Genomic DNA, 72,089 nt, shown 5'->3' with positions numbered 1-72,089 from the left:
ATGGTGAGCATATACCCAATATGGAAGTGCAAGGATGTCTCAGTCACCACCAAACGAAGGTCTTGCCAATTGCCACCTATTGCTATGAGATCTGGACATTGAGGATAGCAGAAAGAAGAAAAATGTATGCTTTGGAGCTGTGGTTTTGGAGAAAACGTCGACAAATCCCCTGGAGAGCTGGGGTCACTAGCAAAGCTCTCCTGGACCGTATGAACCCAGAGGTATCCCTGAAAGGCAAGATCCTGAGACTGACTGACTTTGGACATGTGATAAAGCGACGTCACTGAAAAAAGACATGCTATATGGAATGGTCAGTGGTAAAAGGAAAGGGTAAAGACAAAAGACGCATTGGCTGGACACCACCAAGAAGGATATGGGAATGGACACCAAGCAATTGAAAGCAGCCGTAGAGAATAGAGAGGACTGGCCTACAGAGTATCGAAGAGTCGGACATGACTGAATGGATAGAATTGGAATTATATGCCCTTCAGCGTTGGAGTTTGCTTAGAGCATGATCGGGAGCTGATCCCGCAACACACACCCACTGGCAACAGAAGCAATCAGTTCTGACAGCAGTATTTAAATGCTCCAATCAGAATTTGGGGGTTCCGAATGCAACCCACATCCCGCAATGAGATTGCGCGTTGCCATTCATGTTGCCATGGCGGCAGGGCTGCCATGGCTAAATGCCTACGGAGCCACCCATGTGACATGGCTTGATTGACTGCCTGCAAAATGTAGTGTAAGGTAACACTACGGTTTGCATTACACTCTATGTGCAAGCAAATGATCACAAGTTTGAGTCCCCCATAGGGATTAAAGAAAGAAGTAAAAAAAAAGTTATATTCATTATTAGAAAAAATAAAAGTGTAAGAAAAGCGTTTCCCATATATATAATTAAAAAAAAACTAAAAATACGCAACACCAGAGTTGCGCCCTTTTTGATCACCCTATCTCAAGGAAAAATATTTTTCTAAAAATTGATCATAAGATCCCATGTACTACAGGACGTCCCACAAAACACGAGCACTCGCACAACTGTGCTAATGGAAACAGAAAAAGTTATGGCCGTCTGAAGATATATATATATCTTTTCAAAAGATCTTTTATTTTGTAAAAGTAGCTCAGCAAGAATAAAACGATATGAATTTGGTATCATATAGAGATGAGCGAGCATGCTCGTCCGAGCATTAGCATACTCGAATCTACTCGTTACTCGAGCGAGCACCAGACGGTGCTCTGATGCGCAATCAAATTTCAGGAGAGAGAGAGAATGAATATGAATTGAAAAATGCTCGACACCCGGCGGGTCCATTGAAAAATGCTCGAGTCGCCCATTGACTTCAATGGGGTTCGTTACTCGAAACAAGCTCTCGAGCATTACAGAAAGCTCGGCTCGAAGAGCGAGCACCCGAGCATTGGTGCTCGCTCATCTCTAGTATCATAGTAATCGTACTGACCTGCCAAATAAAGCTATCATTTTATTTTTGCCGCAGTGAGTATGCTGTAAAAACAATATCCTGCAAAAATGGTGAAATTGCATTTTTCCCATTTTACTGCACTAAGAATCTTAGTTTTTCAGTGCATTATATAGAACCATTGAAAAATACAACTCGTCCCGCAATAACCAACAAGCCCTTAGACAGATATATTGATGGATAAAAAAAAGAGTTATGATTTTTTGGAAAGTGGGGAGGAGAAAGCGGGGAAAAAGCCCATGACCTTAAGGGGTTAATTACATTGTGAACCAGGGGAAATCATACTAAGCCTGGCTGTCACGATACAATGTTATCACAGACTACACCACTCCAGGCAAAGATAAATTGAGAAACCTGTCCCTTACAACTCAGGGAAATGGGGATCCCTGCCAAAAAGCAGGGTAGGCGTCCTGATAAGAACGGCCCCACGGTCTTTACCTAGGAACTGACTATCCCTGATAAACTTCCTGGAGAGATGCACTAAACACCACAAAGAAACTGTGTAAATTGCTTTCACCCAGGATAGAGGCCCCAACCTGCTCTAACTATACCTCCAAATGAAATGAATAAGTAAGCGGTAAACGGAACTCACAGATAAACATAAACTATGACTGACAAACGCCCGAGACACTCACCAAGCATACCTGCATACATAGACAGGTGGAATTACTACAGAATATATGAGGTATCGGTTTGTATCTTGGCCAAGACACTTAAGCTCGCAAACCCACGAAAAGGGTCCTCATTGTCTCGCGGGTCCCTACTCTCACAAGACACCTTACTATGTATCCTCCTAGCCAAGCCCTAGATGGTAACGACACCAGCAGGAAAAGACACAGTTTACACCAACACACCAGGGATTGCATAACACACAGAAAATCATGCACGCTCATATCCAGGCCACCTGTACAGTCACTCAGTACATGACACTCTTCACACCTACATAACATTCTTTAATGCATACACCAAGGTATTAGGAAACCCGAATCCTCCAGCCAAAGGGGCTGGTAATTGTGTGCAGCAGACCAGTGGGATTGGCTGGCTGGAGAACACCACACCCAACCAGCTCAATGATCCCATACCTGCGGAAGTGTGCTCCTGGAAACCTATAGAACAACAGGTCCCAGAAAAACAACATAACATCGATGTTCAAATCTTGAACTTAGTAAATTTCCACCTATATACAAACAAACACATGCAGTGAAAATGGTGCAATTCTCACACCAAAACTGCATACACTCGTGAGAATGAGCCCTATGCTTCAAGAGTCATTTTCAGTCACTTTTTCATCGGGGGAAGGGAAAACGGTTTAGAGGCATTGGAGATCCAGTGTCCTCCAGTGCTCAGCAGGTTTGGTGTCAGGTCCCCTCCAGTCTGCGGCTTACTGCTGCCCCGGCACATGTCTTGTGAGATGGTAATCCCTGTAATGTGATCTGGAAATAAGTGCGTTCTGCCTGATGGTGACTTTCTCGCCTCACATGACCTCTGTCCGGTCACGATTACAGAAAGTGCTGTAATCGTACCCACCAGGCGAGATATTAAGAATGGATTAGTCAGATTGTGGAACACGAAGAAAAATCCACCTGTCATGGAAGCCTGAGAGCTCCAGACCCAACGGGGTAGAAGAAGACAACAAACACATAAGTACTATAAGGAGAAATTAAACAAATCTGTACTCCAATTTAGGGCATATAGAATAGACTAATATAACATTGTATTACAATAGTTATATTTTTGTACATAGGAGGCAGTATTATAGTAGTTATATTCTTGTACATAGGGGGCAGTATTATAGTAGTTATATTCTTGTATATAGGAGCAGTATTATAGTAGTTATATTCTTGTATATAGGGGGCAGTATTATAGTAGTTATATTCTTGTACATAGGGAGCAGTATTATAGTAGATATATTCTTGTACATAGGAGCAGTATTATAGTACATATATTCTTGTACATAGGGGCAGTATTATAGTAGTTATATTCTTGTACATAGGGGCAGTATTATAGTAGTTATATTCTTGTACATAGGGAGCAGTATTATAGTAGTTATATTCTTGTACATAGGAGCAGTATTACAGTAGTTATATTCTTGTACATAGGGCGCGGTATTATAGTAGTTATATTCTTGTACATAGGGGTCAGTATTATAGTAGTTATATTCTTGTACATAGGAGCAGTATTATAGTAGATATATTCTTGTACATAGGGCGCGGTATTATAGTAGTTATATTCTTGTACATAGGGGCAGTATTATAGTAGTTATATTCTTGTACATAGGGCGCGGTATTATAGTAGTTATATTCTTGTACATAGGAGCAGTATTACAGTAGTTATATTCTTGTACATAGGGCGCGGTATTATAGTAGTTATATTCTTGTACATAGGGGTCAGTATTATAGTAGTTATATTCTTGTACATAGGGGCAGTATTATAGTAGTTATATTCTTGTACATAGGAGCAGTATTATAGTAGATATATTCTTGTACATAGGGCGCGGTATTATAGTAGTTATATTCTTGTACATAGGAGCAGTATTACAGTAGTTATATTCTTGTACATAGGAGCAGTATTACAGTAGTTATATTCTTGTACATAGGGCGCGGTATTATAGTAGTTATATTCTTGTACATAGGGGTCAGTATTATAGTAGTTATATTCTTGTACATAGGGGCAGTATTATAGTAGTTATATTCTTGTACATAGGAGCAGTATTATAGTAGATATATTCTTGTACATAGGGCGCGGTATTATAGTAGTTATATTCTTGTACATAGGGGTCAGTATTATAGTAGTTATATTCTTGTACATAGGGGGCAGTATTATAGTAGTTATATTCTTGTACATAGGGCACAGTATTATAGTAGTTATATTTCTGTACATAGGGGACAGTATTATAGTAGTTATATTCTTGTACATAGGGGGGAGTATTATAGTAGTTATATTCTTGTACATAAGGGGCAGTATAATTGTAGTTATATTCTTGTACATAGGGGGCAATAATATAGTAGTTATATTCTTGTACATAGGAGGCAGAATTATAGTAGTTATATTCCTGTACATAGGGGACAGTATTATAGTAGTTATATTATTGTACATAGGGTGCAGTATTATTGTAGTTATATTCTTGTACATAGGGGGCAGTATTACAGTAGTTATATTCTTGTACATAGGGAGCAGTATTGTAGTAATTCTATTCTTGTACATAAGGGCAATATTATAGTAGTTATATTCTTGTACATAAGGGCAATATTATAGTAGTTATATTCTTGTACATAGGAGGCAGTATTATAGTAGTTATATTCTTGTACATGGGGGGCAGTATCATAGTAGTTATATACTTGTACATAGGGAGCAGTATTATAGTAGTTATATTCTAGTACATGGGGGGCAGTATCATAGTAGTTATATTCTTGAACATAGGGGCAGTATTATAGTAGTTATATTCTTGTACATAGGAGCAGTATTATAGAGGTTATATTCTTGTACATAGGGGCAGTATTATAGTAGTTATATTCTTGTACATAGGAGCAGTATTATAGTAGTTATATTCTTGTACATAGGAGCAGTATTATAGTAGTTATATTCTTGTACATAGGAACAGTATTATAGTAGTTATATTCTTGTAATTTGGGGGCGGTATTATAGTAGTTATATTCTTGTACATAGCGGCAGTATTATAGTAGTTATATTCTTGTACATAGGAAACAATATTATAGTAGTTATATTCTTGTACATAGGAGCAGTATTATAGTAGTTATATTCTTGAACATAGAGAGCAGTATTATAGTAGTAATATTTTTGTACATAGGAGGCAGTATTATAGTAGTTATATCCTTGTACATAGGGGGCCGTATTATAGTAGTTATATTCTTGTACATAGGGGGAAGTATTATAGTAGTTATATTCTTGTACATAAGGGAAATATTATAGTAGTTATCTTCTTGTATATAGGGGCAGTATTATAGTAGTTATATTTTTGTACATAAGGGACAGTATTATAGTAGTTATATTCTTGTACATAGGGGACAGTATCATAGCTATATTTTTGTACATAGGGGGCAGTATTATAGTAGTTATATTCTTCTACATAGGGGACAATATTACAGTAGTTATATTCCTGTACATAGGAGGCAGTATTACAATAGTTATATTTTTGTACATAGGAGGCAGTATTATAGTAGTTATATTCTTGTACAAAGGAGCAGTATTATAGTAGTTATATTCTTGTACATAGGGGCAGTATTATAGTAGTTATATTCTTCTACATAGGGGGCAATATTACAGGAGTTAAATTCCTGTACATGGGAGGCAGTACTACAATAGTTATATTTTTGTACATAGGAGGCAGTATTATAGTAGTTATATTCTTGTACATAGGAGGCAGTATTATAGTAGTTATATTCTTGTACATAGGGGGCAGTATCATAGTTATATTCTTGTACATAGGGGCAGTATTATAGTAGTTATATTCTTGTACATAGGGGCAGTATCATAGTAGTTATATTCTTGAACATAGGGGCAGTATTATAGCAGGTAAATTATTGTACATAGGGGGCAGTATTATAGTAGTTATATCATTGTACACAGGAAGCAGTATTATAGTAGTTATATTTTTGAACATAGGCGGCAGCATTACAGTAGTTATATTCTTGTACATAGAGAGCAGTATTATAGTAGTTATATTTTTGTACATAGTAGGCAGTATTATAGTAGTTATATTCTTGTACATAAGGGAAATATTATAGTAGTTATCTTCTTGTATACAGGGGCAGCATTATAGTAGTTATATTTTTGTACATAAGGGACAGTATCATAGCTATATTCTTGTACATAGGGGCAGTATTATAGTAGTTATATTCTTCTACACTGGGGGCAATATTACAGTAGTTATATTCCTGTACATAGGAGGCAGTATTACAATAGTTATATTTTTGTACATAGGAGGCAGTATTATAGTAGTTATATTCTTGTACATAAGAGATGTATTATAGTAGTTATATTCTTGTACATAGGGGGCAATATTATAGTAGTTATATTCTTGTGCATCGGAGGCAATATTACAATAGGTATATTCTTGTACATAGGGGCCAGTATTATTGTAGTTATATTCTTGTAAATAGGGGGCAGTATTATAGTAATTATATTCTTGTACATAGGGGCAGTGTTATATTAGTTATATTCTTGTACATAGGGAGCAGTATTATAGTAGTTATATTCTTGTACATAGAGGGCAGTATTTTAGTAGTTATATTCTTGTACATAGGGGGCTGTATTATAGTAGTTATATTCTTGTACATAAGGGCACTATTATAGTAGTTGTATTCTTGTACATAGGAGGCAGTATTATAGTAGTTATATTCTTGTACACAGGAGGCAGTATTATCGTAGTTCTGTTCTTGTGCATGGGAGGCAGTATTGTAGTAGTTATATTCTTGTACATGGGAGGCAGTATTATAGTAGTTATATTCTTGTACATAGGAGCAGTATTATACTAGTTATAGTCTTGTACATAGAGGGTCAGTATTATAGTAGTTATATTCTTGTACATAGGGGGTAGTGTTATAGTGGTTATATTCTTGTACAGTGAAGGCAGTATTATAGAAGTTATATTCTTTACATAGGGGTCATTATTATAGTAGTTATACTCGTTTACATAGGAGGCACTATTATACTAGTTATATTCTTGCACATAGGTGGCAGTATTTTAGTAGTTATATTCTTGTACATAGGGGCAGTATTATAGTAGTTATATTCTTGTACATAGAGGCAGTATTATAGTAGTTATATTCTTGTACATAGAGGCAGTATTATAGTAGTTATATTCTTGTACATAGGAGGCGGTATTATAGTAGCTATATTCTTGTACATAGGGAGCAATATTATAGTAGTTATATTCTTGTACATAGGGGGCAGTATTATAGTAGTTATATTCCTGTACATAGGGGGGGTATTATAGTAGTTATATTCTTGTACATAGGAGCAGTATTATAGTAGTTATATTCTGGTACATAGGGGGCAGTATTATAGTAGTTATATTCTTGTACATAGGGGACAGTATTATAGTAGTTATATTCTTGTACATAGGAGCAGTATTATAGTATTTATAATCTTGTATATAGGGGGCAGTATTATAGCAGTTATATTCTTGTACATAGGGGGCAGTATTATAGTTGTTTTATTCTTATAGATAGGAGACAGCATTATAGTAGTTATGTTTTTGTAGATTTGGTGCAGTATTATATTAATTATCTTCTTGTATTGGGGGGGATCAATAAAGTTGTTATAATAGTGTACATTGGAGGCAGTATTATAACTTCACTGGGCACCATGCAATGCTTCTTTTCTCCTGTAGGAGTGCTGCTGGAAAACCGACCACTTGTTTCCAGGTTTCCGTGCTGATTACTGCTGATCGATGAGGCCTCTCAGCAATACACCCTGTAAAGAGCTTTTTTTTATGGGTGAACCTTCTAACAAAACGTTCTTTTCAAACTCTTTTAAGTGATTTTGCATGCAGTGAGGTCTGTAGGTCTTAACCCTCGGATCCATTAGTGCAGAGCATTGAGTTGGTAATACCAAGGGGATTGTGTTCTGCGGACAGTTGCTCGCCATATGAGCAGGTGAAACCGCTGTGACATCTCCTGTACAGACGATTGTAGTCCCATTATGAACACAGTGTAACAGACACGTTTTGTCTGCCAGCTGCTGAGAACAGGTGTACTTCTACAGTCCACGTACTGTACAGCTGAACACGCCAACAATGAATCAGAACACGTCATCCCATTCAGCCCAAAACTCGTAACGAGCGTCGAACATTATGTCAAGTGTTTTCCCCAAAATACTTTGAAGCTGTAAGAAAATGCATTAATAGATGTTAATACAATTATTTCAGCTCCGCATTGACTAAATGACGTGTGATGGCGGTGCGGTACATTTTGTACATAGTTGTTGCATCTGTGTTTTATGGGTTCAAAGGGAGGTTGGAAAATGGCCAAATCTCAGACAACTCCTTTAACCCCTTCAGTCACTTCGCCATACAATTCCAGTGTAGGGGAAGAACTACCCACAATGTGCCATAACTGCTGTTCAGGGATGGCAAGGCCGGGATCCAACATTACGCTGACCGTTTAACCCCTTGAATGCCACTGTCCATTGTGAGTGCGTTGACCCCGATTCCGTCTATCACCCCCATGGACACATCCTTGTCATTGTTCAAACCTGTTGCATTATAATTAGTGATGAGCGAGCATTGCTCTTAGCGAGTACCTGCCCGCTCGAGAAAAAACATTCGGCTGCCGGCGGCTGGCACGGAGCGGCGGAGGAGAGCAGGGAGCAACGGAGGGGAGATCTCTCTCTCCCTCACCCTTCCCGCTCCCTCCTGCTCACTGCCGCAACTCACCTGTCACCCGCGCCGGCACCCGAACCTTCTCGGCCGAGCTTGGAGATACTCGCTAAGGACAATGCTCGATCGAGTAATTGTCCTTAGCGAGTATGCTCACTCATCTCTAATTATAATCCTGACTAACTAAGGGCAACAAGAAGAGCAACTTCCCTCAACACGTTATTAGCACGGTCACGGGGCTGTCACTTTTTTGGATGCAGTCAAATGTGTGGGTCAGTAGTATAGACCAGGGGTGTAACTATAATGGGTGTAAAGGATGTGGTCACACCCAGGAGCCTTGGGGGCGCTAAAGTCTGTCTTACCCATAGAGTTTAAGGAGGCCAGCACTAGGAATGAAGCATTATAGTTGGGGGGCCCTGTTACAAATTCTGCATTGGTTCCCTTCTAATTATGCCTTTGATGTGGACAAGAATACGCTAAAGTAGAATACATGCCTTTTCCATAGTTTATATTCATTTCCTTTGCATTTAGGAGATATAATAATATCCATAGTGGAGGAATAATTATACCCCTCACTGATAAATGAGTGTAATAATATCCCTTGTAGCGCCATGGATATGATCACTTTCCTGGCTCAGTACATGTAATCATATCCCTGGTGGTCCTGTGGTGACTTAACTGCCAATGTGTATATGTATAAATATTAGTGCTATACTGTGCTTAACAATAATAATAAATATTGACATAGCGCCAACATATTCTGCAAGATCTTAAAAGTCAGAGAGAACATAAACAGAATAAAGCCCAGTGCCCACGGACAGATTACCCCTGCGGAGTTCGCGGTCAGACGCCCCCGCCGTGTATTCCGCAGCAATGTCCGTCCTTAGACATGCTCACGAGCGGAAATCAACTGCAACTTTTTGTTTCCGTTCACGGGGTAGAATCGCAGCATGTTCTAATTTGTGCATAAAATCACAGGGCAGTCAATGCAAGCCGTCCGTCTCGCGATACTTCTGCTGTACAGGGAGCACAGTGGAACTATCGCTGGAAAGCATGCCACCACCCAGCGCCGGCGCACCATGCGCTGCGCTGCCCATGGGGGCCGGGCGACACACTCACGGCGGATCCTGAAAGGTGGGTATGGGTCTCTTGGGGACGCTGGGTCTGATTCCGCTGCGAGGTTTTGCAGTTGGAATCCGACCCGGCCGTGAACATGAGGCCTAAGACATAGCATACAGTATTAAATAGAGTTGAGCGAACGTACTCTGCCGAGCTTGATGCTCATTTGAGTATTAGCGTACTCGATGGTGCTCGTTACTCAAACAAGCATCAAATCATGTTCGACCCCGCCCCAGCTTTTGGCTCCTCCCTGCTGTGATGTGCCTGTTTTGGCCCCTCCCCGCCACGATGCAGCGCGCCTCATTGGCAAATTTTTTGTCTGGCAGGAAGGATAGAGAGAGAGAGAGAGAGAGAGAGAGGGAGAGGGAGGGGGAGGGAGAGGGAGAGGGAGAGGGAGAGGGAGAGGGAGGGGGAGGGAGAGGGAGAGGGAGAGGGAGAGGGAGAACCAAGAAAAAAAAAGCTCGGGACCTGGCGTCCCACATGCCAAAAATGCTCGAGTCTTCCATTGTAGTCAATGGGGTTCGTTAATCGAGTAGAGCTCTCGAATTTTACGAAAATCTCGACTCGAATAACGCGGACCCGAGCATTTGGGTGCTCGCTCATCTCTAGTATACTAATAGACAGCTTGAACAATAGAGGTGCGGGTCCTGCTCTCAAGAGTTTACAATCTATGAGAAAATAGGGGTGACACAAGGGGTACAAATGCTTATTCAGTAAAATGGTCCAGATATTGTTTTTTAAAGAATAGTGGGTTAATCATACATAAAGCTGTATGAGCTGGTCCCTATCCGTATCTGTGTGTATGAAGTGCATTAGGTTGTATGGTATGTGAGGGATACAGTGGAAAGAAGGGAGTCAGGTTTCCAATGGGCAGTGTAAAAGTTTGGAAAATGAAGAAGAATTAGTTTAGGGAATATGGTAGACCTCGCTTTAGGGCTCAATCAGACGGGCGTTTATTAGGGGGTAAAAAAGATTGCACCGCGCGCGTAAAACAAAAAGCGTGACCGCGTCCATTGACACTCATATGTTCTATCTTTTGTAGGTGCATTTAAAAAATGGACATGTGACCGCTGCCATTGAAAAGCATTGGTTCTATATTGATGCGGATCGCAAACTCAAGTAACACGTGCACATAAAAACACCCGTCTGACTGAGGCCTTAAGGGAAGGTTTAAAACCGTGGACATTGAAATTAACGTGATTGTGTGAGGTAAGCGCATTCCAGAGAACTGGTGCAGCTCTGGAAGAAAACAATTGCATGTGATTTTCATAGCTTTCTTCATTAGACACTTAGTAAAGTCTTGCTTGTTTAAGGCCCCCTGTCCACGGGCGAGGCGGAATATCGCTTGTGATATTGCGCCGCCGGGGAGCAAGGGGGAGAACTGTCATTTCTCTTCGTTGAGCCTGTCTGAAAGATAGGCTCACCGCAGGGAATCACGGCAAATCGCAGCATGCCTCGATTTGAGTCCCGCGAGTGGAACAACGCTATCATTCTCCGCTCGTGGACGCTGGCGCTATGGAAAGCAGGCACTGCGTTACTCGTGGACGGATTATCGCCGCGACTAACACAATGCACTATCGCCCGTGGACTGGAGCCCTAACTGAACTTGTGCACAGCCTTTCCATAAACGGCGTCATATCTCACACCTAATGGACTTAATAATATCCCTAGTAGTCCAGGGAATATGATGAACGGCCTGGAGGCTCAGTACATGTAACCATATCCCTGGTGGTCCTACAGTAATATCCCTGGTGAGCCAGTGGATGTTATGAAATACCTGGTAGCCTAATGAGCATTTTGTGATGGTTCAGCATGTACAATGATATCAGCATGGTTTGGGTTTTAATACTCCAGTTGATTTAATATTTCTTGTGGCCTGGTGGGTATGATACGTTATCCCTGTATGTGTAATCATATCCCTAATAATCTAATGTATTTAATAATATCCCTGGTGGCTGGTATGATACGTGTTCCCAGTATGTATAACTATATCCCTGGTGATCTAATTATTTCAATACTTTCCCTAGTGGCCAGGGGAGTATAATGCATTATCTCATTATGTGTAATCTTATCCCTGGTGATCCATTGGATTTAATAATATTCCTGATGGCCTGGTGAGTATAATAATTTATGCCAGTATATAATCATAAACCTGGTGATCTAATGGATTTAATGATATCCCTGGTGACCAAATGAGTATGATACCTTATCCTAGTATGTGTAATCATACCCTTGGTGATCTAATAGATTTAATAATATCCCTGGTGGCCTGGTGAATATGATAGGTTACCTAGTACTGTATGTTTAATCATGTCTCTGATGATTTAATATATTTAATAATATCCCTGGTGGCCCGGTGAGAATGATACGTAATCCTAGTACTATATGTGTAATCATATCTCTGGTGATCTAATAGATTTATTAATATCCCTGGTGGCCTGGTGAATATGATAGGTTACCTAGTACTGTATGTTTAATCATGTCTCTGATGATTTAATATATTTAATAATATCCCTGGTGGCCCGGTGAGAATGATACGTAATCCTAGTACTATATGTGTAATCATATCTCTGGTGATTTAATGGATTTAATAATATCCTTGGTGGCCCAGTGCGTATGATAACATCCCTGAAGGCCCAGAGAGTATTATACGTTATCCCAGGATGTGTAATCATATCACTGTGATCTAATGGATTTAATAATATCCATGGTGGTCCAGTGAGTAGGATATTTTATCCTGGTACTGTATGGGTACTCATATTCCTGGTGATCTAATGGCTTTAATAATATCCCTGGTGGCCCGGTGAGAATGATACGTTATCCTAGTACTATATGTGTAATCATATCTCTGGTGATCTAATGGCTTTAATAATATCCTCGGTGACCCAGTGCATATGATACATTATCCCAGTACTGTATGTGTAATTATTAGAGATGAGCGAACACCAAAATGTTCGGGTGTTCGTTATTCGTAACGAACTTCCCGTGATGCTCGAGGGTTCGTTTCGAACAACGAACCCCATTGAAGTCAATGGGCGACCAGAACATTTTTGTATTTCGCCGATGCTCGCTAAGGTTTTCATGTGTGAAAATCTGGGCAATTCAGGAAAGTGATGGGAATGACACAGTGACGGATAGGGCAGGCGAGGGGCTACATGTTGGGCTGCATCCTAAGTTCACAGGTCCCACTATTAAGCCACAATAGCGGCAAGAGTGGGCCCCCCCCCCTCCCAACAACTTTTACTTCTGAAAAGCGCTCATTAGCATGGCATACCTTTGCTAAGCACCACACTACCTCCAACAAAGCACAATCACTGCCTGCATGACACTCCACTGCCACTTCTCCTGAGTTACATGCTGCCCAACCGCACCCCCTCCCCCCCACAGCGCACACCAAAGTGTCCCTGCGCAGCCTTCAGCTGCCCTCATGCCACACCACGCTCATGTCTATTTAGAATTGCGTCTGCCATGACGAGGGACCGCAGGCATACACTGCAGAGGTTGGCACGGCTAGGCAGCGACCCTCTTTAAAAGTGGCGGAGCGATAGCCCACAATGCTGTACAGAAGCAATGAGAAATAGAATCCTGTGCCACCGCCATCAGGAGCTGCACACGTGGGCATAGCAATGGGGAACCTATGTGCCACACACTATTCATTCTGTCAAGGTGTCTGCATGCCCCAGTCAGACCGGGCTTTTTAATTCATAGACACAGGCAGGTACAACTCCCTATTGTGAAGTCCCTGTCGACCCACAGCATGGGTGGCTCCCTGGAACCCACCGGCGGTACACAGAAATATCCCATTGCATTGCCCAACACAGCTGAGGTAGTAATGTCGTGCTTAATGCAGGTGGGCTTCGGCCCACACTGCATGCCCCAGTCAGACTGGGGTTCTTTACAAGTGGACACATGTAGGTTTAACTCCCTGTGGACCCACTGCCTGGGTGGGTGCCAGGAAGCCACCGGCGGTACATAGAAATATCCCATTGCATTGCCCAACACAGCTGAGGTAGTAATGTCGTGCGTAATACAGGTGGGCTTCGGCCCACACTGCATGCCCCAGTCAGACGGGTTCTTTAGAAGTGTACAGATGTATTAAAAACTCAGTGTGCACCTACAGCATGGGTGGCTCCCTGGAACCCACCGGCGGTACACAAAAATATCCCATTGCATTGCCCAACACAGCTGAGGTAGTAATGTCGTGCGTAATACAGGTGGGCTTCGGCCCACACTGCATGCCCCAGTCAGACTGGGATTCTTTACAAGTGGACACATGTAGGTTTAACTCCCTGTGGACCCACTGCCTGGGTGGGTGCCAGGAAGCCACCGGCGGTACATAGAAATATCCCATTGCATTGCCCAACACAGCTGAGGTAACGTCAGCTGTAATGCAGGTGGGCTAAAAATTAATTTGATTACACTGTAGGCGAGGGCCCACAAAAATTGCTGTATCAACAGTACTAATGTACATCCCAAAAATTGGCCATGGCCAGCCAAGAGGGCAGGTGAAACCCATTAATCGCTTTGGTTAATGTGGCTTAAGTGGTAACTAGGCCTGGAGGCAGCCCAGTGTAACGAAAAATTGGTTCAAGTTAAAGTTCCAATGCTTTTAAGCGCATTGAAACTTATAAAAATTGTTCTGAAAAATTATTTGAGTGAGCCTTGTGGCCCTAAGAAAAATTGCCCGTTCAGCGTGATTACGTGAGGTTTCAGGAGGTGGAGCAGGAGGAGGAGGAGGAGGAATATTAGACACAGATTGATGAAGCAGAAATGTCCCCGTTTTGGATGGTGAGAGAGAACGTAGCTTCCATCCGCGGGTGCAGCCTACGTATTGCTTACGTATCGCTGCTGTCCGCTGGTGGAGAACAGAAGTCTGGGGAAATCCAGCCTTTGTTCATCTTGATGAGTGTTAGCCTGTCGGCACTGTCGGTTGACAAGCGGCTACGCTTATCTGTGATGATTCCCCCAGCCGCACTAAACACCCTCTCCGACAAGACGCTAGCCGCAGGACAAGCAAGCACCTCAAGGGCATACAGGGCTAGTTCAGGCCACGTGTCCAGCTTCGACACCCAGTAGTTGTAGGGGGCAGAGGCGTCACCAAGGATGGTCGTGCGATCCGCTACGTACTCCCTCACCATCCTTTTGCAGTGCTCCCGCCGACTCAGCCGTGACTGGGGAGCGGTGACACAGTCTTGGTGGGGAGCCATAAAGCTGGCCAGGCCCTTAAAGACTGTTGCACTGCCTGGGATGTACATGCTGCTCGATCTACGCACATCCCCTGCTACCTTGCCCTCGGTACTGCGCCTTCTGCCACTAGCGCTGTCGGCTGGGAATTTTACCATCAGCTTGTCCGCAAGGGTCCTGTGGTATAGCAACACTCTCGAACCCCTTTCCTCTTCGGGAATCAGAGTGGGCAGGTTCTCCTTATACCGTGGATCGAGCAGTGTGTACACCCAGTAATCCGTAGTGGCCAGAATGCGTGCAACGCGAGGGTCACGAGAAAGGCATCCTAACATGAAGTCAGCCATGTGTGCCAGGGTACCTGTACGCAACACATGGCTGTCTTCACTAGGAAGATCACTATCAGGATCCTCCTCCTCCTCCTCCTCCTCAGGCCATACACGCTGAAAGGATGACAGGCAATCAGCCGGTGTACCGTCAGCAGCGGGCCAAGCTGTCTCTTCCCCCTCCTCCTCATCCTCCTCATGCTCCTCCTCCTCCTCCTGTACGCGCTGAGAAATAGACAGGAGGGTGCCCTGACTATCCAGCGGCATACTGTCTTCCCCCGCCCCCGTATCCGAGCGCAAAGCAGCTGCCTTTATGGTTTGCAGGGAATTTCTCAAGATGCATAGCAGAGGAATGGTGACGCTAATGATTGTAGCATCGCCGCTCACCACCTGGGTAGACTCCTCAAAATTACCAAGGACATGGCAGATGTCTGCCAACCAGGCCCACTCTTCTGAAAGGAATTGAGGAGGCTGACTCCCACTGCGCCGCCCATGTTGGAGTTGGTATTCGACTATAGCTCTACGCTGTTCATAGAGCCTGGCCAACATGTGGAGCGTAGAGTTCCACCGTGTGGGCACGTCGCACAGCAGTCGGTGCACTGGCAGCTTAAAGTGATGTTGCAGGGTGCGCAGAGTGGCAGCGTCCGTGTGGGACTTGCGGAAATGTGCGCAGAGCCGGCGCGCCTTTACGAGCAGGTCTGACAAGCGTGGATAGCTTTTCAGAAACCGCTGAACCACCAAATTAAAGACGTGGGCCAGGCATGGCACGTGCGTGAGGCTGCCGAGCTGCAGAGCCGCCACCAGGTTACGGCCGTTGTCACACACGACCATGCCCGGTTGGAGGCTCAGCGGCGCAAGCCAGCGGTCGGTCTGCTGTGTCAGACCCTGCAGCAGTTCGTGGGCCGTGTGCCTCTTATCGCCTAAGCTGAGTAGTTTCAGCACGGCCTGCTGACGCTTGCCCACCGCTGTGCTGCCACACCGCGCGACACCGACTGCTGGTGACATGCTGCTGCTAACACATCTTGATTGTGAGACAGAGGAGGAGGAGGAGGAGGAGGGTGCTTTAGTGGAGGAAGCATACACCTCCGCAGATACCAGCACCGAGCTGGGGCCCGCAATTCTGGGGGTGGGTAGGACGTGAGCGGTCCCAGGCTCTGACTCTGTCCCAGCCTCCACTAAATTCACCCAATGTGCCGTCAGGGAGATGTAGTGGCCCTGCCCGCCTGTGCTTGTCCACGTGTCCGTAGTTAAGTGGACCGTGGCAGTAACCGCGTTGGTGAGGGCGCGCACAATGTTGCGGGAGACGTGGTCGTGCAGGGCTGGGACGGCACATCGGGAAAAGTAGTGGCGACTGGGAACTGAGTAGCGCGGGGCCGCCGCCTCCATGATACTTTTGAAGGACTCCGTTTCCACAACCCTATACGGCAGCATCTCAAGGCTGATGAATTTTGCGATGCGGACGGTTAACGTTTGAGCGTGCGGGTGCGTGGCGGCGTACTTGCGCTTGCGCTCGAACACTTGCGCAAGCGACGGCTGAACGGTGCGCTGAACTACACTGCTGGATGGGGCCGAGGACAGCGGAGATGAGGGTGTGGGTGCAGGCCATGAGGCGGTAGTGCCTGTGTCCTGAGAGGGGGGTTGCATCTCAGTGGCAGGTTGGGGCACAGGGGGAGAGGCAGGGGTGCAAACCGGAGGCGGTGAACGGCCTTTGTCCCACCTTGCGGGGTGCTTGGCCATCATATGTCTGCGCATGGTGGTGGTGGTGAGGCTGTTGGTGTTGGCTCCCCGGCTGAGCTTTGCGCGACAAAGGTTGCACACCACTGTTCGTCGGTCGTCAGGCGTCTCTGTGAAAAACTGCCAGACCTTAGAGCACCTCGGCCTCCGCAGGGTGGCATGGCGCGAGGGGGCGCTTTGGGAAACACTTGGTGGATTATTCGGTCTGGCCCTGCCTCTACCCCTGGCCACTGCACTGCCTCTTGCAACCTGCCCTGCTGATGCCCTTGACTCCCCCTCTGAAGACCTGTCCTCCTGAGTAAGCGTTGCACACCAGGTGGGGTCAGTCACCTCATCGTCCTGCTGCTCTTCCTCCGAATCCTCTGTGCGCTGCTCCCTGGGACTTACTGCCCTTACTACTACCTCACTGCAAGACAACTGTGTCTGATCGTCATCGTCCTCCTCACCCACAGAAAGTTGTTGAGACAGTTGGCGGAAGTCCCCAGCCTCTTCCCCCGGACCCCGGGAACTTTCGAATGGTTGGGCATCAGTGACGATAAACTCCTCTGGTGGGAGAGGAACCGCTGCTGCCCAATCTAAGCAGGGGCCCGAGAACAGTTCCTGGGAGTGTTCCCGCTCCTGAGCAGGTGTCATTGTAGTGGAGTAAGGAGGCTGGGAGGAAGGAGGAGCAGCAGACAGAGGATTCGGATTGGCAGCAGTGGACGGCGCAGAACTGCGGGTAGACGATAGGTTGCTCGAAGCACTTTCTGCCATCCAGGACAGGACCTGCTCACACTGCTCATTTTCTAATAACCGTCTCCCGCGTGGACCCATTAATTGGGCGATGAATGTGGGGACGCCAGAAACGTGCCTCTCTCCTAATCGCGCAGCAGTCGGCTGCGACACACCTGGATCAGGAGCTTGGCCTGTGCCCACACCCTGACTTGGCCCTCCGCGTCCTCGGCCGCGTCCACGTCCTCTAGGCCTACCCCTACCCCTCAGCATGCTGTATTACCAGTGATTTGATTTCACAGGCAGGAAATAAATTGGCGCAAGACTGCAGGCCAAATATAATTTTTGCCCTTTTTGGAAAACGAAAGGCCCCACTGCCTCTAGTGAATGAATTATCTAAGTTTAATAACTGTGCTGTGTCCCTGCTTATGTGTCACAGAACGTGAGGGTAGCAGAGTTATTAACTGTGGCAGAGCAGGTATTTTTTTTCCCAATTAAGGAAAGCAAATGGCGAACCCAGCAGTAAAGCGTAGCTGGGTGCGTATGATTTAGCAATGTTTTTCACGCAGCTCACACGTCTCCACAGGCGTAAGGACGGACACAGGCTGGACAAATAGATTTGTTTTCAGTTTTTTCCCACCAACAGGCAGCACTGCGTATATTCAATGAACCTGAGAAGTTTAATAACTGTGCTGTGTCCCTGCTTATGTGTCACAGAACGTGAGGGTAGCAGAGTTATTAACTGTGGCAGAGCAGGTATTTTTTTTCCCAATTAAGGAAAGCAAATGGCGAACCCAGCAGTAAAGCGTAGCTGGGTGCGTATGATTTAGCAATGTTTTTCACGCAGCTCACACGTCTCCACAGGCGTAAGGACGGACACAGGCTGGACAAATAGATTTGTTTTCAGTTTTTTCCCACCAACAGGCAGCACTGCGTATATTCAATGAACCTGAGAAGTTTAATAACTGTGCTGTGTCCCTGCTTATGTGTCACAGAACGTGAGGGTAGCAGAGTTATTATAACTCTTGGAGAGCAGGTATTTTTTTTCCCAATTAAGGAAAGCAAATGGCGAACCCAGCAGTAAAGCGTAGCTGGCTGCGTATGATTTAGCAATGTTTTTCACGCAGCTCACACGTCTCCACAGGCGTAAGGACGGACACAGGCTGGACAAATAGATTTGTTTTCAGTTTTTTCCCACCAACAGGCAGCACTGCGTATATTCTATGAATAATAACTGTGTTGTGGCCCTGCCTATACAATTCTTTCCCTGCAGTATCAATGGAGGGTGGAATGCTCTGCAGAGGCGATTTTGAGAAGCCCAAAAAAAATGCAGCACAGCTAACAGCAGCCTGGACAGTACTGCACACGGATAAATATGGCCCTAGAAAGGACCGTTGAGGTTCTTGAAGGCTACACTCACTCCTAACACTCTCCCTGCCTATGCAGCACTTCTGTCCCTAATGCCAGGTGCAACGCTCTGCAGAGCCGATTTTGAGAAGAAAAAAAATCCCACTGCTAACAGCAGCCAACACACAGCTATCAGTGGCCCTAATAAGGACCTTTGGGGGGTCTTGAAGCCTACACTAACTACCAATTCTTTCCCTACAGCAGCTCCGGTATAAACAGCACTGTCCCTCATCTAACTCACACCGCATCTGAGGCGAGCCGCGGGAGGGGCCGACTTTTATATTAGGCGAACACCTGATCTCGCCAGCCACTCACAGCAGGGGGGTGGTATAGGGCTTAAACGTTGCAGGGGGAAGTTGTAATGCCTTCCCTGTCTTTCAATTGGCCAGAAAAGCGCGCTAACGTCTCAGGGAAGGAAGTGAAAGTAACCAGAACACCGCATGGTGTTCGTCACGAATAACGAACATCCCGAACACCCTAATATTCGCACGAATATCAAGCTCGGACGAACGCGTTCGCTCATCTCTAGTAATTATATTCCTGGTGATGTAATGTATTTAATAATATACCTGATGGCCTGGTGGATATAATAATTTATCCTAGTATGTAAACATAAACCTGGTAATCTAATGGATTCAATAATATCCCTTGTGAACACGATAGTGTATGTTATTCTAGTATCTATAATCATATTCCTGGTGAAGTAATGAATGTAATAATATTCCTGGTGGCCCGGTGAGTATGATACATTATCCCAGTATGTGTAATCATATATTTGATGATCTATTGCATTTATTAATATCTCTGATGGCCTGGTAAATGAAATAATTTGCCCCAGTATGTAATCATAAACCTGGTAATCTAATGGATTCAATAATATCCCTGGTGGCCCAGTGATCATGATAGTGTATGTTATCCTAGTACAGTATTCCTCAACTCCAGTCCTCAGGACACCCCAACAGGTCATGTTTTCAGGATATCCTATAGTAAGTACACCTGTGGCAATGTCTGAGGCACCAACCATAATTATATCACCTGTGCAGTACTGAGGAAATCCTGAAAACATGACCTGTTGGGGGTCCCTGAGGACTGGAGTTGGGAAACACTGTTCAAAAAGTCATATCCCTTTAACAACTTAGCATTCCCTAACGATGTGCTTGACAATAAGTTGTCTAACAAGGACTGGCACACACATTGCACCCCTTTCATTTTGAGAATCGGTGAGGTCCCTGCAGTTGGAAGTCCAATATCCAAGCAATATGCCATTACTTTTCATGCTTAGAAGACCCTCATAAATTAGTTCTACTGGAACGAGGACTGATGGAGACTTCAACAGAGGCAGCAGATGTAACCGCTTTACAGATATCAGCAGACGGGACAATAACCACTCATGTGCGGCTGGTTGTTGTTTGTGAGTGACACACCGTTACCCCTGTCCGCACCTGTTGTCCATGGAACGTAACACAAAGCAGTTGTGTGTCTCAAACCTACCACAAGTGTGCGACACAGCGATGATTAATCACCAGGGAAGGAAAGTATCAGCAATGTCAGTAATTAGAAGAGCTCAGCACTTATCTGCGGAATGTATTATGTATGAGGTGTAATATACATTTTATTTCACGGTCCTCATAGAGCGCTAACATACAATAATACTGGATATACACTTATTGTGCATAACATCAAGCTCCTAGAAGAAGTTGTTGGAGTCAAATAAAACTTTCTCTATGTGATTGTAACGAGGATATAAGTAAGTGATTACATATCAGAGCAAAAGGAGAATTTATGGTGGAGAGCTGACCCCTTATAGGGAGGCTCTAGTACCCTGGTGGGTGGGCATGGAGGCTCTAGTACCCTGTTGCACCACCCATAGTTTGGATACAAGATGTGATACAGGCGGGCATGGAGGCTCCAGTACCCTGTTGTACCTCCTCTAGCTTGGATACAAGATGTGATACGGGCGGGCATGGAGGCTCCAGTACCCTGTTGTACCTCCTCTAGCTTGGATACAAGATGTGATACGGGCGGGCATGGAGGCTCTAGTACCCTGTTATCACATCTTGTATCCAAGCTAGAGGTGGCATAACAGGGTACTAGAGCCTCCATGCTCGCCTGTATCTCATCTTGTATTCAAGCTAGACGTGGCATAACAGGGTACTAGAGCCTCCATGCTCGCCTGTATCTCATCTTGTATTCAAGCTAGACGTGGCATAACAGGGTACTAGAGCCTCCATGCTCGCCTGTATCACATCTTGTATCCAAGCTAGAGGTGGCATAACAGGGTACTAAAGCCTCCATGCCCACACATATGCCACCTCTAGCTTGGATACAAGATGTGATACGGGCAGGCATGGAGGCTCCAATACCCTATTGTACCGCGTCTATCTTAGATACAAGATGTGATACGGGCAGGCATGGAGGCTCTAGTACCCTGTTGTACCGCCTCTAGCTTGGATACAAGATGTAATATGGGTGAGCATGGAGGAATACAGGTCTGTATGGTATCCTGCGGCAAATTGGTCCACATTTGCTGTGACTGAGCCTCTAGATTGTGCAAACTTTGAGGATGTTGTGGGGGCTTCCTGTGACCCCCTTGTGTGTGCAGCTGAGCATTATCCATGCCGCCATGAGAGGAACACATGTGGCCGCAGGATGTCCTGAACATATCGCTGAGCTGTTATTGTCTATCATACCACTACTAAGGGTGACCGACTGTCGTATAAGATGGCCCCCCAGACTATCACACCAGCAGGGGGCAGTGTGCCACTCCACAGCAAAGGTAGGATTGAGGCGCTCACCCCAAGGTCTCCAGACACGAACACGGCTGTCATCATTGTCCAAACTAAACCTGGTTTCGTCGCTGAAGACAACCCGGCTCCACTCCGTAGTGTCCAGTTTAGTCGTTCACAGCACTACTGCAAACGGAGGTGTCGGTGGGTGTCAAAGACCGTACATGTAATGGGCACAGTAAGAACAAATGTCCTTCAGCTAAGAGCTTGGAAATGGTTCCGATGGACACAGGGGTGAACGATGGCGCCCCCTGTCTCTGGATAGCAGACAACGAAAAAGTTGGAGCTGCTGGTGCTTTTCAGACAATCAGACGATCGTCTCTACTGGTGGTCTGTAGGGGGCGTCCTGAGCCCGGTTACCTTGTGAGCCCTCACACATCCACTGGTCCCAACACCTCCTAACAGTCTGGTCAGATGCTCCTCTCTACTGGTGGTCTGTCGGGGGTCCTGAGCCCAGTCACCTCGTGTGCCCACACATATCCACTGGTCCCAACACCTCCTAACAGTCTGGTCAGACGCTCCTCTCTACTGGTGGTCTGTCGGGGGTCCTGAGCCCGGTCACCTTGTGTGCCCTCACACATCCACTGGTTCCAACACCTCCTAGCAGACTGGTCAGACGCTCCTCTCTACTGGTGGTCTGTCGGGGGTCCTGAGCCGAGTCTTGTGCACCCTCACACATCCACTGGTTCCAACACCTCCTAACAGACTGGTCAGACGTTCCTCTCTACTGGTGGTCTGTCGGGGGTCCTGAGCCCGGTCACCTTGTGTGCCCTCACACATCCACTGGTCCCAACACCTCCTAACAGTCTGGTCAGAACAGCTGTTGGGGGACAATTCATCGCTGCGACCATCCAGCTTCTCACATCCCAATAATGTGCCCCTCTCAGACTCTGGTAATGGGGTGAAATCTTTTCTCTGCATCGTAGAGGCGTCTAGTGGCCAACAAGCTCTACACAAGCGGAAGAAGAGGTCACTACACACAAGGAGCCTCCGAGAGCCTCTTACAGGCCAAGGGGGGAACCAGTTTTAGGGCCTCAGGTGACAAGACCGTTCATCTAATCACCACAACTCTCATCATTTGTATATCTGCCTGAGATGGAGCCGCAGGACGAGTTTTACAGCAAAACAACTTTTTACAGGCGCTTGATTTTTTTTTTACAAACTGTATATAAAAGCGCAGCATTCTCACACTATAGAGCTACATATACAGTGTAGAGCAGCGGGCTCATGCACTGTAGGGTAAACATACTGTATATACTGTAGAGGGCCAACATATATAAAGCAGCAACTATATAATATAGGGTCAACGTGTATAGAGTAGTGCTGTCACACAAATAGTGCCAATGTAGAGTTGCGATCAAAATTATTCAATCTCCATTGTAAATTGCATTTTTTCACAAATTTATTAACTTTCAGCTGTCCTTTTATGGTCTCCACTACTATTTCTGCAGACTACTCTGTGCTGCTTCTTCCTCTCACAAACTTTGAATTCTGAGTTGCATCACAGTTCCAAGATGGCTGCTTGCCCTTCCCCACTGTGTCACATGGAGCTACACAGCCAATCAGAGTTCCTTCTAGAAAATTCTCCATATAGTCCAATTGTTCTTTTCACATGTACAAGTGATTACCTTTTTTGTTTTGGAGTTCCCTGTTGTTGTCAGAGGTGGTATTGCAGTCTGCATTATTGTACCTCAGTCCCAGATGCCGCAGAATGGCTGATAGAGGCAGTGGGTGGAACCTCACTCTCGAGCTTAGTACATAGCATGAGAGCCACTGCAATCCATAAGAGGGGAGCAGGGCAGTGCTCACCCCTCTTACACAAGAACAATTTAAATAGTTGAACACAACTAATTTGACAAGTAGTCTCTCCAAATTCAACACAGAATGTAACTTTTAATGAGTCCTGCAGACTCAGAATCATTTACCCCATTCATGACGAGCGTCTTTAGTACTTAGTGGAGCACCTTTTGCTGTTATGAGCAGCTACAGACGTGGTGCATCACCAGACAGCAGCTTTTAACAGAGTTCCTGAAGAATCTTAGACCATTCTTCATGGGCAATGGCCTCTAGATCACTAACATTCTTGGGTTCAAGTGCAATAACCTTCTTCTTCACATCCCGCCAAAGATTTCCTATAGGGTTCAAGTCAGGCGACTGCTGGCCACTCCACAATTTTCCAGGACTTCTTCTGAAACCAAAACTTGGTGCACTTTGATTTATGCTTGGGATCATTGACGCCCAAGCTTCAGCTTCCTCACAGAAGGTGTGGTGTTTTCTCCTAGAATTACCTGATACTTGATTGAAACCATCTTGCCCCCCACACACTGCAAGTTGCTTGTCAACAAAACCCTAGCTAGCCAAGGTATTGGATGTGTTTTATCTCAAACACACCTGATACAACTAATGAAGCCCTTGATCAAACTTAAAGAGGGATCATAAATGGATGCACATCCAAGTGGAAGAATGTATGAAGTGGGGTACTACAAGGCTCCGTCCTAGGCCCAGTGTTGTTCAACATTTTTATAAATGATCTGGAGGAGAAAATTGATGGGAAACTGATCAAATTTGCTGAAGACACAAAGCTAGGAGGATTAGCTAACACTAGGGAAGAGAGAGAGAGTATTCAAAAAGATCTAGAAAAGCTTGAACAATGGGCGACAACTAACAGAAAGGTATTTAACAAGACGGTTCCTTAGTCAGACCTCATCTGGAATACTGTGTCCAGTTCTGGGCAACACAATCTAAAAAGACATAGAGAAACTGGAGCAAGTTCAGAGGAGAGCTACTAGGATGGTGAACGGTCTGCAAATCATGTCCTATGAGGAACGGTTAAAGGATCTGGGAATGTTTAGCTTGCAAAAAAGAAGGCTGAGAGGAGACTTAATAGCTGCTACAAATATTTGAAGGGCTGTCACACTGCAGAGGGATCAGCCCTATTCTCATCTGTACAAGGAAAGACTAGAAGCAATGGGATGAAACTGAAAGGGAGGAGACAAAGATTAGATATTAGACAGTGAGGGTAATCAATGAGTGGAACAGGTTACCATGGGAGGTGGTGAGTTCCCCTTCAATGGAAGTGTTCAAACAAAGGCTGGACAAATATCTGTCTGGGATGATTTAGTGATCCTGCACTGAGCAGGGGGCTGGACCAGATGACCCTGGAGGTCCCTTCCAGCTCTACCATTCTAGGATTCTATGATGCAACACCGCATTTGCAAATGTGTGTCCTTATCAGAGATTCTTATGAGGGTTGAATAATTTTGAGACTGATAGTCATTAAAAGTGGCATTTTGTGGTGAATTTGGAAAAACGTCTTGTTATATTAGTTGTGTTCAGCTATTTAGATTGTTCTAGTTTTTGCAAGCAACTAAAAGTTTGTAAATTTGGCAAACAAACCTAATTTCCAATACAATAATAGCAAGCCCATAGTGTGCAAGGGCATAACCATGGTGGTGCAGCGTCCCGTAGGGAGACCTCGGACATATGGCATGTGCTGAGGAGCTGGGAGGGCAAGATGCTGGATTGTCACAACGGCACTTATCCCGCTTCCTACAGGAGGGACGCACACAGCCAAGGCCAGGGCAGCGCTGGGCCTCTTCTGGACACCTCCGACATGGGAATGCCCAATAAATATTAGGACAGGTGAAAGGGTTGTCACGGGTGACACCACCGTTCCCGTCCTCACCGGCATGAACTTTGGCGAGTAAGTAAACGAGCCACAGACAGCTGTATAATACCTCAGGTCCCCGGGAATGGTCAGGGCTTGGAATAAACTTTACTGGAAACTTTAGTGGTACAAGGCACAGATGACAAGTTTAGAATGTGCAGGAATTAGATGTACCAAGTACCTCCACACGGCGGACCCAGACTGCAGACGCCCGTGTGTGATTCTATAAAGATGCATACCTCCACTCAGCAGGACTCAGACTTTTAGACGCTTTAGTGTGAACAATGAAACTGAAATACCTCCACCTAGCGGTCACAGACTGTCGGATGAGTGGGTGTGAATTCATTAGCTAAGAGTACCTCTGCAATGGGCCTTGCCACAAAAACACTCACGCTTAAAGGCCCATTTAGACACAACGATAATCGCTCAAAAGATGTCGCTCAAGCAACTTTTGAGTGATCGTTGTGTCATTTACAGCGCAAGATGAGCGATCACCCTGCGCTGCCAGCGGAGGATGCAAAAGACAAGCGGGGTGTCCCTGCATCCAGCTGTTCCCCCGCTCCGAGCGCCTGACTGTTATACAGCCCTGTATGGTACTAAGGCAGGGGCGTAACTATAAGGGATGCAGGGGATGCGGTTGTACCCGGGCCCAGGACCATTAGGGGGCCCATAAGGCCTCTCTTCTCCATATAGGGAGCCCAGTACTATGAATAAAGCATTATAGTTGGGTGCCTTGTAACAGTTTTTGCAGTGGGGCCCAGAAGCTTCAAGTTACGCCTCTGTACTAAGGGCATCTATACTATATAGTCAGCCTAATTCTACTGTGTGCATGTAGTTAACCCAGGCAGATTGGGTATGGTGTACCGATTTTAGCTCAAATGGTAACATTTTTTACAATTCAATCCATTCATATTGATTGGCTGAATTACAAAAAAAAATCCAAGGTGGCATCTGCAGCTATGTGGTCACGGCCGGCCTCCTGGTCCATTCATTAGAATATCAGGTATCAAGTCTGGCAGGTAAAAAATTAACATCCTCTTATTGGAAGCCGGGATATATGTCCAGTCACAGCCTTCACAAGAACAAGCATGGAATTATGGAGGGGGCACAGGGGCAGGCATCAGGGAGCTGCTTACAGGGGCATCTGAGCATAGCAGGGTACCAGCCACAACTTGTAGGGGGGCGCGCCAGACTCCCCTAGGCTGGGGGCGATCGTTCCTCAGATTATATTCTGCCTGAATGTATCAATATCTTGTGAAGCCACATGAATTCTCCTCCTTGCTCTGCTTCTGATTTTCTGAGACATCACTCTCAGCCCATCATTATCCCTACAACACAATTGCTTAGTTCTGCTATTGTATTCATGTTATGAGGTTGGTTTTGCTGCTATAGTTATGTAATGATCTTGGTTCTGGTGCTGTATTTATGTTATAAGCTTGGGTCCGTGTTGTATTTATGTATTGAGCTCTGTTCTGGTACAGCATTTATTCACTGAGCTGTTTTGGGGCTGCATTTATGTTATGAGCTTGGGTCTGGTACTGTACTTATGTACTGAGTTTAGTTCTTTTGCTATATTTATTTTATGAGTTTAGCTCTGAAACAGTATTTGTGTTATAAGGTTGGTTCGGATACAGTATTCACTGAGCTGTTCTGAGGCTGTATTTATATTATGAGCTTAGCTCTGGTGTTGTATTTATGTAATGAGCTTAGTTCTGGTACAGTATTTATTCACAGAGTGGTTCTGGTATAAGTATGCTGGGTGCTGCTATCTTGCTGCTTTCTGCACAAGGTGAAGGGGTACCAAAAAAAAAACTCTGCACAGGATGCCATCTAACCCAAATCAGACACTTCTGAAGTTGGAACTTATGCTGGTAATTCTGTCAGATGCTTACAGATACTTATGTGGGCATTTATAGGGATATTTGAGGCAGGCACCTATGGGGGCATTTTTAATGCAGATTATAATGGCGCAACTAGGAGAACTGAGGGAGGCACTTATGGGGGCATTTTATGCCGGCTATAATAAAGTAACTGTGCCAAGAATTTATGGGATGTCTGAAAGAAACATTTACGGGGGCATCTGAAGTTGGAAGTTATGGGCAGGTCTTTATGGGAACAGCTGTGACAAGAACTTATAGGACGTCTGTTGCAGAAATGTATGGAGGCTTTTGGTGGGGTCTATATGTGCTTCAAAGATCAGCAGAGGTACAAGCATGGTCTCCAGAGTTAGGGGTGCGATGGGACCCATCGGCCAGTATATACTGTACGCCCTTGTGTGGTCTATATGGAGTTCTGCGCTACATTCTGTTGTTGCTCATTGCCTATGACGGTGTCCCGGATCACTGGGGATTGCAGCGATTGTCTTCTTCCCGCTGCAGGCTGTGCTCCGAGCCTTTATAAATAGCGAACATTTCCTCTTTACAGTTATGTAAACAGCGCGGCTCGTATCCAGCGGCCGTCTCCATTTAAAGCAATGGCCTGTACATTGAGCGAGAGCCGGCTTATTTATAGCACTTCTCAGATTTGTTCTTTAAGGCGGCGGATGGGTTACAGCAGGCGTAAAACAGAGAGGTGCAGAACAGCTGATCAAAGATGCATGGGCTGAGGTGGAAGGAGAGCATCTGCTCGACCCCACAATCACTTCCTGAGACTGACAATTAAACGCAGCCTGAGAAGTGCAGAACAACTGTCTGGCCGGATGGACTTACACCAGCTCAGATTCCTCTGCAGTAGGAGAAAGGTCACCCGGATGAGGCCTCCATGTGTCATGTACCCTATATTATATATAGAGCATATAGCTGAACCAAGGAGACCTAATCATAGTATATTACATATGTGATATGCAGGTTTCTATGTATAACTGCATATCCAATTGAAAAATCAAAGTTCCAGAGTCTAGGGAGACTTAGTGCCAACCAAAATGCCATCCATTGTAGATCTCAGTGTGTTTGCAAAATTCCTCTAGTCCTGCAGCAATACTGAAGAAGTTGGTGTATCTGTAAGGGGGATGCCCCAAACCCCCATTTACAATGTAAGCTGCTCAGCCACTTTGAATCTGTGGCCGTGCCATAAGATCCACCCCCTCCGGTTCGGTACCCGGCTGACCAAGTGTGCTCACGCTTGACAGTCTTTGTGGACTATGATGGACATATGTGATGGTTATTTTAGGAAGGGTTTTACATGTTGATAGTTGTACTTGGTATGCAGCGGTTAATGATGACGTATGACGTATGTAGAGAAGTTACAAGATAGAAGTGATGTACTGCACCCCCAAGAGTGCAAACAGAAGTTGTCCATAAAATGCCAACCGCAAGTGCTATCAAGAGTGCCAGTAAGAGATGCACTCAGAATCCAGCCACAGATATACTCCAGAGTGCCAGCTTCAGAAGGACCCCCAAAATGCCACCAAAAAGAACCACCTTGAAGTGCTCCTCATCCATACCCCAGGGTGCCAACCCGGATGTACCAAGGGGTTCCTTTTAACCCTTTCCAATCCAATTTGTATCCTGGTTTTCCTAGGGGGCTTACTCCTTTTCTGCTGTTATACAACGGCGCTATATGCTGGCTAAAGCCAGTACTGCATGAGGTGACACGTTGGATAGGCTCCGACAGCAGAGAGGCTGGCAATATACAGTAAGAGAACCCCGACGGATGTCCTCCAACATCGGAGCTGTACAGCATTAAATCATAATGTCTTAAGACGTCAGAAAGTGGATTGGAAAGGATTAAATCCAAGTAAGAAGTACCCTTAAATTGATAGTCAAAGGTGCCCTCAATACTGCTAGTAAGAGGTGGATTCAGAATACCAATTATTGCCTACCAGAGTAACAGCCACAGATTCCACCCCAGAGTGTCCCCCATTGATACTCCCAAAGAGCCACCCAGAACGGTTCACCAGAGTACTACCTACAGGTGCTTCCCAGAGTGCTAGCAGTGGGTTCCCTGATAGTCAAAGCAAGAGATGTCCATAAAATCTCTTACTATCAGCTGCCCCAGAGAGTGATAGTAAGAGATGCCCTTAGAGTGCCAGCTACAGTTGCCCACCAGAGAGCTGGACATAGATGCCCCAGATTGCAACTTATTGATGTACTTCAGAGTCTGAGCTGTAGAAGTTTCCCAAAATGCCACCCACAAGAACCACCTCAGAATGTCACTCAGAGACACCCCAAGGGGTTCCTTTTGAATCCAAGCAAGAAGTGCCCCTAAATCACTAACCCAAAGTGCCCTCTAGACTGCTGGTAAGAGATGTCCTCAGAATATCAACTACAGCCAACCAGAGTGACAACCACAGATTCCACCCTAGAATGCCATCCAGAGATACTCTCAAAGGGCCACCCAGAGAGGCTCCCCAGACTACCACCTGTAGGTACTTCCTAGAGCACCAGCCATATGTTCCATGAGTATCCAAGCAAGGCATGTCTATAAAGTGCCAGCTGCAGATACCCCCAAGAGTGCTAGTAAGAGATGCCCTCAGAGTGCCAACTGCAGCTGCCTACCAGAGTGCCAGCCACAGATTGACATTGACTGATGTACTACAAAGTGCAAGTTGTAGAAGTCTCTATGAATATTACCCACAAGAACCACCTTAGAGTGCCACTCACAGATACCACAGAGTGCCAACCAATGATGCCCCAAAGGGGTCTTTTTGAATCCAAGCAACAAGTGCTCCTAAAGTGCCAGCCAAAGAGGCCCTCCAGGGTGATAGTAAGAGATGCCCCCAGAATACCAACTACAGCCCACCAGAGTACCAACCACAGATTCCACCACAGAGTGCCACCCACAGATACCCACAGAATACCATCTGCAGGTGCTTTCAAGAAATCCAGCCATTGGTTCCTGATAGTCCTAGCAAGAGATGTCTGTAAAGTGCCAGACGCAGGTGTCCCCAAGAGTGCCATCAGAGTGCCAGTCACAGATTGTCCTCACTGATGTACTTCAAAATGCCAGATGCAGTAATTCCCCAGAATGCCACCCACTAGAACCACCTCAGAGTGCCACTCACACAGTCACATATACCGCAGAATGCCAACCAAAAATGCTCCTAGGGCTTCCATTTGAATCCAAGCAAGAAGTGCTCCTAAAGCGTCAGCCAAGGGTTCCCTCAAGAGTGCTCATAAGAGATGCCCTCAGAATGTCAATTGCAGCCCACCAGAGTGGCAGCCACAGATACCTCCAAAGTGCCACCCAGAGAGGCCCCCCAGTTTATCACTCATAGGTGCTCTCCAGTGCAATAGCCACAAGTAATTTCCGATTGTTTTTTTTTGTTGTTGAGGATGAAAACTAAAACTGGTAAAATTTGAAAGTCAAAACTAAGGCCAGTTTTGTAGAAATCGGGACCATGGGCAACAACGTAGGGCCCACATTGCAGTCTCAAGATAATATTGCCACATATAACTCACATTCAAGAACCACCACCTAGTACCAAAATAATATGCAGTATCCAAAAAATCCTCCTTTAAATTTAAGTTTAGATAGTCTTCAGCACATTTCAACACTGATTTTTAGGAGATTTTCCGGGCGTGCCACTAAAGGGTTTAAAGAGTGCACACAATGCTAGCATATAGCTCTCACATAATACTACAATTCAGTTCCCAAAAAAGTGGCTTTAGTTGATCCTGGGGTTCACATCCTCTAGGGCCTAGAGTCTAGGCAACCTAGGAAAGGGAAGTCCTGGGCAATAACATAGTGTTTCCACATCTAAACCCAGCCCTGTCTAACATATATGTGCATAAGGGTTCATCAACATGCTTCCACATGGAGTCCATCTTGGTATCAAAGCAAATATTCATTAGTGGTGCGCAGAAAGCGGCTGCCTATACCGAGTGAGTAGGCGACAGGTGGACATAACCCTTCTCCATGATGGCCCTTTGGTCTGTACGTACAGCGGTAACATTCCTGCTGTGTACTATACAATAATCCAGGTCGGGATATCGCATTTCTTTCTTTACTGGAAATATTAACAACTGTTGCAACAACTTAGATTCCTACGCCGTCCGGCAACAATAGAACTTTTAGCACAGGCTGAGGCTCAAAGGATGGGTAAGGTGATCAACCAAGATGGGCCGGAGGAATTCACAGGATGCCATTCCTGTAATTCATGGAATTCTAGTGAGACCTCTCCAAGACTTTCCCACCATAGACCACAACGAAATATTCAAAGCCATATAGACAAACGTTCACGCAATTTTTGTTCTACGGAAATACATGGTGGGTTTAAAGGGACACTAAGAAGATATATTATATTACAATACCAATAGTCTGCAGAATAGCTCTCCAATGGAAAGAAGAAGGCTGTCTTGGCATTCCCACCCACTGTATTTGGCTATTTTTACATCTGCGTTCAGGAGTTCCGTTTTCCTGCTCCCATAAAGGGGATCCCTTGGCTGTACGGTTCCCTCATAAGACCAAACGGAGCTCATTGGCTTTAATGGTGTCTGTTCTGTCTCCATTCAGCTAGCCGGCATTTTACTGGATGAAAAAGTCCTTCATGCAGGACTTTTTCTTCTGGAATTTTGTGCCGGATCTCTCAAAAGAGGTTCCTATGGCAGCTTAAAAAAATGGAGAGGGAGGGAGTTACCTGATGTACAACGGAGGGAAGAGAAGACAGTTGGCCATAATTTGGCATTTAATTGCCATTCTATTTCACAGGAAGGATGTAACACGCCAGAATGGGTATTTCAGGCAGAAAAATAACAGTACTATATACTGGGAGTAAGTGTTCAATTTCCCTGCAGCGCTTTCACGTGTGAAATTAGGTATTACACAGTGTCTGTTCTCATCAATGGGATGTCTATGTAATGCAGGACAGGATGGGTCCTCCACGGAGACACACACTCATTGTAACCACTCTTCAATCACACCAAAAAAATGAGAAACACGAAAATACCCAGCTCTGGGTATTACTGCACCCCAGCTCTGGGTATTACTGCACCCCGGCATGGGTTACCCCTGTACCCCAGCTCTGGGTATTACTGCACCCCAGCATCGGTTACCCCTGCACCCCAGCTCTGGGTATTACTGCACCCTGGCATGGGTTACCCCTGTACCCCAGCTCTGGGTATCACTGCACCCCAGCATCGGTTACCGCTGTACCCCAACTCTGGGTATTACTGCACCCCAGCATCGGTTACCCCTGCACCCCAAGTCTGGGTATCATTGCCAGCCTACATGTGTTCGATTTCACACAGTAAATGGATTTGCTTAATTGTCACATTTATTGCAGATCCCAGCTCCTTTCAACAGGATGAAGGGTTATTTGGTTACAGCAGTGAAGCCACTTAATGCTCGGGATGTCTTGGAATGACGTCCCCCATGCTGCCTGCTGAGCCTCTCCAGCCGCCCACATGTTCAGAAGTCAGGACGAGATGTGTGGGCCATGAAAGCAACCAAAATACCCATTTATCAGGGTCATGACAGTTGACAAAGGAGCTCCATACCAAAACTTGGATTGGGCCACACTCCTAATTAACTCCTCCAGCAGTGTAATGATATAAAAAATGTATGAATATTTTGTTCTTGTTGCACAGGGTTAATGCTCAGAGCGATGTCACAGCCCAAGGAAAATGCTAAGAGTGATGTCACAGTACAGCTTGGATACCTCTCACAGTGATGTCACAGGCCAGGGATAATGCTCACAGTGATGTCAGAGGCCAGGGATAATGCTCACAGTGATGTCAAATTACAGCAGGGATAATGTTCACAGTGATGTCACAGTACAGAGATAATGCTCACAGTATTGGGAAAATGCTAAAAGTGATGTCACAGTAAAGCAAGGATAACACTTACAGTGATGTCACAGCCCAGGGATAACATTCACAGTGATGTCACATTACAAGGATAATGCTCACAGTGATGTTACAGTACAGGGATAATGCCAACAGTGATGTCACAGTACAGGGATAATGCACACAATGATGTCACAGTGCAGCAGGGATAATGCTCACAGTGATGTCACAGTACAGGGATAATGCCAACAGTAATGTCACAGTACGGGGATAATGCACACAGTAATGTCACAGCACAGTGATAATGCTCACAGTGATGTCACAGTACAGGGATAATTCACATAGTGATGTCACATTATAGAGAGAATGTACATAGTGATGTCATAGTACAGGGATAATGATCACATTGATATAATAGTACAGAGATAATGCTCACAGTGATGTCACAGCCCAGGGATAATGCTCACAGAGATGTCAAATTACAGTAGGGATAATGTTCACAGTGATGTCACATTACAGCGATAATGCTCACATTGATGTCACATTACAGTGATAATTCTCACCGTGATGTCACAGTACAGGGATAATGCCAACAGTAATGAGATAATGAGTCACAGTACAGAGATAATGCACACAATGACGTCACAGTGAAGCAGAGATAATGCTCACAGTAATATAACAGTACAGGGATAATGCCAACAGTGCTGTCACAGTACAGAGATAATGCACACAGTGATGTCACAGCACAGCGATAATGTTCACAGTGATGTCACAGTACAGGGATAATTCATATAGTGATGTCACAGTACAGGGATAATTCACTATAGTGATGTCACATTATAGAGAGAATGCACAGAGTGATATCACAGTACAGGTATAATGCTAACAGTGATGTCACAGTAGGATAATGTTCATAGTTATGCCACAGTACAGCAATCACAGTAATGTCACGGCATAGGGATAATGCTCACAATGATGTCACAACACAGGGAAATGGGCACAGTGATGTCAAATTGTAGGGATAATGAGCACAGTGATATCACAATACAGGGATAATGCTCACAGTGATGTCATATTTTAGGAATAATTAATGTTCACAGTGACATCACAGTACAGGAATAATGCTGACAGTGATGTTATGGTACAAGAATAATGCATATAGTGACGATGCTAACAGTGATGTCACAATACAGGGACAATGCTCACAGTGACATCACAGTTCAAAAATAATGCTTACAGTGATGTCACAATACAGTAATGTAGTGATGTCACAGTACAGGAATAATGCGTTTTCAGTAATGTCAGAGTACAGCGATAATGTAATGTCACAGACCCACACCAATCTATTATTGATGGCCTATCCAGCTGACAACCACTTTATGGTTATTACCATCCATAAGCAATCGTAGTGAGATTGGAAGAGAAGGGTCATATCATTGCCAAATACACAAAGCTTCTCCCCATCACCTGCACCTCACAACCCCAATGATTTTCATACGATAATTAAAGGGGTTGTACTAGAATAGACTGGTATAGGTGATAAAAGTCTGATCGGTGTGGGACTCACTGCTAAGGTCTATACCAATCCTAAGAAAGAGGGATCCCATGCCCCCCTTTTCTCCTCACTGTGGACTTGCGGCACTCCCCGAAACGCGTGAAGACTGAATAGGGTGATATTTGCACATGTACAGCGCAGCTCCATTCATTTCAAAGGGCTGATAGAAATAGCAGAGAACAAGCATTCAGCTATCCCCAACAATCCCATTAAAAATGAATAGAGTGGCATCGTCCATGCGTAACCACTCCATTCAATCTCCCCTTCATTGTAGGGGTGCAGTGAGCCCGCGGTAAGGAGGAGGGGAACAGGGGACCCCTGTTCTTTGGATTGTTGGGAGTCTTAATAGTAAAGGCCCATTTAGATGGGACGATGCCCGACACTCGTCCCCCCACATACTAGCCCCTGTGCACCTGCACAGGAGCTAGTATCGCTGGCTCTCAGCGGGGAGGCTGCAGGAGATTTCTCCCCTTGCGCTAGCCCATCCCTCTCCATTCACTTAACATAGCGGCCGTTCAGTACTGAACGGCCGCTATTTACACTGAACAATCAGCGATCAGCTCATTATGCAGCATAAACGATGGATGATGATCTGATCGCTGATCGCTCAGTGTAAACAGCAGCCGTTCAATACTAAACGGCTGCTATGTTAAGTGAATGGAAAGGGGCAGGAGAGCGAAAGGAGAGAAATCTTCTGCAGCCTCTCCATCCCCCTGCTGACTGCTCTGTGAGCAAGCCAGAGATACTAGCTCTCAAACCCGTTTGCCCGACATTCGTCCCATCTAAATCCACCTTAAGACCCCCACCAATCAGGCTTTTATCTCCTATCCTATGGCTAGGAGATACAAGTCTATTCTACAACCCCTTTAAGGCACTTTTCAATCAAGGTCGAGTTCCCACACAGCAAAAAACACTAACGGCTGAAACCCCACACAGTCGTAGCAGCCAATGGCTGCACAATGCTGTGATAATGTCGCAGCCTAATGCAACTTTTATTGACTATGGAAGTAGTGATGATCTAATGACAATGTGCCGGACATGTGATGTCTCCACCGGAGTTTAGCTGGTGTGGGAAGAGTCAGATAGCACAAACCTTATACAAACTGCTTATTGCTCTACCCCTAGATATGACGTATGCATTATTTATCCCATGTGCCCCCAAAAGCAGCCACTGAAAGTCAATGCAGTCTCTTCAACTTTTAATCCAAAGACTTAGTTTAAATCTAAAATAATTAACACAAAATCATTAGTGTCAACTTGATCTCTGGAGCATACTATGGTATAGTCACATGTGCTTATACCCTCACCCCCTCCTCCTCAAGTACTCAAAGTGACAGGTGGATCGTCTGATTATCCTCAGCTAATTATTCACCCCATGTGTTCTAATTTGCACTGTAGCAAAAAGTTACAGAACTGTCATTGTAAATCATTCTGAGATCATTGACTTCTCTCAGCCTGTAACACAGCACATATGGGGCATATTTTGTGCTGATTACATGACATTGATAAATGTGCTTTCCAAGTCACTTGACCAGAAAAACAAATGCTATAAAAATCTGCTGAAGAAGTAAAAAAATTAAACCTAAATGACATGTGAGAATGTGGTACAATAGTGGGGTCCGTAACAACCCCATTCAATCTCAGGCATGGAAACTGATGGAAAATGTATTTTTATACAGGAAGAAGTATGAGGTGAGAGGTGGGCTAATAATTGGCTCTGGTACATTGCAGCATAGTGGTTCTGAAATAAAGTACAACATACGGGTGCATTTTCATGTTTTTATTATTTCTATTCACATTCCAAAAACACACAGACCAAATAACTTCCTTTTGGCCCCTGCCAAGAAACAGAACCTGTAGGTAGGTTTACCTTGGGACAAAGGTATATGATGATACTCACGGTAACGCCACCGTACACGGCTCATTTTGCCCTTGATTCCACCAGTATTTTTACTATCAGGCACTGACTATTAAAGGAGTTATCCAAAAATTCACTTTTATCACCCATATACAGGATAGGTGACAAAAGTCTGATTGGAGGGGTTTTAACACAGAGACCCCCACCGATCCTGAGAGTATTGATACTGTATCCCCCTCTTCTTGTCACTGTGGACTCACTGCATCCACCCGCAGTGATGTGGAAAGTGAATGAGGCAGTAGTCACACATGCGCAGGGCCGCTCCATTCATTTCAAAGGGGCTGATGTAAATAGCTAAGTACAAGTGCTCATCTATTTGCAGCAGTCCCATTAAAGATGAATGGAGCACCACTGCGCTTACTTGACCACAGCTCCATTCAGTCTGCTCTTCCCTGTATGGGGTGCAGTAATCCTATAGTCAGGAAAAGAAGGGAACAGGAATCCACCCCTTGGATTTACAACTTTTGAGAGCACAGTAGTCCCCTGATGCCCAATCTGTTAAGCAGGTGGCCAGTCATGGTTGTATTCATGTGGAGAAAGAACTGAGAGCTGGCCATGCAGTTGGCTCTTGTTTGGATATTTTTGCAACTTTGATAGTCTTGAATAGAGAGGACCTCTCAGCCAGTTTCCCATTTAGTCTCAGCCTAGATGCAGCTACAGAGTTCCAGTTCTGGGAACCCCACCTGTCAAACAATTACATATCCTGTGGATGGGCGGTAAATGTCTAAGTTGAGAAAATCTCTTTAAATGGGCATAAACTGGAAATGATCTGTTATGAGTGAAAAAGGTCTCATGCAGAGTGTTATTCCTGCAGTTAAAAGTGATAGGTCAGATTTTTGGGGCATTGCGGTAGACCAAAGGCTATCATTCATGGTCAATATTGGTCAATATTGGAGTAAGGACTCCAAAAATAGCGAAACAGGCCAAGGTGCTACACAACATGACCTCAACAGACCCATGGGTTCCTGATTATTGCATCTGTATCCTACTGTTATAATAAACTTGGGTCACCTGTTTCTTTGGCAGAATGCAGAAATTCAGAAAGCACACACTTAAAGGGATTATCCAGGAAGCACCCATCAGAATACTCCGGGGTCGGAGTGGAAGTGCTGCTCCAACTGCTGTGTAGTGGCGGGAGCTCATAATTGCAAGCACAGCAGTTCTCATTGAAATCAATAGGAGCTGCGCTCACAATTGCAAGAGTAGTTCCCATTAATTTCCTACGCAGAGGTCGGAGCAGCGTTTCCACTCTGACCCCGGTGTATCTTGGCACTGACAGTTAAGCATTAAAAAAATGTACAAGAAACTTGTAGATTTATTGAGGAGACTCCAGATGAACACAGGAAATGCAACGTTTCGGGCAAAAGCCCTTTGTCAAGCCAGTGGTGGTGAAGCCTAGGCTCTTGTGGAGACCTCTGGGCGTGACTCCACCACCATTGGCTTAACAAAGGGCTTTTGCCCCAAACATTGCCTTTTCCGGTGTTCATCTGGAGTCTCCTCAATAAACTTAAAAGTCTTTTGCATATCTTCCTAAGGCCTTATACAGATGGCTGTATTTTATGTCCTTGTTCTGTCTGTGTATTTATACCCTTTGAGGTTATTCATATGATCTCTCTCATGTGGCTCCCGACTACCTAAACCCAATATCAAACAAGTATCCAAGACTCACGGATACCTTCCTGCCACACATCATCGTATCTCTTAAACTTCCTCTCAAGTTGTCTTCTCCAGGAAAGACGTCTGCCAGCCAAGACCGGCACAGGTAGGGGTGGATACATATACTGTTGGAGACTACTGATTGGCTGCTAACATATAGGTCCGTGTTAAAAAGGGTAGAAATGTTGAAGAAGAATTGAAATGCTGAACTTCATATGATCATTATCCACATCTCTAGTTCAAGGTACTTAGGGTTACAGAACACAGAGAGGTTAGCAAGGACTAAAGCTCCTGTAGCCCTTTTTGTGGCTCCTAAAGGATGGTTGGCTGTCACCCCTGCCTTGTACCAAGGTCACAATGAAACCATATTTGCCTGTAGCAGTGCAGATATACTATAAAATAATTTTATATCCTGCAGTCCATCTAGCTGCCCGATAAGCAGATTTCGTGAAGGTATTTCCCATATCAGAACTAGACCACCATTAGACGTTCCTGGCCTTGGAACATTCCCCCTCAAGAGCGTTACTATTCCTTTTGTCTTCCTGCGCACCTGTTTTCCTTCTATAGTAACCTCTGACCCCCCATAGTGAATCCCAAGAGATGTAAGATTGTATTGTAATGTCTTCATAGCCCCCCTACTCCTTCCTGACTCACCAGCAGCTGTCTAAACCTCTAGAGGAACAACTGGGAGCAGCGAAAAGATATCCTGCAAAGCGTCACCTCCTAAGTTGGCAGTAAAATGTTACAATGTGGCTGCGGTACTGTCACCTATGGACAAGGAGGGAAAGGGAAGAGTAAAGAAGAAGCACATTGAAGAACTGGATTTTGCCATAGGGCAGATTCCGCACATGGATCTGCACAAAAATCTGTGTCAAAAAGACCCAAATTTTGACGTAGACTTAATAGGCAGAATTCGGGTGGAACATACCCTTAGAATGTGGATTTGATTAAGAATTGGCCCAAAATTTGCCGTATGAACGAAACCTCATAGCTACTCCTCTTGCCTGGACAAGCAAACTCTAACTCTAGTGGAGATGTTAATACATGTCATGTGACTGACGAGCGGTGGGGGCTGGGCTCGCCCCCTTCTATACCTCCTAGACCGCTGTATGAATTGTGTGTCTGTTGCATTGAGTGACAGGATGTGTGTAACCTACAACTGCACAGATGTATCATGTATGGAGTGAGGGGGCTTCACATTCCTGGGGGCAACACATGGGCTGGATGATCCTTCTCCTTGTAAAGCCTCCTGAAGGAGAAGTTATGTATACGGCACATGTATACACTGTGTCACACTACATATATATTGAAGTATTTGGCCGAGGGGTAAAATTACATTAATGAACAGGTAACATTTCTCTGGTGTCAGCCAGCTGCAGTTATGTTGGCTCTAGGCTGGAAACTGTTTCCTGGCTGCCCTAGAACAGACTTTGGTTCAGAAATACGATGGATTCACATGGCGCATAAAAGTAACACATTTTCTGCAAGGGATGTTTACAGCAAGTGATTCTAGAGGGAAAAACATGCAATTCACAAAACTAATTCTCTCTCTATCTATCTCATATCTATCTCATATCTATCTATCTCATATCTATCTATCTCATATCTATCTATCTCTCTCATATCTATCTCTCATATCTATCTATCTATCTATCTATCTCATATCTATCTCATATCTATCTATCTATCTATCTATCTATCTATCTATCTATCTATCTATCTATCTCATATCTATCTATCTCATATCTATCTATGTATCTCCTATCTATCTTTCTATCTATCTATCTATCTCATATCTATCTATCTTATCTATCTATCTATCTATCTATCTCATATCTAACTATCTATCTATCTATCTATCTCATATCTATCTATCTCATATCTATCGATCTATCGATCTATCTATCTCATATCTATCTATCTATCTCATATCTATCTATCTCCTATCTATCTTTCTATCTATCTATCTATCTATCTCATATCTAACTATCTATCTCCTATCTATCTATCTATCTATCTATCTATCTATCTATCTATCTATCTATCTATCTCATATCTATCTATCTATCTCATATCTATCTATCTCATATCTATCGATCTATCGATCTATCGATCTATCTATCTCATATCTATCTATCTATCTCATATCTATCTATCTCATATCTATCTATCTATCTATCTATCTCATATCAATCTATCTCCTATCTATCTATCTCATATCTATCTATCTCATATCTATCTATCTATCTATCTCATAGCTATCTCATATCCATCTATCTATCTAATATCTATCTATGTCATATCTATCTATCTATCTATCTATCTATCTATCCCATATCTATCTATCTATCTCATATCTATCTATCTATCTATCTATCCATCTCATATATATCTATCTATTATAAATAAAGATTATTATTATTATTATTTATCTATCTATCTCATATATATCTATCTATTATCTATTATCTATCTATCTCATATCTATCTATCTATCTATCTATCTATCTATCTATCTATCTATCTATCTATCTATCTCATATCTATCTCATATCTATCTATCTATCTCATATCTATCTATGTCATATCTATCTATCTATCTATCTATCTATCTATCTATCTATCTATCTATCTATCTATCTATCTATCTATCCATCTCATATAAATCTATCTATTATCTATCTATCTATTATCTATCTATCTCATATCTTTCTATCTATCTCATATCTATCTATTTATCTCATATCTGTCTATCTATCTATCTATCTATCTATCTATCTATCTATCTATCTATCTATCTATCTATCTATCCCATATCTATCTATCTATCTCATATCTATCTGTGTATCTAGCTTATATCTCTCTCTCACATCTATCTATCTCATATCTATCTATCTATCTATCTATCTATCTATCTATCCCATATCTATCTCATATCTATCTATCTATCTATCTATCTATCTATCTATCTATCTATCTATCTATCTATCTATCTCATATCTATCTCTCTCATATCTATCTATCTAGCTGTCTATCTATCTCATATCTATCTATCTCCTATCTATCTATCTATCTATCTATCTCATATCTATCTATCTCCATATCTCCATATCTATCTATCTCATATCTATCTCTCTCATATCTATCTATCTATCTAGCTGTGCCATGACTATACCACTGTGCACGTTATTGACCACTATTTTCTAAAGGAGCACAGTGCTACTTTGAAGACATGGAAGAGTCACCCCTGGGTGCAGTGACGTGATGACTGTGAATCTCACCCTAGTGACATGATATGAACACAGGAGGTTTGTAATACAGCAGATTAATTTACAATCCGTGTTTAAAGTGGACAAAATCTCCCTTTTCCATCAGCTATTATGGGCTCCCATAGAAGTCTATGGAAGCGGCCGGCGTATTCCCGCAAAAGATAGATCAAGACTAGAGATGAGCGAGCATAATCGTTAAGGACAAATACTCAAGCGAGAATTGTCCTTTTCAAGTATCTGCCTGCTCGTCCGCAAAGATTCGGCAAAGAGCGGGGGGGGAGGGAGGAGAGATACCCCCCCCCTCCGCTCTCACTGGCAGCCCCCCGCCGGCACCCGAATCTTTGCGGACAAGTAGGCAAATACTCGAAAAGGACGATACTCGTTTGAGCATTTGTCCTTAACGAGTATGCTCGCTCATCTCTAGTCAAGACCTATCTTTTCCGGGCTTGCCTAAAATTGACCGGCTGTAGAGCACACCCTGTCCGCTATCTGTCCGGCCGACTTTACTCACCAAAAAAACCACCTATCTGAACAAAAGCATTGGAATCCAGTGCTTCAGATGGTCCCGGTTATCAGCCGGCGTCTTATTACGGCAAGATAGCCGCGATAAAACGCTCGTGTGAATAAAGCCGTAGGGTGATGACCAATCTACACCAGGTTGTAATCACTCATAGTGTTCAGAAACATGGTCCAGTCATTTAGTGGTTGTCTCAGGTCCCTCTGATAGACTGATACGGTGTGCTGGTGATAACGGCTTCTGTCGATGGGGTGTCTGGGAATGGGCTGCCAGGTAGTAAATGAGGAAATAATGTCCAATGTTTCCTTCACCGTAATCAAGTGGACTCTATGTGACACCACAGCACGAGATCACGAATCTATGTGACACCACAGCACGAGATCACGGCTCAAACGTAACTTGTAGGACTTCGATTTGTATTCTTTTTGTTGAAATTTTAACTATTTAACTTAATTTTGCAAGCTATATAATAGAAATCCACACGGCCCACCAATAGAGGGCGCCATAACAGGAACATCTCTGGGTTTTACACTGTATTGTAGCAGCCTTCAACCTGTTGTGGTAAAACTATAACTCCCAGCATGCCCTGGTTACCTCTATATACCAAATCAGCAAATTAGGCCCAATAATTACCCATGTCTAATTAGAAGTGACCACTGCTGCTTCTTAGGTCTCATTCACATGAGTGTATGAGTCTATAGGAGCTTCCAGCATTTCTCGTTAGGTCAAGAGATGTACTTGGACTTCTGTGATGGACTTCTACAGCCAGAATTGCACAGTCGGTATCATCAAGTGTAAGCTCTTCTGCCCCATTATCTGTCCTCGGTTCAGTGGCCTTCCCACATGCTGTAATGTGAACTCGCCTTCCTGCAGCTTTGACTTAAATGGGAGATAAATATATGTCACACAAGCACTAAGAATTGGGCCTGTCTCCTTCTCATCTCTCTTCTTCCCCGCTGTCTTCTCCATTTATAGTTTACGTCTTACTTGGCCTAAATAGAAGAAAGTAGAAACAAGTTCTAAACTAAACTTTTAGCTACTTCAAATATTCCGTTGTGCAGCCTAAAGAAAACCAATGACGCTATTCTATATGTTACGGATGGCTCTACAGGCTTGCCAGAGGAGTTGACGGATAGGTTGAGCCCCTTCCTTCAGCCGGAGCTGGTTGATGCCTCCATAAATTAGCAATTTCATTTTTGCACGTGTTGGTAGATATATCAAGGGGTAACCCAAGCCGAAGCTAATTGGTCAAAGTATGTATTCATCTCCTGATCATGGCATATAAACTGAGTCTACAATGATCCAATGCATGGAGTGGAGGGATGGCGCCTAGTTGGTCCACAGATAAGATGCCATTGGAGATGTCCTACTGATACAAAGTCATTTACGCTGAATGACCACTTTATCTAGTGGTACGTTGGACCTCCTTTGGCCTTCAGAACCCCAGCAATTCATTGTGGCATAAAATCCACCAGGTGATGATATCGTTATGCAGAAATATCGGCCCCTGTGGACAGGAAGCTTCTTGTAGTTGGCGCAGATTACATGAAGGCGCTGACATGTTCTGACTAGCTGACAGGAAGGGGTCATCGATTCATGCTGCTTGTGCCAAATTTTGACTTCCCATCAGCACGGTGCAAAAGAAATCTGGATTCGTCTGACCAGGTGATGTTTTTCCACTGCCCAGTGATACAATTTTTGCGCTCTTTTGGAACATTGCCTTTCTGGTTGTCTTAGACACAGTGGCGCTGGAACATGTCGTCTGCTGTTATAGCTCATCCATGCTACAGAGCAATGACTTGTGTTTGTCTGTTCGGACACATGAGCTGGAGCATCAGTGTTGTATTTGGTTGCAGTTTCCTTGATTGTGCTCCTGACATTCTCTTTTGACCCCTTTTGACATAAAGTTGCTTCCCGTCCTCAGGATTCACTTTTGTTGGATGTTTCCCACAACATTCGCAGTATACCCTCCATATCGTTACACTAGATAACCCTACAAGTTTGGCAGTGACATCCCGGCCTCCGCTAGTCCGGCACCGATGACCTGGCCTCGTCGGAATTCACTCGGATCGCTGGATTTTCCCATCTAATCTGGATTCACTCTGAAACTGATCCACGAAAACGTGTTGTGTGATTTTATGCTGCATTCTGGCAATAACTTCCATACAGGGAAGCTCCAACTGGGGTCTCTAATAAAGGGGTTATTCAGTGTATGCTTCAAGTGGAAGCTACACCAGAACGGGACAAAGATGTGTCCATGCTACTGTGCCTATAGTACCTGATGGAAGGCCTTGGTACCCAACTTTTGTGAACTTTTTGGAGTGATATATACTGATAAGAATTTAACCCATTGGCCCCCCAGCTGAGCACTTTTTGGGCCTCCTGACTTGTCCCTGAACATCTAATGAGTTGTTTGGACATCATCCAACATAACTAAATTTAACCGAGAACGCACCCGCAGCCCTCCACTCACTTTTTTCTTCTGGCCTCTATTTTTAGAGCAGCATGACTGAAGCCTTGTGGAAGGAAGGGGGCAGCCGGTATTTATAGCCATCACGTTTTTTTTACAAGGTGAAACGAGCGATCATTGGATACGGCCATGACAGACGTCTGTGCGCTGGGATAGAATTGCTGTTTAGAGTTGACCGTCAAGTGCATCTTAAGCTGGCAGCTATAGTACACTCTGTAATAGACTGTATAGCATTGGCTACGTGGCGTGCAAATGTTTTCGTCATGCCCAGGCCCTGGTTCTTGATAAGCCTAACTGCCCCCGTAGAGGGCTGCAGCATTTCAAATGGCACATGGGGTCTCTGGTGCAAATGATTCCAGAATACATATCTCCCTGTCCCTCCCTTCTGATGGCACCACTAGTCATGTGTATGTCACCATACCATCTCTAATCACAAGTCTCCCCAATGACAAGATACTGCCACCTGTAGGCCAACACAATCTCATTTAGCTAATAACACACAGACAGTTTTATCATTCATTTATTTTATCAAGCACAGTGAGTAAAACATTCACAGCTCAGAAAAAAAAAGTAAGTGAACCCTTGAATTTAATAACCTGTAGATCTCCCCTTATTGCAGCAATCACCTCTAGTAAACATTTCTTGTAGTTGCAAATAACATTTGCACAATGTTGAGGACGTTTGGACAATTTCCTCCTGCAAATGTTCATCATCATTTCTGTGATGCCTTACATGCACAGCCCTCTTCAGGTGATTTCAATAGGTCTAGATTCTGACTTGGTCATTCCAAAACACAATTACTGTATTCTTCTTTTTCAACAATTTTTTAGTTGATTTACTTGTGTGCCCTCGGTCGTTGTTGTGTTGCATCTGTAATGTTAACTCTGTGTAGTCAGGAAATTGCAATTGCTGCTGTTGTTTATTGGGCAATCTGCTAATGTTTGTAATGCAAGAGTTTATTATTAGAGATGAGCGAGTATACTCGCTAAGGCACATTACTCGAGCGAGTAGTGCCTTAGCCGAGTATCTCCCCGCTCGTCTCTAAAGATGCGGGGGCGGGGAGCGGCGGGGGAGAGCGGGGAGGAACGGAGGGGAGATCTCTCTCTCCCTCTCTGACTGGGGGGACTTACCCACTAAACCCGCTCCCCATTAAACAAAGACCAATACAAGTATATGCTGGCGTATTGTGGGTAGGCCACAGCCTTTATTTACCCGTATAAAATTTTAACCGTTAATCCTTTTCTTTTTCTCCTTCCATGCCAAATATTAAAATGTCCAATTCTAACCAAAACGTTCGCTGTATAACTGAGGCGTAAGAAGGCCCCCTAACGGCCTGAAAAGCCCTTCCATTCCTTGCTGGCATGGAAGTCCTAAAATTCCGCCAACCGGCTGTGACAACTTCCTACAACAATTTCCACCTCTTCCATATGCTCTTCATTCCCCCCCCCCCCCCCCCCTCAGCTCAGAGGGCGGGTGGGCGGGGGTCTTCACTCTTCTTCTCCACGGTCCAGACTGATCCTCCTCTTCCTTCTTCTTCCTCTCACTCTGTTAACCCCTCCCCTACTCCTGGTCGCTTCCTCTCTTCTTGACTCCTCCCCCCAGTCCTCAGCATCTTCACTAGCACGTTTTGCTGCTATCTATCCCCCCGCTCCCCGCCACAACTCACCTGTCACCCGCGCCGGCCCCCGAATCTTTAGAGACCAGCGGGGAGATACTCGGCTAAGGCACTACTCGCTCGAGTAATGTGCCTTACCGAGTATACTCGCTCAGCTCTATTTATTATGTTTGCTGTAACAGGCACTTTCATTTGACCCGTGGACATTGTTTTTGGGGTCTGGCTCTCAGTCCACTAAGCATTCTAAGGTTTCATTATTGGTCACCATGCTCGATGGGGCTTCTGAGTCTATGAATGGTAGGGCATGTCTCATGTGGTAGGGTGGTGCTTGGACATGATACAAATGGCAGGGGCATCATGCAAGATGATCTTGCTCCTGCTGTGGTGAAGTGACCTTAGCAAGAGGTTGGTTGTGGTCTGAAGCCGCGAGAGTGCCCTGGAGGCTGCTGAGATTGGGTGCAGTCTAAGAAAGCAATCCTGATCCATTAGTTAAGTATGCCAACCGAATGTACGGAGCTACGGTTGTTGATCCGCTGTGTTGCTGAAAGAGTAAGTCTTATACCATAGAGACTGTGAGATCTACCCATTTTGACAAGTTGGGTGGGAACCACGTTAAGCCTGCTGTCGGCTTTAACAGACCGTGACTTGATCTCACAAGGATTGAGAAGCTGAAACTGTGTTGCAAAGTTCTGAAACTATGTGCCAAGTTAGAAAGTCGGCCCCAGTGATTCAGCTGCCAAGTAAATAGTGTTTCTGTTTATCACATTGTGTGCTCCGTCTCTTACTCCTCATGTTCTGTAGAGCTGCCACACGTCTCCTAACGTCTCTTTAGCTTGAGGTCACGGACAGTTGTCTTTCATTCCCCTGTATAATATTTCGATCCACCTTAGAATTCACCATTCCCTCAATGATCCTCAATGACCCTGAGTCAGCAGAGCAGCCAAAACCCTTACCTAGCAAGGATATGGACCTTCATCTAGGCAGCTGCCCCACTGATGATGTGATTGGGGTGCTAGGCAGCAGGAACCCACAATGATCAGCTATCATCTCACCAATAAAACACAGCCATGTTTAAGGAAAATGTATTATTACAGAGGGCCCATTGAAGTCACTGATTGACCATTGCACAGGCCTACTACTACAGGGGGCCTGAACTAGGACCCCCTTTCTGTGATATTCATGCGGCTTAATAAGGCATATGGGTAAGTAGTACAATCATGGTTGGCCTTAGCTACGTGCAAGCTGTACAGCCACACAGGGCGCCTGCCACCACATTGTAGAGGGGGCACGTGGGGGATGTAGGCTGGGGAGGATCTCCCCCTTAGGTCCGCCTGGCTAAATGACCTTCATTAGCTACAAGAATTATCCTCCTCCTGGCTCTTTCTCTTCCCCTCTGATGTTCTGATGTGCCACTGTCAGACCACTAGCGCCCTTGCAACGCAATTGCTTTCTTGTGGTACTGTGTTTATGTTTTCAGCTCAGTCCTGGAGATGTATTTATGTTATGAGCTTGGTTCTCATACTATTTGTATGTAATGAGCTTGCTTCTGGTACTCTATGTTATGTTTGGTTCTGGCATTATATATTATGCTATGTGCTTGGTTCTGGTGCTGTATTTATGTACTGAGGTTGGTTTGTGCTGTATTACATTATGAGCGAGGTTCTGGTGCTGTATTTCTGCTAGGAGCTTCGTTCTGATATTGTATATGTATTGAGGTTGGTTTGTGCTGTATATATGTACTGGGCTTGGTTCTGGTGTTGTATTTATGTTATGAGCTTGGTTCAGGTGCTGTATTTATGTTTTATTGGTTCTGGTACAATAATCATTCACGGAGCTGCTCTGGTCTGGCTTAGCTGCTATCTTACTGCTTTCTGCACAGTAGAATACAGGCAGACTGCCTATCTTTTATCTTATGATGGGGGCGCCCAGAAAATTCAGCGCAGCCGGCACTGGCCTTAGGATTTAAATGTGGTCCCGTTTATTATTGTAAAATCTAAATATAATACTATAAATATGTATCGGAAGTATTTTTTGTTACGTTTTTATTTTAGTTTGACTTTTGCGCTCCTGGAATGTATTTGACAACACGACTTATTGGCACTTTTTTTTTATTTAAACTCTCCTCAGTTGCCCTATTTTATTCCTATAAATGGCAAAAGCTCGGTTGTCCCTCTCCATCTGAAAAAGGCGAACACACAGGGATACTCCGTCATACGGGGAGACAGCTGAAGGGGTGTAATTTTACAGCACTCGCTGGCTTGTCAGGCCCATGATTGAGATAGACAGGAGGCACAAGAATGGCCTCGGACTCTAAGCGACATAGACAGGTGTGAGGCGAGGCTTGGGGGGTAGCTGGTAATACAAAAGGGAGGATGCAGGCCTTAAAGGGGCATAACCCAGGAGTCCGGCATAGAGCGAGCAGGGGGAAAGCTTCTCAGTGTAGTGCTAAATAAGACATGCAGGGAGATGGAGAGGGGTGAGGGGTTAGTGTTACTTCTACACTCTTCCAGTCTTCAGGTCACACATAGATAGCAAAAGCATAACCAGAATAAGATTGGAACATGGTTAAAAAAATGTAACACTAAATTTTCATTATTTTTTTTTTTTTTTAAGTTTAGCAATTTTTTTTAGATTTTTTTTTTCATTTTTTTCAGTTTTTATTAAATCCCAGCTAGATACACAATATGACAGGGCCTCGTAGTAGAGAAGAAATACCGGGTATGCTGCCATCCTACAGACATCAGTCTCTGAAAACTGGGCGACAAGCCGACGAGGAAGGAGATGCGGAGTGCTGGATGCCGCCGTACAGGTAATTACAGAACATGCGTTAGATGTAGTTTCTTCTATTTCTGGTAGTTTATAACATTTTTTAGATTTTTACTTGTGTCATTTATTTCTAGACTGTTGCATTGTTACATTGTATCAGGGCACTTTATATGGGAAGAGGATTTTTGTATAGGGATGCGCTAATGGATGAAAATGAAATTGGATGTGTCGGGAGATACAGTACTGCGTACCGGAATCCAGAGGGAAACTTGTAGATGACTAGGTCCTGGATAAGCTGCACTGCAGCGTGAGTTCCTGTAGATGGAAGAAATACAGAGTGCAGTGGGCCCCTGTGCAAGAAACATGCCCCCCCCCCCCACCCCCACCGCCCCATTCAGTAATAGTGCCTCCTCACTGCATTAAAATACTACTACGTCATAATGCCCCCTTTTGACTTGCTCAGTAATAATGCCCCCTTATGTCCCCACTCAGTTATAATGTCTCCTTATGTCCCCACTCAGTTATAATGTCTCCTTATGTTTCCACTCAGCCATAATGCCTCTTTATGCCCACATTTGTTCATAATGCCCCCTTATGCCCTCACTAAGTTATAATATCCACTTTTGCTCCCACTCAGTAATAATGGCCCATTAAGCCCCCACTTACTCATTGTGCTTCTTTATGCCCCCACTCAGTCATAACACCTCCTTATACCCCCACTTACTCATGATACCTCTGTATGTCTCCCACTCAGTAATAATGCCCCTTTATGCCCCCATTCAGTAATAATGTCTCCTCATACCCCCACTAAGTCATGTTGCCCTCTTATGTGCAGTAAAATAAAACATAGCGTATATTCACCTCTGTCGCTCCCTTCAGCCACCGCAGTCATTGCTGCTCCACTCCCCGATCACTTCTGGGAAGTGTGGAGCTGCTGATTGCTGTAGTCATTGCCTTCGGCTGGCCGCGGCGATCACGTACTCTGCGCTACCTAGAAATTAGCAGGGGAACAGACTGGCGCAGACTTAAGCGGCTGGGGAAGCAAAAGAGTTAAATATATGTTATTATTTATTTTATTCCACTCCCTCCTCCCACTTGGGAAATTAGGTCACCTGGCACTCTTCACCCTCTGGGCACCTGTGGCCTGGAAGGAATATCTGCTAGATTTTAAAATGAGCCATATTTAGTACTGCTGCGCCACTTTTTAGGCACAAAAATCAATATCATGAATAGTTGATCAGTGGTGGTCTGTCGCTCAGGATCTCCGCTGATCAGCTGATTGAAGTGACAGCGCTGCTCCACAGCGCCGTATTTTGTATAGTGGTTGTGCCTGGTAATACACCTTTTCCTGTTCACTTGAATGGGACGGAGCTGCTACCAGGCCACATGATGAATGAGCGTGACATCACTGGAACGCCACAACCTCTTCAATCAGGTGAGTGGCAGAGATCCCAAGCAGCGGACCTCAACCGATCAACTATTGATGACCCATGCTGAGGATAGGTTATCAATAGTTTAGTCCTGAAAAAACCCTTTAAATCTGTTCCAATGTATCAAAAATCTTGCTAAATCTTGTACGCCAGATTTCTGGCACACAAAGGGGCCATGTTTACTCAGACCAGCTTCTCACATGTCAGTCTAAGTAAACCCTGCGCCCATCCAGCACTGACAAATGTACTAAGAGGCAAAAGCCTCTTAATACATTTTGTTTCATCTGGTGGCACCTCTGATGGAAACCAACTCCAGGTAGGAGCTGGAATAGGTATTTAGTGAAAGAAATGGACTGTGCAGTCATGTCCCCTAAAGCTAGGTTCACCCACTTTTTGAAAAAGTGTCAGGGTGCAGTGTACAAGCCCCAAAATTAGCAGTTCTGGCACATGTGCCAAAACTGTGACAATTGAACACCAGAATCCTGGCATCCAGGGCTTCTTAAATAAGCTCCAAAGTCACAAATTCTGCCACTTGCGTTTTTTTAATTCGATTGTCAATGGGACTTTCTCATGTTAAAAACGCATCACAAGTTGGTGCTTTGCAATTTTTGTGCAATGCGTTTTTAACATTAGAAAGTTCCATTGACAAGCGCATTAAAAAAACGCAAGTGGGTAGGAGCCCTTAGTTGTGACTTTTGGCCTTTTTACTTTTTGCAAAGCAGGCGGCACTAGGCTAAAGAGGCACTGGCGTCACGGGCTTATCATATTTACTATCATTTTCGCTAGAAGCAAGTGTAAATTATAGCAGAAACCTATACCAGCTCCTAATTGGCATAGATTACAGTCTGGCGCCCAGAGGTGCTGTCAGATGTTTTGCACTCATGTTTACTGAAGATTTGCATGCAAAACACCAGTCAAAAGTCTTGTTCACATCAGAATCCAATCAGAACCTCCATCGCTGAATCCCATTAAAACACTGGATGAAATAGCAAAGCTTGCAGCGCTACTCCGTCCTGTCAAATCCGTAAGACGCCGGATAGCTAGATGGAAATCAAACTGACCCCATGATAGTCAATCGGGTCTGTTCGGTGCCATTTAGTTCCATCCTATAACATTCCGTTCGACCTGTGGGTTCTGTTTCCCTGCTCCCGTAACGAAGCAGGACTTCGGAACCCTTTAGCGCTGGTGTGAATGAGCCCTTAGTAAATATACCCGCTGTACCAGTAAAGATACTGCATTGCTGTAGCTCAGAGCAACCAATCATATTGCAGCCATAGACAATCAGCAAAAACTAAGACTCCCCATTAGGTGATCGTCATCCTCACCTTTTCTATGGGGTCATGGAAAGATCAAGTTCAACCTGAATGTTACTAAGTTCTTCTCTATACGGACCCCATTTCTTCCCCCCCATAAAGATTTCAGTCATGGAGTCCGGTCATTTGACATGTTTTAGAAAATGAAAGCTGAAATATGATTGGTTGTAGTAAAGTCTTCCCCTTCTGTTTTAATCCAGCACCTCAGTGTCAATGTGCTGCTGCACAGCACTGTGCATATAGGGCCTTATTAAAAGGACCAATGAGTCCTGTTCACATGGGATGTAGTCCATGGGCACGAATAGCTGAGGATCCCAGCTGACGTCATCCTTTGCTCACGCATGCGCCGCCGGGGCATGCAGAGGCATCAGCAGCAGTGCCACAAGTTCAGGCACCATCATGACCTGACAATGCCTTCGCCTTCCCCAGCGCATGCGCAAGTGATTGATGAAGTCAGCCAGGACACGCAGCTACTCCTGCACCACATCCAAGGAAAGGCACAGAATGTACGGAGAGCACAGGACCATGTGATCGCTGCAGCCAATCAAAATGCAGGGGAACAGCAGAGGAGCATGAATACGCTGTGTCATTAAGCAAACTTTGTCACCATATTTTTACCCCCCTCTTTAAGGGCAGCATAAGGCAGAGACAGCCCCACCGATTACAGTGACATGTCTGCTGTGTGGATCTATGCAGTAGTTGTGGAGAAACCTGCCTTTTATCAATACCTCATGACCTGAAGGTTGCAGGTTCAATCCCCGTATGGCTCAGGTAGCCGGCTCAAGGTTGACTCATCATTCCAAGGTCAAAAAACTGAGCACCCAGCCTGCTGGGGGTAATAAATGAATGACTTGAAAGCAATGCAGAATAAGTTGGCGCTATACAAATAACAAGATTTATTTTATTTATTACAGCAGTAAAGGTGACAGGTTCCCTTTAATACACATGTTTGAGAATTGTGTATGTTATTGCAGTATATAGCGGGAGATGAGGGTCTAGCAAAGACCCCCGGCGTCACTTATCTCCAGGAAGATGGTACAGAAAAAATACATCCGTTTAGTTTCTTCCTTTTTGCTTGAAGGCAATTTTCCAGCATGCTGTTAAGTGCTTCTCAACAGCCAAAAGCGCTCACTATCTCCCTCTACAGGCTCTGCTTCTCATAACAGCCCAGTGACTTCTAATAATGCTCCTTCTGTTCCACAGTTAGAGACAGTTTATGATCACCCACACGTCTGTTCCTTCATATTATGTGTTGTGTATGTTATTTCATACCGGTTGATGCGTGACAACATGAAGCAGAGCAGGAATTTCGCCAAGAGGGTTTGCCTTGACAAAGACGCTCTTCTCTTTGAGATAACATGCTTCTTTATATGCCCATATGACATTACATAGCTATGGAATGTAAGGAAGTGTGTGGTTTCAACGAGAGCTGCTGCAGATGTGGCCCCTCCGGACGTATCTAACACGTGTCGGCAAACCGCCCCTATTATACGCCTCCGTCTTTGTCCAGAAACACATTCTCAAGGTCATGTTGGCTAATATGGTAGCGCAAATGTACATCTCCAGCAATGCCAAGCAGCCCATGGGTTTTCAATAGGGGTTCTATAAGAACTTTGATGCAGAATGCACATTAAATTTGGGGCGAAATCTATATCAAAAAGTGTCATTAATTTGAATGAGAATTTTTTTTTCAAATTTGCGGCAGAAAAAAAAAAGAAGTGACACACCGCTGAAAACAAAAACTTTATTGATACTGTCCCTTTAAGAGACTATTGATCAGTTACTTTGGTTGTTCTTCAGGCGTCGTCACACAACTTTCCTGAAACTTTAACGTCAAAGTTGCCTGATTGTTAAGCAGCGCCAATGTTTAGGACCATCAGAAGGCTTGGTGACCACCGTGGTGCGAGCAGTAATGGCGAGTACTTTGGATTTTACCCAGCTTCCCCAGTAACAGAGTTCTTTCCATACTGAAGGTATCTGGTGTTTCACAGCCTCGTTGTCGCAGGTTCTGCTGATCTGTGCAGGTATAAAGTGTCCTAATGATTATTCCGACGTCGGACATGATCCGCAGAGCCCGCAGCCCTCCCTGGCATAGGAAATAGTTGGTGTGTCAGTGTGGACGTAGTTAAAGGTCAGCCGGCCAGCTGTCCTCTCTGCTGCTCTGCTCTAATATCCAAACATGATCCCCTTAGTTCTACTTGGAATGTGCGGCCTAAGAAGTGCGCTGCTCATTAATGGCGCCTGCAGAAGGTCACTTCACACATTGCAGAAGATCTGCAGAAGTAGCGCTGTCAGTCACACCTGTGCTGAAGTCATTCCACCAGCAGATACAAGACCTTCAGTCGTCTCCTTATAGACAGTCCTGCTCAGCCTCTTGTTAGTTGTGTCTGCTTCTGGGAAAGCTGGGTGACCACCAATATAAGTGCTATGAAGTTCCCATGAGGTTATAATCTAATCTATCTTTGTATCTATCTATCTATCTATCTATCTATCTATCTCATATCTATCTATCTATCTATCTATCTATCTATCTATCTCATATCTATCTATCTCACATCTATCTATCTATCTATCTATCTATCTATCTATCTGTCTCATATTTATCTATCTATCTCTCTCCTATCTATCTATCTATCTCCTATCTATTTATCTATCAATCTCATATCTATCTATCTATCTCCTATCTATCTATCTCATATCTATCTATCTATCTATCCATCCCATATCTATCTATCTATCTATCTATCTATCTATCTATCTCATATCTATCTATCTATCTCATATCTATCTATCTGTCTCATATCTATCTATCTATCTATCTATCTCATATCTATCTATCTATCTATCTATCTCATATCTATCTATCTCATATCTATCTATCCCATATCTATCTATCTATCTATCTCATATCTATCTATCTATCTATCTCATATCTATCTATCTATCTATCTATCTATCTCATATCTATCTATCTCATAGCTATCTATCAATCTTTGTATCTATCTATCTCATATCTATCTACCTATCCCATATCTATCTGTCTATCTATCCATCTATATATCATCTATCTATCTATCTCCTATCTATCTATCTATCTATCTATCCCATATCTATCTCATATCTATCTATCTATCTCATATCTACCTGTCTCATATCTATCTCCTATCTATCTATCTATCTATCTATCTATCTATCTATCTATCTCATATCTATCTATCTCATAGCTATCTATCTATCAATCTTTGTATCTATCTATCTCATATCTATCTATCTCATATCTATCTATCTATCTATCTATCCCATATCTATCTGTCTATCTATCCATCTATATATCATCTATCTATCTATCTATCTATCTATCTACCCCATATCTATCTATCTCATATCTATCTATCTCATATCTACCTGTCTCATATCTATCTCCTATCTATCTATCTATCTCATATCTACCTGTCTCATATCTATCTCCTATCTATCTATCTATCTCATATCTACCTGTCTCATATCTATCTATCTATCTATCTATCTATCTATCTATCTCATATCTATCTATCTATCTCATATCTATCTATTTATCTATCTCATATCTATCTATCTATCATATCTATCTCATATCTATCTATCTATCTCCTATCTATCTATCTATCCATCTATCTATCTCATACCCAGGAAGCTGTACCGGCATTAGTATTAGTGTTGTCTAGCTTTGTCAGTGGGCTCAGTGCCCTCTGCTTCTCCCCTATATGGGCATATGGGGACTTTACATAGAGGGCTCTCTCCTGGCACCAGTGTGAGCAGTGCCTTAGTGATTGACAGGAGTACGTCCGGGGCATGCAGCGGCTGTTCTCCTGCTGGTCCCTCCTATAGTTGTCAGTAGGTGACTGCGGTACGTGTGCTGGACCTGTCAGTACCAACGTCTATGATCAGGAATATATGAGACAAGCACTGCATGACGAAGGCAGAGAAGTTCATGATCACACATTATCATATATGTATATTTGTAAATAGTGTGGAAACAAACATATACAGTACGTAGTAATAAACACACAAGTATATATACAAACATATACAGTACGTAGTAATAAACACACAAGTATATATACAAACATATACAGACACAACACAACAAGCACATACAGTGCTGTGCAAAAGTTATAGGCCGGCTGCACACGAAGGGGGCAGACTTCATAGTAGAATCCGACCCTGTGCCCAGCCGGCATCCACACGTACCTGTATGTCTCTGTGTTGCATATGGTCCGTACGGCTCGCCGTCAGACATGCACAGTACCGTTTTTTTGTTTTTTAAATCCTATCTTTATGGTGCCGTCGCCAGGCGATGATGCTGGTACTCGCAACCCTTCTGCAATGTCAATTGGGGAAGGGCAGTGGGTTGGACGGCTTCCATTGGAATCCGTGCAAAAATGCTACGATTTTTCTTATGTGAGCGAAAATCGCAATTGATTTCCGTTCATGTGCAGGAAGAAGCTATGAATAGCATTTGCTGCGGATCCACAGTGTGCCCACCAGCAGCGGATTTCTCAATACAAATCCATTCGTAAGGCCGCCAGCCTTAGGCGGGTGTGGAAAAATGCTGCAAAGTAAGAATGTTTTCAATATAGAAGTGTTGGTAGTTTATTTTGGTCAATTAACAAAGTGACTGAACAAAAGAGAAATGTAAATGTCACCAATATTCGGCGTGGCTGTCATTTGCCTTCACAACAGCATCAATTCTTCTTGGTACACTTGCACACGGTTTTTGAAGGAACTTGGCAGGGAGGTTGTTCCAGACATCTTGGAGAACTAAGCACATATCTTTTGTGGATGTCAGCTTGCTCAAATCCTTCTATCTCTTTATGTAATCCTATTGAGTTCCCCTGGGATCCAGGTTCACCATAAGTTCCCCAAGACACTGCAAAGGATTCGGAAGTATTCAGCATCCAAGAAATATGTAACTGTATCCAGTTTATTCAGAATAGACAAACCAGAAATAGTGCAATGCGTTTCTAAGCACTTCCAGAGCCTCCTCTCCCAAGCACTGGTGATTCACAGTGTGGTGCTGACCATTACACATATACGTGAGAGTTATTTCACTGATGGCTACCAGTTATCTTCATTCGGATCAATGGGTTGCTGAGATGCCCGATCTTCTGATACCAGGGTAGCCCATAGTTGGGGGAACCCTACTTTTGCCTCCTGCTTGTTGTCATATGCTTCACTGCTGCCTGCTGACATTCATTATTGTACGGCTCTCTACTATGCTTCCCTGCTGCCTGCAGACACTCATTATTGTACCGCTCTCCACCATGCTTTACTGCTGACTGCAGAAACTCATTATTGTACGGCTCTTACCCATGCTTCACTGCTGCCTGCAGACACTCATTATTGTACCGCTCTCCACCATGCTTCACTGCTGCCTGCAGACACTCATTATTGTACTGCTCTCCATCATGCTTCTCTGCTGCCTGCAGACACTCACTATTGTGCCGCTCTCCACCATGCTTCACTGCTGGCTGCAGACACTCATTATTGTACTGCTCTACACCATGCTTCACTGCTGCCTGCAGACACTCATTATTGTACTGCTTTCCACCATGCTTCACTGCTGCCTGCAGACACTCATTATTGTGCTGCTCTCCACCATGCCTTACTGCTGTCTGCAGAAACTCATTATTGTACCGCTATTACCCATTCTTCACTGCTGCCTGCAGACACTCATTATTGTACCGCTCTCTACTATGCTTTCCTGCTGCCTGCAGAAACTCAATATTGTACCGCTCTTACCCATGCTTCAATGCTGCCTGCAGACACTCATTATTGTACCACTCTCCACCATGCTTTACTGCAGTCTGCAGAAACTCATTATTGTACCGCTCTTCACCATGCTTCACTGCTGCCTGCAGACACTCATTATTGTACCGCTCTCCACCATGGCTTACTGCTGTCTGCAGAAACTCATTATTGTACCGCTCTTACCCATTCTTCACTGCTGCCTGCAGACACTCATTGTTGTACTGCTCTCTACTATGCTTTCCTTCTGCCTGCAGAAACTCATTATTGTACAGCTCTTACCCATGCTTCATTGCTGGCTGCAGACACTCATTATTGTACCACTCTCCACCATGCTTTACTGCAGTCTGCAGAAACTCATTATTCTACCGCTCTTACCCATGCTTCACTGCTGCCTGCAGACACTGATTATTGTGCTGCTCTCCACCATGCTTTACTGTTGCCTGCAGAAACTCATTATTGTACCGCTCTTACCCATGCTTCACTGCTGCCTGCAGACACTCATTATTGTACCGCTCTCTACTATGCTTTCCTGCTGCCTGCAGAAGCTCATTATTGTACAGCTCTTACCCATGCTTCATTGCTGGCTGCAGACACTCATTATTGTACCACTCTCCACCATGCTTTACTGCAGTCTGCAGAAACTCATTATTCTACCGCTCTTACCCATGCTTCACTGCTGCCTGCAGACACTGATTATTGTGCTGCTCTCCACCATGCTTTATTGTTGCCTGCAGAAACTCATTATTGTACCGCTCTTACCCATGCTTCACTGCTGCCTGCAGACACTCATTATTGTACCGCTCTCCACTATGCTTCACTGTTCCCTGCAGACACAATATTGTACCGCTCTCCACCATGCTTCACTGCTGCCTGCAGACACTCATTATTGTACTGATCTCCAACATGCTTTACTGTTGCCTGCAGAAACTCATTATTGTACTGCTCTCCCCCATGCTTCACTGCTGCCCGCAGACACTCATTTTTGTACCGCTCTTACCCATGCTTCACTGCTGCCTGCAGACACTCATTATTGTACCGCTCTTACCCATGCTTCACTGCTGCCTGCAGACACTCATTATTGTATCGCTCTCCACCATGCTTCACTGCTGCCTGCAGACACTCATTATTGTACCGCTCTCCACCATACTTCACTGCTGACTGCAGACACTCATTATTGTACCGCTCTCCACCATGCTTCACTGCTGCCTGCAGACACTCATTATTCTACCGCTCTCCACCATGCTTCACTGCTGCCTGCAGACACTCTTTATTGTACCGCTCTCCACCATACTTCACTGCTGACTGCAGACACTCATTATTGTACCGCTCTCCACCATGCTTCACTGCTGCCTGCAGACACTCATTATTGTACCGCTCTCCACCATGCTTCACTGCTGCCTGCAGACACTCATTATTGTACCGCTCTTCACCATGCTTCACTGCTGCCTGCAGACACTCATTATTGTAACGCTCTCCACCGTACTTCACTGCTGACTGCAGACACTCATTATTGTACCGCTCTTCACCATGCTTCACTGCTGCCTGCAGACACTCATTATTGTACCACTCTTCACCATGCTTCACTGCTGCCTGCAGACAATCAATATTGTATCGCTCTCCACCATGCTTCACTGCTGCCCACAGACACTCATTATACCGCTCTCCAGCCTTTCAGTGAACAAACTGCCTTCTGTTACAGCCAAATATTTAATTTTCTTTCATCAGTCCAGAACTACTGCTGCCATTTTTCTGCACCTCAGTTCCTATGTTTTCATGCACAGTTAAGTTGCTTGACCTTCTTTCTACATTGAAGGTTTGACTTTTTGGCCACCACAACACTTCCATGAAAACCACTTCTGCTTTCTGCCAGTTCGGAGCTGATAGTACTGCTGGACAAGGGAAGTAAACATGATGTGTCTTTCATCTGCTGAACTAAGGTTCCTTGGCCGACCACTGCATCTACAGTCCTCAGCGTTTCCTGTTTCTTTGCACTTCTTCAAAAGAGGTTGAGCAGCACATCTTGTAGCCCCAGTCTTCTAAGAAATCTTTGCCTGGGAGAGACCTCGCTGATGCAGTATAACTACCTTGTGTCTTGTTGTTGTGCTCAGTCTTGCTATGGTGTAAGACCTGTGACATGAAACTGTCTTCCACAACCTCACCTTTGTAACAGAGTTTGGCTGTTCCTCACCCAGTTTTAAGCCTCCTACACAGCTAAAGGATAATGTATTTAAATCTACATATGAAAATAATCATTTTTGGTATGATTGGTTAATCATACACCTGACTATAATCCTAAAAAATAAATCACTTTCTGCAACAATACCTAGAAGAAATGATGCTGTTTTGTTTATTCACAAAAATAAACTATTAACACTTCTATTTTTCAAAACATTCTAAATTTGCAGCGCTTTTTATCTCATATCTATCTATCTCATATCTATCTATCTCATATCTATCTATCTCTAGCTATCTATCTCGCATATCTATCTCTCATATCTATCTATCTATCTCCCTCATATCTATCTATCTATCTATCTATCTATCTATCTATCTATCTATCTATCTAATATCTGTCTCATATATATCTCTCTCTCTATCTATCTATCTCTTCTATCTATCTATCTATCTATCTATCTAATATCTACCTCATATCTATCTATCTCTCTCATATCTATCTATCTATCTATCCCATATCTATCTCATATCTATCTATCTAATATCTGTCTCATATCTCTCTCTCTATCTATCTATCTCTCATATCTATCTATCTATCTAATATCTGTCTCATATATATATCTCTCTCTATCTATCTATCTCTCATATCTATCTCCTATCTATCTATCTATCTCTCATATCTATCTATCTATCTATCTATCTAATATCTACCTCATATCTATCTATCTATCCCATATCTATCTATCTATCTATCTATCTATCTATCTATCTATCTATCTATCTATCTATCTATCCCATATCTATCTCATATCTATCTATCTATCTCATATCTATCTATCTATCTCATATCTATCTACCTATCCATCTCTCTCTCTCTCTCATATCTATCTCTCTCTCTCTCTATCTATCTCTCATATCTATCTATCTATCTATCTATCTAATATCTACCTCATATCTATCTCATATCTATCTATCTATCTCATATCTATCTATCTCATATCTATCTATCTATCTATCTATCTATCTATCTATCTATCTATCTAATATCTACCTCATATCTATCTATCTATCTATCTATCTATCTATCTATCTATCTATCTATCTATCTATCTATCTCATATCTATCTATCTATCTATCTATCTATCTATCCATCTCTCTCTCTCTCTCATACCTATCTCTCATATCTATCTGTTGTATCTACCTCCACTAGTACAAATGGACATGTGATATCTCAGCACCCCAGCAGTGCTGTCAGGTCACCTTGCACCATGTTCTACAACGTCATTCACATGAGATTCCGGATGGTTTATTATTTATGACTTTGTAGTTGAGTATTTTGTTTGACCCTCCAGGAATCACTGCTGTTCTCATTCCTTGTATTCTGTTTGCTCATCTCATACACATGACATCATATAACATTTAAAATAACTGTGTTTCTTGTATTTGGCAGGACGGTCACCTATGTGGAATAATCTATAGAAGATACCGTGCTCTCCTCACGTGTGGCCTACAGGCTGCTATGGCTGGTCAAACGGAACCAAGTCCGAATTCCCTGGAGGTTTGGTCCCCTTCAACCAGCTATGGCAGTGCTGAACTCTCCAGCCCCGGACGAAGGTGCTACCACCAAAGTCCATGATACCGGATTTATTACCCAATGTTATAATTGTGTTGAATTAGCTTTTTTTGTATATCTGCAACTTTAGATTTTTCATGTAACAATGCCATATTGTATTTGTAGGACATTTGCATTGAATTTGTTATCATGTATAGTTTTGTACTGTATTTCCTTTTTTTTTTTTTTTTTGAATGACCAACAAAACAATTAATCTTTCTATATTATGTAATAAACACATACAAAGGCCTCGTGGTGATTAATTTTGGTGCTTGTGGAAGGAACAGGATATGGATCCCCAACACACAGCAGGACTACAAGATCCCGGACACATTCACATGTCCCACGTCCGATGTTGGGTACCTGATCCTGTGCAGTGAATGTCCTGTTTGGGCCTTTATGTTGGTGAAACAGGACAAAAACTGAAAGCGAGGATGAGATCTCATCGCCACACAATGAAAGACAGAATTACCTGTTGAGGAACACTTTCTAGTCACAGAAACAACATAGAACACATGAAAGTTACTATACTTAAGCGCAATTTCAAATCACAAAGTCATAGAAGAATTTGGGAGTACAAATTTATAAGCACCTTTGACACTTTCAACAGATGGTTAAATTCTTCAAGGGGATTCATGTGTGACTGGGAAGTATGAGACATCTATAGCACAGATAACACTGGTGACTTGGTGACCCCCTAACACTAATTTAGAAACCACAAAACCTCCACATATTTATCAGTGGACTATTTAAGTATTTATTACTCTACTCATCTTATTGTGGTATTCTTTTAAGTGCAAATTAATCACATCCATGTCTGTGTTTTGTCATATGTATGCGTATATATATTATGATAGTTTGTCCTCCACGGGAGGGGCGGCAGTGACACACTGGAATCGAAGTTGTGGGTAAAACTCACTTCCGTTTTATTTGGCACGGCACACTCAAACAACACAAAGTCCACATAAGACGTGCAATTTCTGCACCACGCAGGGTGCTCAGGTTGTATGCCTCTCCTCAGGCTGTCAAGCTGTACAGCCACACAAAAGGTCCGTATGACACAGTCCATTCAAATCTGCACCACACAGGGTGCTCAGGTCCACCAGGCAAGTGGTAATCCCACCTCAAGGTGTTAGACACTGACCTCTGGGAGCTGCAGTCTTTTATGCCCCAGCAATGAGGTAAGTGCCTGCAGCTGAGGTTGCTGAGAACCAGGGTGAAGCTGTGGACTGGATCTCCACCCTGTCCAGACTAAGAGCCGGGGAGGGAGATATACTCCATCCACAACCTCACCCTTTAGCTGCCTACAATATGCATACCTCTTCTGATCTATTTCATTATGCCTGAGGAAGAACTCTGAGAGATTGGAAAGCTCGCTATAACATCACGTATTTTTGTTAGCCATTAAAATGTCTCATATCTACAAGATTACTTGGTTTCTCCTACTGAGAACAATCCCTTTTAGAAGAAAGTTACACCAAGAAGGTAACAGGGCTGATTTACTCAGACTAGTGTTTCAGGTGTCAGTCTAAGTAAACTTTGTGTGTGGCTAATTGGCCAGATTTCCTAAAGTTAGGCCCCACCCACTTTTTAATGTGTCAGCACCCAGTTTAAAAGTCCAAAAAGTTGCTATTTTGCCGAGTACATCAAAGCTATAACTTTTGTACGCCATAAATCTGGCATACAAAGCATATATAATACATGTGTTCCAATGTTGGCAGTGGGTCTAAATAAGGGCACACTCACTGATGTGGTGCCAGATTGGGCATAAATTGTATTTAGTATTTAATTTTAAAAAATGTACTATTGATTTGTACCGAAAAAACAGACATTACGCCTCTCACTCCACTCCATCACAAGTGTCTAGAAAAGGGGGCGGGGTCTGCGTGGACTGAGATTGATACAGACCTTTATGACACATGACTTAAAAAAATCATAAAATTTGTTGCATTTTTACTCAGGTAACTGGTGGTGTATAAAGTGATTTCACATCTCTGGATATATGTAAGGGCTTATTCAGACGACCGTATATCGGCCAGGTATTCACGCCGGCCGATATACAGCGTCCCTCTCTGCAGGGGGAGGAGGCTGGAAGAGCCGGGATCAGTGCACTGAGCTCCTGCCCCCTCTACGCCTCCTCCCCACACCCTCCCCACCCCTCAGCACTATTTTCAATGGGAAGGGTAGGGTGGGGCGGAGCTAGGTCACAAAACTTGGCTCCGCCCCCACCCGCCCCCTCTCATTGCAAATAGTACAGAGGGGTGGAGAGGGGGCGGGAGCTCAGTGCACTGCTCCCAGCTCTTCCAGCCTTCTCCCCCTGCAGAGAGGGGGTATTAGTGTATCTTGACGCCACCAGCAAGTGCTGGTGGAGTCAAGAGTGACAGGGGGTGATGCCCCCTGAAGCTGATTGGCTGCACAGCTAGTTAGTAGCCAGGTCCTGGCAGGCCCCTAATGAAGGAATACAAATGAATACTGCGGGCTGGGCTGCTCACACACAGCCCCTCCCGACGGGAGAACACATGCATGCCACCCAGCTCCCGATGTGAGTGTAAACTACGGGCTGGCAGCGGCGGCCAGCCCCTTCCGGAGGCAGACCACAAGCCGTCCAACCTCCTCCCGCTGTGACTGTTAGCTAGCGGGTGCCAGCAGGGAGGCAACACCGCAGGGGGCATAGCGACACTGACAGGCAGCGGCACACAGCAGGAGCACAAGAGGGATGGCAGTGTGGCGCGGAAGACTCGCGCCTCACTCACATGCCACTTTGATTCTGTCCCTCCGCTTCAGGCCATCATCCACTGAAGGTGGTTATAAATAACAGGGCTGCAGCAGAGCCGCGGGGATCACACAGGGTCCGCGGCTCACAGACATGGGCAGCCCGCTTCTTCCCCTTCTAGGATGTTTAGGTATTCCGCTAATCGGGAGCTGGGCGTGTGACAGGGGCATTTCTCCTGTCAAACCCCTAGCTTCCGGTGGCGTCAAGAAACACTAATACCCAGAAAGGGACGCCGTATATCGGCAGGTGTGAATTCTTAGGGCTTATTCACGCCGGACGATATACGGTCGTCTGAATAAGCCCTAAGAATGCAACAAATGTATCAACATGGTGTGACATGTGAAAGATTTGTGGCATCATTAGACTGGAGAAGGGAAGAAAAGCTGCCAGAAAAGGGGCATCAGAAATTCCCCTGATGATAAGTTTTCCTCCAGTATTTAGTCAGTGCACAGATGAGTGTGAGACGAGAGACAATAACGGATTGTACCACTAGATGGCAGACAAAATACACCTTAATGACCTTATACATACTGATATAAAGTGATACAAAGTGATATAAAATGATACAAAGTGATATAAAGTGATACATCCTCGCTTTTTACACAATGAAAAGCATTTAATAAATGGTTATTTGTTTCTGCATTGCCACATTCCAAGATCCATGCCTTTTTCTCTCCCATCAGCAGAGCTGCACAAGACTGTTTTTACAAGATGCACTGTAGTTTTCACAACTTTCTGTATGACCTTTTGTTTTGATCGCTTTTTGTAATACGTTTTTTGGGAGACGGATGAGTAAAAAAAAAGCAGCAGGCCTGTCATTGTTTGTCTTATTTGTTCTACGGAATTCAACAGGTTGGATAAGTATCCTGATAAGTATATCATTCGGGACGGTGCAAAAGTGCTGATACCAATTCTGTGTGTTTTATATTTCCACCTGCAGTCACATGACTCTGATTGGAGCGCTGGCTGACCATGTGTGGTCAACTCTCCATTCATTTCAATGGAGCTGATGGAACTACCCGAGTGGGTGCCATTTGAGTATCTCCGCAGAGGTACAACTCTCTGCATGACCGGCTCCATTGCCAGCCATGTGTTCTTTCACCGGCCGGTGTGGAAAGTCGTCCGCACCTGCAGTGGGGCCGTCATCGTACAGAAACACAGGCGGATCGGCGCCTGTGTGACTGAGCCCTGAAAGTGGAGAGTCAGCACGCTTCTGTGACTAGCTCTCCTTTCAGTTCTCTTACTGCAGGGGGTGCAGTAATTCCACAGTGAGGAGGATGGGGTTATGACCCCACTAATCAGCAAGTTATCTTCTATCCCATGAATAGGTAATAACTTTCAATTGGTGCATCCCCCTTAATGTTTATAAGGCTCTGATGCTTCCATGCTCCATGTACCCACATAAAGTGCATACTTCTAAAAACTTTCACTACCTGTCACCACCACTAGGGGCGATCTTCGCACAGCTGTCTATATTTCATATTTGCCTAGATAAAAGCTAAAAACTCCAGTAGCCACCATTATCGGGCAATCTTAGTACTGCTTTAATATAAAGGGGTTGTCCGGGACTTTTACTATTGCAGACCTGTTTTCAGGATGATTGGCAGGCGTCCACTGCTCAGGATCCCCACAGATCAGCTGATTCCTGGTACCGCTGTCACTATGGACACACTGGGAGCAGATGGCACTGTCAACATTGCAGTGGCGTGGTTTGGTACTACAGTCACCGCACCTGCAGTTCCAAACTAGGCCACTGCAATTCTGGCAGCAGTATCTGCTTCCAGTGCTATCCGCACTAACAGCCTGCCTGACAATCAGCTGATTGGCTGGGGTCCTGAGTGGCAGACCCTTGCTGGTAAACTATTGCTGACCTATCTAGAGAATAGGTCATCAAAAATTAAAGTCCCAGAGAACACCTTTAAGCCATCATAGAGCATTAACAGAGGTGTACAGATTGCCCCCTGGTGGTGGTAGCATGAAGTGGAGATTTTTACAAGTTTGTGATCAAGCAGACTTTTGAATTGGGGTTTGCCCCCTGAGTAACGTGTACTCTCCTAATGTTACATAACAGCCCATTTATCACTGACTGGTGCAAAACCTGCCGAAGCTGGTGCCTCACTGTTGTCCCCCGCTGATTTTGTAGATGTCTGAGGGCTTGTTTTTTGCATGACGAGTTGTATTTCTCAGTAGTACTATGTAATGTACTGAAAACTTTTTAAAAATTCAAAGTGGAATGAAATGGAAAAAAAAATAAATTCCGCCATCTTTGGGTGGGGGGGTATTTTTACGGTGTACGCACTGCAGCAAAAAGGACATAACTTGCATTGCGTTCCCCGTGGCGATAATCTGCCCGCGGGGAACGCATTGCACGCTTCTCATAGTGTTGCTATGGAAAGCGCATCCCTCCTGCCCACGAGCGGAGAATCATAGTGATACATAGAGGGCGCCCCCTTGTTACAGTCCTGGTATTAACAGATGATGGGAGAGATCCTTGTATTGTACCCATATATGTTGATACATAGTTATTAGGTCGCCCCTCAGTCGTCTTTTTTTGAATCTAAATAATCCCAATTTTGATAACCTCTCTGGGTATTGTAGTCCACCCATTCCATTTAGTTGCCACCTTTGTACCCGCTCAAGCTCTGATATGTCCTTGAGTACCGGTGCCCAAAACTGTCCACAATATTCCGTGTGTGGTCTGACCAGTGACTTGTAAAGAGGTAGAACAATGTTCTCATCATGTGCCTCTACACCTCTCTTGATGCACCCATGATCCTATTTGCCTTGGCAGCAGCTGCCTGACACTGGTTGCTCCACTTAAGCTTACAGTTAAAAGATGAGAGAGGCAAAATTAGCTATGTTTTTTGTATTTTTTTTCATGACGTGCACTTTGCGGGATGAATAATACACTAACTTTATTCTCGGGGTCATTACAAACGCAGCGATATCACATGTGTGTTTTTTTAAATATATTTTTTAACATAGTAATGGCTCAGTAAGACGGTCGTTTTTTACGTGCATCTATTCACACATAAAAAAAATCGCGTGACCGTGTCCATTGCCACCCATATGTTCTATCTTTTGTAGGTGTCAATTTTGTGTGCATGTAAAAATCGGACATGTGACCGCTGCTATTGAAAAGCATTGGTTCTATATAAATGCAAATCGCAAACACAAAAAACATGTGCAGCAAAAAAGCTACAGTTTTGACATTTTTTTAACTTGTTATTTTTGTCCCACTAGGGGACTTCAATGTCACCATACTTTATAATTCTTCTAATATACTGCTATACTTACGTATAGCAGTGTATTGGAAAGCCTATAAAGCTCAGCCAGAGGGTTAAGGCTCCTGTCCACAGGCGTTTTTGAATTGCGTCTCCTGCGGCGATAATCCAGCCACAGGGAGCGCAATGCAAGCGCGCAGCCCCCTGTCCACGAGCGGAGAATCATTGCGATTCTCCGCTCGTGGCCGGCAAATTGCAGCATGCTGCGAATTGCCGCGATTCATTGCGGTGAGCCTATCTGTCACATAGGCTCACCACGGAGATTCCTCTGCCGGCTCCTGCTCCCAGGCGGTGGCTCTCGAGGCGGAGATTTGCCGCGGGATTTAGTATCGCACATGGACAGGAGCCCTAATTCACACGAGCGTATATTGACCTACGTTCTCACGGTCGGCCGATAAGCTAAAATCTGATGCATTGGATTCCAATGCATCAGATCACACAGGCGTATTCCCGCAGCATAAAAGCTGGCCAGGAAAGATAGTCCTGGAACTATCTTCCTGGCCAGACTACAGCCACTGCCATAGACTACTATGGGAGCCAATGACAGCAGCCGGAGAAGGGAGTTGGGAGGGACAGCGTGACGGTTAAACTCCCTCCCTCTTCTCTACTCCTCTCTCCTCCCCGCTGGCTGTTTGCAATTGGAGGGGGTGGGATAGGGATGGAGCTAAGCTCTGCCCCACCCCTCCCATTGCTGGCTGTGGGGAGGAGGCGGGAGCTTAGTTCTGCCCCCGCCCACTCATTCCCTTTGCAAACAGCCAGAAGGGAGGAAAGAGGAGGTGCGCCGGCAAGGGGGAGGGTAGGGGGACACAGTGAATCCACCAGAAGTATATGCCATCGCGCGTCTGCTTCCGCCCAACAGCATATATGCCGAGCTTGTGCATCAGATTGTAGCATATATAGGCCAGCCATGAAAATGCCAGCCGATATACGCTCATGTGAGTAAATCCAGAGGCTGAACCTCATAGGCCACTGTAGCTTGCCGACTCCAAGACTATATTCAAGCCTCCATGTGCCATAGCAACTCATTGGGAACCTACAATCAAATTGTGGGGGTCTGATGAGTGACGGAGGGAGTCCCCTCCCTCTGTCAGACTTTTACACGCCACGCCAAAGCACCTCTTCCAGATCCTCCTCTGCCAACAGGACTGATATACAGGGGGTGGACAATAATATGGAAACACTGTAAGATATACATGCCTTAAACTACATGGGATTATAAAGCATATTTCAATAAGACATATAGAGACCGATTTTAAGTGGAGGTAATATGGCACAGATGCTGCCATTGATCAGGGGTTTGATGTTACCAGCTAGCTCCAAAAACCACCCAGAGCAGGACAAGAGGTGGAGTAAACACAAATTTGGTGGAAAATCTCTCAGCTAAGCAGGGGTCAAAAGGGCAGCTCAGTGCTAATATTTAAAATCCCATGCATTTCATATGGTGTTTCCATATTTTTGCCCTCCATCTGTACATATACAAGAGCCAAAAATCACATTTAAGCTCTTGCTGATTTTTTCTCACAAAGGACTGTTCAGGCTGACACAGTTAGACGTGGTGGGATCACCACTTGAAAGTCTGCTTGGATTCCCCGTTCACTGGCGACGGCCATTCTCTCTTCTAAGAAAGACGTGCGCTTACATTAGATTTCCACCTGACTTTTCGTCATTTAATCCGATCACCCAATCTGTGTCACGTCTTCCTCTCCAAACGTTTTAATTTTGCCGATGGCTTCCACCTGTGACCACATGGAAGACGGAGGGTGGGTGCAGATTCCACGGACTCACTGGCCACTATGGGTATGATATTTCATAAGTGACTGCAACGAGTCACAGGATGTGAGCGTATGACTGAGAAATGGAAAGCCACTTGACCCACTTACAGGGCTTTTTCGGTAAAGGCTTTCTAGACAAACCTCTTCTGGTAAGTTCCTGCACATTCATGTTTTCTAAAGTGTGCGGGTAACAATGGTCCCACATGTAAGGCTCATCCTCCCTGTCACTGTACTGTCTATTATCTATCTCATATACCGGTATGTGTATTTCCTATGTATAGTTGCAATCAAAATTATATTATTTGCCAAATCCGCAAGCGGAAACAATATAAATAACTTAAAGGGGTTGTCCCGTGCCGAAACGGGTTTTTTTTTTTCAACCCCCCCCCCCCCCCCCCCCGTTCGGCGCGAGACAACCCCGATGCAGGGACTGAAAAAAAGAACAGCACAGCGCTTACCTGAATCCCAGCGCTCCGGTGACTTCTATACTTACCGGTGAAGATGGCCGCCGGGATCCTCTACCTCCGTGGACCGCAGCTCTTCTGTGCGGTCCATTGCCGATTCCAGCCTTCTGATTGGCTGGAATCGGCACGTGACGGGGCGGAGCTACACGGAGCTACACGGAGCCCCATAGAGAACAGCAGAAGACCCGGACTGCGCAAGCGCGGCTAATTTGGCCATCGGAGGGCGAAAATTAGTCGGCTCCATGGAAACGAGGACGCTAGCAACGGAGCAGGTAAGTAAAAAACTTTTTATAACTTCTGTATGGCTCATAATTAATGCACAATGTATATTACAAAGTGCATTAATATGGCCATACAGAAGTGTATAGACCCACTTGCTGCCGCGGGACAACCCCTTTACCGCAACTAACATAACCAGCGGTTCTTCCAAATCCAACATAGAATGCCACTTTTAGGCGGGCTGCACCTGGCTGGACTTGCATTGCTGAATCTGGAGCGGTCGCCCACCCTTTGGGTTCTGCAGCAAATACCTTCCATAGCATGCTATAGAAAAGCGCTTTTTCCTGCACATTAGTGGAAATCACGTGAGGTAATTATCCCTAATAGATCCTAATAGATCATAGACTGAACATGAGTCAACAATGTGATGCAGCAGCCAAAAAGGCAAGCACAATTCTCAGATGTATTAAGAGAAGCATAGAGTCCAGATCACGTGAGGTAATTATCCCCCTCTGCTCTTCCTTAGTCAGACCTCATCTGGAATACTGGGTCCAGTTCTGGGCACCCCACTTTAAAAAAGACATAGGCAAACTGGAGCAAGTTTAGAGAAGAGTTATCAAGAAGGTAAGCGGTCTGCAAATCATGTCCTATGAGGAACGGTTAAAGGATCTGGGAATGTTTAGCTTGCAAAAAAGAAGGCTGAGAGGAGACTTAAAGGGGTTGTCTCGCGGCAGCAAGTGGGGTTCAGCACTTCTGTATAGCCATATTAATGCACTTTGTAATATACATCGTGCATTAAATATGAGCCATACAGAAGTTATTTACTTACCCACTCCGTTGCTGGCGTCCCCGTCTCCATGGCTCCATCTAATTTCAGCGTCTTATCACCCGATTAGACGCGCTTGCGCAGAAGGGTCCTCTCCCTTCTGGTCGGTCCGGGCACGAGTGGCGTTCTGGCTCCGCCCCCTTCTACACGTCATCGCGTAGCTCCGCCCCATCACGTGTGCCGATTCCAGCCAATCAGGAGGCTGGAATCGGCAATGGACCGCACAGAGCCCACGATGCACCATGGGAGAAGACCCGCGGTGCATCGTGGGTGAAGATCCCGGCGGCCATCTTGGAGGAAAAGAAGGAAGAAGTTGCAGAGAGGGGATTCGGGTAAGTAAAATTTTTTTTTTTATTTCAACACATCCCTTGGGTTTGTCCTGCGCTGAATGGGGGGCCTATGCAAAAAAAAAACCTTTCGGCGCAGGACAACCCCTTTAAGGGCGCCTACCCACTGGCGTTGCCAATTTCCGCGCGTGAAAAACGCAGCGTTTTCCGCGGCTTTTCCGTAAATTTCCATTGACAATCATGGGTGCATTAAGAGAAAAATAAGGACACATATGCAACTGACAGTTCCTATGTTAAAAATCGCAACGGACCGGAAAAAAAAACCCCAATGGACAAGAACACATTCTATACTAATTGCTCTTCAGAAAAAACGCAATTTAGCATCGCAGGAAAAAAAATCGCCAGTGGGTAGGCGCCCTTAATAGCGGTCTACAAATATCTGAAGGGCTTTCACAGAGCAGAGGGATCAGCCCTATTCTCATCTGCACAAGGAAAGACTAGAAGCAATGGAATGAAACTGAATTAGATATTAGAAAAAACTTTCTGACAGTGAGGGTGATCAATGAGTGGAACAGGTTGCCACGGGAGGTGATGAGTTCTCCTTCAATGAAAGTGTTCAAACAAAGGCTGGACAAATATCTGGGATGATTTAGTGATCCTGCATTGAGCAGGGGGTTGGACCCGATGACCATAGAGGTCCCTTCCAGCTCTACCATTCTATGATTCTATGATCAATTGCGATTTTCCGCTTGCAAAGGCAAAATCGCAGCATGCTCTATTTTAGTGCAGTGTCCGCACGGACAGCTTACATAGTAGTCAATGGAAACCATCTAACCCGTGGACGGCCACAATTAACAATGCAGACAAGTCGTGGATTCCACGTCATGGGAAAATCTGTTCTACGC

General features: G+C 44.4%; 1 long non-coding RNA gene across 2 annotated transcripts; it reads left to right on the top strand.

Moving 5' to 3' along the window:
• Window positions 1-48,880: 48,880 nt before the first annotated feature.
• LOC136620486 (uncharacterized) lies at window positions 48,881-61,808 on the top strand. 2 transcript variants are annotated; one of them, XR_010791148.1, is made up of 4 exons: window positions 48,881-49,047; window positions 49,127-49,281; window positions 56,460-56,579; window positions 61,398-61,808. It is a non-coding gene; the product is annotated as an uncharacterized lncRNA (long non-coding RNA). The 2 variants fall into 2 exon arrangements; XR_010791149.1 differs by lacking the exon at window positions 56,460-56,579.
• The last annotated feature ends 10,281 nt before the right edge of the window (window positions 61,809-72,089 follow it).

The sequence above is a fragment of the Eleutherodactylus coqui genome, chromosome 1, assembly GCF_035609145.1.
Source record: "Eleutherodactylus coqui strain aEleCoq1 chromosome 1, aEleCoq1.hap1, whole genome shotgun sequence".
NCBI classification, from domain to species: domain Eukaryota; kingdom Metazoa; phylum Chordata; class Amphibia; order Anura; family Eleutherodactylidae; genus Eleutherodactylus; species Eleutherodactylus coqui.
Note: the sequence above shows the minus strand (reverse complement) of the source record. Positions and strands in the feature narration are given on the sequence as shown.